General features: G+C 41.8%; 3 protein-coding genes across 3 annotated transcripts in view; 2 read left to right on the top strand and 1 right to left on the bottom strand.

Moving 5' to 3' along the window:
* Positions 1 to 672, bottom strand: part of LOC136955687 (uncharacterized) — a 25738-nt gene extending 25066 nt beyond the window's left edge. The window contains exon 1 of the mRNA XM_067249420.1: positions 463 to 672. Within this exon, the coding sequence (XP_067105521.1) occupies positions 463 to 567 (105 nt within the window). The 5' untranslated portion in view covers positions 568 to 672. The remainder of the gene's footprint in view (positions 1 to 462) is intronic.
* Positions 673 to 8523: 7851 nt separating this feature from the next.
* On the top strand, positions 8524 to 37709 carry LOC136955444 (nuclear receptor ROR-alpha A-like). Its single transcript, XM_067249154.1, has 10 exons — positions 8524 to 8662; positions 29807 to 29892; positions 30823 to 30964; positions 32104 to 32595; positions 33687 to 33808; positions 33931 to 34063; positions 34741 to 34848; positions 35345 to 35455; positions 35745 to 35857; positions 36250 to 37709. The coding sequence occupies exons 1-10, from the start codon at positions 8632 to 8634 to the stop codon at positions 36412 to 36414; spliced, it is 1503 nt and encodes a 500-aa protein (XP_067105255.1). The 5' UTR covers positions 8524 to 8631; the 3' UTR covers positions 36415 to 37709.
* Positions 37710 to 46832: 9123 nt separating this feature from the next.
* LOC136955449 (annexin A2-B-like) lies at positions 46833 to 52918 on the top strand. The gene is made up of 13 exons (XM_067249159.1): positions 46833 to 46930; positions 47829 to 47891; positions 48209 to 48302; positions 48673 to 48767; positions 48901 to 49014; positions 49523 to 49613; positions 49733 to 49812; positions 49912 to 49971; positions 50354 to 50447; positions 50751 to 50846; positions 51612 to 51670; positions 52144 to 52266; positions 52525 to 52918. Exons 2-13 carry the CDS (start codon positions 47841 to 47843, stop codon positions 52582 to 52584), a joined length of 1017 nt encoding a protein of 338 aa, XP_067105260.1. The 5' UTR covers positions 46833 to 46930; positions 47829 to 47840; the 3' UTR covers positions 52585 to 52918.
* Positions 52919 to 72089: the final 19171 nt, after the last annotated feature.

Raw genomic sequence — 72089 nt, forward strand, 5'->3', positions numbered from 1 at the left:
CATGGATATGCTGGATATGCTAGTAGATCTAGCAAGGGGGCTATTTATTTATATACCGGTAACCTGATAGTCTCTGTTGACAGTCACCTTGCCATTTGAAAGGTGCATGACAAGACAAAGGTGGATGACATGAATTTGTACTTGCACCCTAGCCTGGAGTAATAATGAGGAATATGTCCAACCAGACTAGATAACTACCTTTGCTAAATGTCTCTTGACCTTATATTTGGTTCAACATTTTAATGTAAAATCACCTCATGCAAATGCCAGTATACACTTATTAATGAAGAATGTGGATTAACTGCCTCCATTGCTGAAACCCTGCTGCATTGAATTAAGAAGTTAAGCATGGGTGAAGTTTAACATTTCTGAAGCACTTGTCAGGTCCACTAGGCCAAATTCTTACAATACTTGTTACGTTAAGTGAAGAAACTATGAATTATGTGCCTACTCAACAATTACCTGATTGAGGGTATCCAGTATTGGCCGTATCTTTGTCCCTGGAACTCCTCCCTTCGCTCGCATGATGTTGAGCAGTCTCGGCGTGTAACTGTCAAGATTCCTCATAAACGTTTGCAAGAGAGGAACGGCTGTGATTCTTTGGAATTCCTCCGCTATCTAAAGTTAAGTGACATGATAGGGGACCTGGTTAGAACATGAAAAACAACCTTCCAAATGATAACTGTCACAATTCTATTGCAAAATTATCTTTCTAAATAACACAAATAATTGAACTTGCTTACCTGAGCCTCACCGAACAACGCGGGCCATCTCTCCATGAAATCTTGGATACAAGGGCTGAGATTGACAACTTCATGTCTTCGACTTGAAAAGGTTTTTGCCATTTTTTCTGTGATTATCTTTTCATTATGTTTCTTTTTTACTTCGCAAAGAAGGACAAGTCTCTCCTTCTCCAGACTTTCTTGACTTTCCCCAAGTGGATGGGGAGGCAGATAATTCACCTCCGCTTTTTTGGGTCTCTTGATGTTCTTGGCAGGGGCCCTGTCACTTAGTCGCTTCCTTTTTAAGGAGTTAACCTCAAGCTCAGGGCATGAGAGTTCACGGCTTCTCAACTTGGTACGATAATTGTGCATCTTGTATTTGAGGCTCTGTTGCCAGCCATACAAGCCTGCAAATGATCCAGGTTCCTTGAGGCATGGGTATTTTTCTACAAGAGCTTCTGCAACAGCGAGTATTTGAAGACTGGTGGGATAAGCTGTATAGTGGAATATTGCCTCTGCGAGAGCCTGTAGGATATCAGATTTCACACTTGGGTTTTGGAAGAGTGCACCGCCATCATGATACGTTTTGTTTGCTGTTTGAAGAATTCTTTCCACATCATGGGAGAATTTTGGTATTGTAAAGCGAGCAGGCCAAGGGTCAACACGGCACGCAGGTGATGAAGACAACAGAAAAGTGTCTATTGAGCTACCTGAACAACTCTCATCAGCAGAGTTTTGATCCAATGATCTTGAGGTAACAGACCGATCTGATGGTATTGGAGTCAAGCTCATGTCTGATTCATCAACATGAGACAAGTTTAGAATAAATGAATCGTCTACTTGGACTATTTTCAATGTGTCTTTGTCTTTTACCTCTGCAGTTGTGGTCAGAGTGAAGAACTGGTCATCAAAGTCTTTGTCTTGGTACAAAATATTAAAATTCCATTCAAGTTCAAAATGTTCTTTGATGACTGAAACAAGGTCCTCAACCTTATCAGGGATACCAAAGGGTAAAGTCAACTTGCGGATGTCGTGAGCCGCTACTATTACACGCAAATGGGTTGGTGCAGACATCCTTGTTGTCTTGAGCAAGCATCAGCTAGGAGGGGAAGGAGGGAGGGAAGAGACAAGAGAGGAAAGAGACGATGGACAGGTTAGTAATTTTGCAGTACTTTGAGAAATCTAACACACACAGTAGCCTACAGCTTTCTACTACAACTAAAAACATGAACAGAGTAATACACCAATTGCCTCAACTTAAAACATTAAAAACCCATTAGGACTGTGGAATACATAAAATGAAAGAATAAGTTACATTTTTTATTAATGAAGTAGACTATATTACCTATGATATGCAAATGTTGTGTTTAAGAGAAACCATTTGTTCTCCTGCCATGTTGTATGCAGCCAGGGGGTAGACGTCTGTCAGTTGGTGTTGTTCAAGGATTTGAAAGTTGGATGTTGATTCTACTTTGAAGCTTCTTATATGCTCATTGTACCAGGCACTTTGTAACTTGACAACAAAGAAAAGGCTGTGACGCACAATGATAATTTGTATTATTTGTGCAAAGTCAGGCAGTCCTCCAGTTGAACCAAAAGGCAACATCATTCCAACACAATAGTTAGTGCCCAAAAAGTCAATCTTATTTGCCACATCTACAGCCACTTCATTTGGGAACTTCCTGGTCATGAACTCTGTTATGTTATCTTTCAGGACATCTACTGCTACTCGTGTCATTTTAGAAACACATAAAGCTGGTTTCAGAATATTTGCACCATGTAGATTGCATGCAATCATAGACTGATGCTTCTTTGCAAGTGACATCAAAATATTTCGAAAAGACCCAGTTTGTTGTACGATCTTCTTAAAGAAGCTATGTTTAGCTTCAAACCTCATGGTCCATAAAGCCACAAGAGGACCAAAAGCTGTCATCAGCATAGGGTAGTGCTCCAGAAAATGTTGTTTTGGAGTGAGTTTTCTTTCTGGAAACAATTCAAAGAATCTATAGCGATGCTCCCCAATCTTACCATCAAGATAACCTATGCTCTGAACTGTTTGGATTGGAGACATAACAATCTCAACAATATCTTTCAGTGTCATTAACAGCAGCCAAGCTTTCTCATCCTCAGGCACTTTGCCTCCAACCATAAAAGGCAGCAGCCGCAATAAGCACCAGTTTTCATGTGCATTGCCTCCAATGCTTTTCTTCAGGGCAAAGTTCAGTGGAACAGCTTGTGGGCAGTTCGTTTTGTCACTCCATTTATATGGAAACTGTTTGATGGAACTATTTAGCTCAGCAAGGGAAAAATACTTTTTCTTTAACAACATTTTTAAGCACAGTGCCAGTTCCAGGGGTACAATACCCTCAAGTAAATCATGTAACACATCTGGAGGGTAACCTGATGTTGCATGAAAATGGCTTAGTCTGTCTGAGATAGCACATGGTCTTTTCACTCCGTTGCAATGGGTTTGGGTAGTATCAGACAATGCTGTTTGAATGTGCAGGTTATGTTGATGCTTTGTTCTTAGAGGTAAGGCTCCTGATCTCACTTCAAATTGCTGAATCAATGAACGATCCCCAATACAAAAGCGACAAAAATGTGAGCATGAGAAGCTTTCAACAAAGCCCCCAATCGAATGAGCTCCAAGATTGTCAGCAATTACACAGAACACAGTGCCTTTGATTACTTTTCCCAAATAGGGCACATAAAGTCCATCATCCTCCAAACCTTTCAGATCTGTTAATAATGGCTCTAGTATTTTAGGGTATCCAAATCTCTTCGCATCGTCTGCCTTACAAAGCACAGCTAGATAAATGGATGTCAGTGTAGATCTTGATAAAGAGGGAACGTCTGCCAACACCCAATAAACCGCAGTTACTTTGTGTTTCTTACGGGACGTCCCTAGAGGGTTACACACCTCAAAATCATCGATATATAGAATGAGTGAAAGTTTTAACTCATCTACGGACAAAAAATCATTTCCTCTGAAGTGTGATCCATCATGAAAAGACCTGTATGCAGATGAACCATCACAATCTTTTCTGTTCTGAATGACCTTTTCTTGAATATCTCTTTTGCTCAAAAGTTGTGACAATGTTGGCAAAATTGGTACATATTGGAATGTTTTTCTCTCCTTCTCATCAAGGATGTACTCAACGGGCTCAATAATGGAAAAATGTTCCTTTAAGAAGCTACTTCTCTTGTAAGATGTGCTTAAAGGTCCATCTGCTCCCAAAGCTGCACTTACAGGGTTCAAATGGCAAATATTTTCCACCAATTCTGATACTACAGTATCATCAATATTGCAATTGTGCTTTCTCAAAGTTGTTTGAACAATATCTCTAATAACTGGGCCTGATGCTGAGCTTGTAATGAATTGAAACTCCTCTACAATTTCATCTATGCATCTGTTAGAAACATTGAAAATGCTTCCTAATTTAAGAAAGAGGCCACCCAGTTTATCAACAATTACATTAGTTAAATCCTCATCTTCCTCAACAAGAGGCTCAAAATTGTCTTCACTTTCAATCAAGTCACTTTCTTCAGGTCTTTGACTCTGATATTTTTTAAAGACTGTCGTCTTAAAATCTTCAAGAGAGTGGGGAGTATGTTTCCTGCTTTTATGAGAAGCAAACGTTGAATAGATGTTTGTACTATGATCACAGTTTTGAAAAACACATTGCACAGTTTCGTACTTCCTTAAATGGCCCCCAAGGTGTTCAAAATATTGCTTTTCTGAGTGGAAACTGCAAGAATTACAAACTAAACATGTAAAAGACTGGATGTGGTCTGACTCTATGGACTCATTGTGATGCCTAGACAAATGCGTGCGAAGTGCATTCCAAGTCTTGAAAGTACAAGGGCATTCTAGGTATAGGCAGGGTAGTGACTGGCTTCGACCCCAATGGCCATGCTTCAATCTATAATGTGTAAGCAATTGCAATCGTTTTGATGAGGTAAATTCACATGTTTTGCATGACCATCTCATGTGCACAGGTGTTAATTTCTTGTCTAGCAGTAACTGTTTAATTCCTCTGGTCAAACTGTTCTTTGGTCCTTCCCTCTTAACTATTCCAGGAGTCCAATGATATTACTGCTTTACTTTTTTGTTTGTCTCTGTGTCAGTTCCTCAGCAATACCATCTTGACTACATCACAATTGATGAATTTGGTCTGCATTCCAACAAAAATGTCAGTTCCTACTAGAATCTGAAAAAAATTTAAATAAAGATACAGATAACTATTTAAAAAACAGAGCCTACATGTTGGCACAATAGCTACTAGTTTAAAACTGGGGGATACTGTTGCAAGCTCTGTACACCTGTGTGGCATAGCTTAAACATTAAATAAATATAAATATGCATACCTTGAATGCTGTCTCTGGTATTGGCAGCAATTATGTATTCTGTCTGTGGAAATATGTGGGAGAAATCATTAATATTAGTACATTTGAATAATCCCAGTATATTTTACAAATATGTATACATCAAAAATCAAATGGTCTGCAAGTTTTGATCCAAGAAACCCAATTAAACTGTTTGAGATGCAAAGACATTGTAGAAAGGCCACAGTGGCACATGCAGAAAACAAAAGCGAATGCAGTAACTTGGTAATCATTTTGTATATTTGCCTTGTGATTAATTGAATTAATTTGCAATGTTATTAAATATCAATTTCATTTAAGCTTACTTTGACCATTCTTGCTCTGATTTAACTCAGTCAAATAACTCAAATTCTAGTATATTTGGTCAATATTAATACATTGTCCAGTTTACCCCTCTTCCATTAGATTAAGTATATGCCATGTAGAAATAACTCAAAATATAACTATATGAGAGAACAACGGTTGTGATCACCGAAGGCTTGAGCACACCCAATAAAACGCAGACACGTGCAACTGGCATGCACTGTATGGGCAACTGTCTTTAGCTACACAGCTACATAGGTTAACTGTGCAAAACGTCCATATAAAATTACCTCAGCTTATTTGACTAAACTCAGTATAAATATAGCATAAGTATGTGTCTAGCTAGCTACTTCAACCATTTATAAACGAGATATTTAAAAAACATTTGCTAAATCGTCAAATAAGATTTTTCATCTAGCTAGTTAGCCTCATGTTGCTAGATAACCACCCCCAATTATCTAGCTAGCTAGCATTACGAACAACACCAAAATCTATATTCTTGACATTTTATACTTTTCAAATTTGTCACACAAATAGGTTTGTGCAACATTGAAGTCAGAGGACAAGTAGCGTTAGGGGTCTTTGAAAAGTTGAGCATTTCTGCCATTTCGAATGGCCTATAGCATTGCTATTTAAGTTAAATAAAATAATCAAACCCAAGTTATGTCAGATAATTCTACTTTAACATTATATTGACAACACAATTAAATTATAGTAAAAGTCGATTATGGTAAACTCTTACTTCATGAATCCAGGGCAATCCAAGCAGAGCCTCCTCGTAGATTTGGTGCCTGTCTCTGGCAGCTTAGACGAGCACGCGCCAAAACTAAACTTCCGGCTTTCGATGCGTTTCTGCTTAGTTACGCTTTACTGCGAAATAACAATTAATTTTTACATAATCTTATGAAGCATAATCATTTATCAGTTTAAAATGTTAAATAAACCCAATATTATCAAGTACAAAGGAGAAACACATTTTTTTATGTAGAATTTACACCAACAATGTTTATAATAATTACTGACCCAAAAAATCATTTTTTTCAGTGTAGCTCCCACCTTGCTTAGGTGTGTGTATAAATAGCTCTGTGTGTTGCCCACTGTGATCTCTGAGGGGGGCTTGTCATAACGGCAGGCACAGGCGTGGCACAGAGACATGTGAAAAGGTCATCTGTGACTGGGCATGCCCACTGCGTCAACCCAACCATATGAAAAAACAAACTTATGGATGACAGCTTACATGGAGAGGTAGATCTTATGAATCTTTTTACATTCATTAAGTGAATTCTACTTAACAGCCCTGTTTTTTTGTTAAACAAACTTGGCCCTTGGCTAATATTACAGTGAATTTATCCCAGTTCTGTTTCACAAGGTATCACATACAGTATAAATAATAGTAGATAAAACAGGGATAGGTGAAATGTATCATACTTCTTATTAGTTCTTAGGAAACAGGAAGAATTGAATACAACCATAAATTGCTGGTCAGTAGTTGACATGACGGGATTAGACAGACGCCTTACTCGTTGACTCTACAAAAACAGAGGCTGAATTTTCCCTCTTTCTATTCTGCAAGATGTTTGAGAGCTGCGTGATTTATTGAAGTCTTATGTGAACAGAGGGCCCAAGGAAATGGATCCAAATGACTCCAAATTGGTTTATGATTGGCTTGTTTCGTTGGGGGCTAGCAGGACCTCACATTCCACCCTGGCTTCTACTCTCCGGCACTTAGAATATAAATTGATCCGTTTTGTTTCCGTCGTGTATTTTGCCAGGGCCCAGTTAATTCGGCCATGAGGCTGCAGGGCTCACAATTCTCGCCATGGACTATTACCTGCCTGCGTTCTGTCTATATGATGAATACTTTTCAGGCCTTTTCATATTTTAGTTCTGGTTGTATTTATCTGGTGTTGTGAGAGGAAAGAGGGAGACAGAATTAAGAGAGGCATCAATCAGAATGTGAATAATGACTATGGAGGTAGATTTCCTCTTCTATGGTAATAACATCCTGAGGGATTAATCTGTGACTGGAGAGAGGACAGGAGGAAATTAGAGGAGAGGAATGGAGGGGAGGGGATAGGAGAGAAGGTGAGATGAGAGGTGTGGTGTGGTAAAGACGAGAGGGAGGAGTGGAGAGGAGATATTGACTGACATGTAAGTTTGTGGACAGAGACACAACTATCAGTGAACTTGGCTTATCAGTTATTTTCCTGGACATCCGATAAACTTTTAAGCATTTTGGTTCCCTATTGTATGCTTACAGTTGAAGTGTACATGTTCAATACACTAACTTTATTAATCATTTAGTTTATTTTCTATTTTTCTCCAAAAAACATCCTCTTTCTAATTTACATGGCATATATACAGTAGTATTTGTATTAAAAACATGTTTATACTGAGATCTTTATTTGAATTCCATCAAGATATGGGGTACATGTACTTCAGGGTAATGACCTTCCTTGTTTTGACGGCTAGAAATAAACAAGCAGACAGATTGTGCAATATCTACGTACATTTAGCTCAACAGCAGACTCTCTTCCTGGAAGGATAGGGCTCAGACTTTACTGTTGTGGAAACAGATAGTCAAGTAGATCCTTGAATGTGTGTGTTGTTTTTGTGTTGGCATGTTATCATTCATGAATCCTCTAAGTATTGTTCCTACCCAGGAATCCTGTTCATCTGAACAGACCAAACAGCTGTATGTGTTCTAAGCACTGAAACAGTACAGTCTGCTCTCACACCAATATTGCTACACCACTATTGTTGTATCTTAAAGTATTGACATAAGACGTGTCACTTTAAGTATTACAAACATGAGACGTTCTATGCAAACTCTGAAATATTACAGAATGCATGTGACAATGCTGTCATCTCCTCCCTCCAACACTATTCTTCCACACCACAGACAGAGCGATACAGACCCCCCCCCCACCCCCCCCCCCCCACCACCCCATCCCCCTATTCTCTCATTAGCCGGCTGCTCTGCCACTCAGAGCAGAAGGGGAGTGACCGGAGGGGCGGGCTCTGGGCTGATGTCATAGTCACATGGATTCTCATGTGGCGGTGCTTGCGAGCAGGCAGAGACAGATCTGGGCTGGCCAGCTGCCGCTGAGACAGCAAGAGAGAGGGGAGAGACTGAAAGAGTAAAAGAGAGACAGGAAGAGAGAGAGAGAGAACGTTGGCTGGCGCTGCATGTGTGGGCTCTTTATGGACTTGGACTTTAATGATGTATTTTGTGATTTCAGCCATGAAAGGTAAGCTGGGGATTTGTTTGTGGCATTTGCATGGTGTGTTTGTGTGTGTGTGTGTGTGTGTGTCGGTGTGTGTGTGGGTGTAAAGACAGAATGGTTTAATATGGTAACAAGTGGTTTTGACTGCAGGTGTGGAGGGGGACGTGTGTCTTTAAGGCATGTCATTTGGTCTGGCTGATTTGAGGTGGCTTATCTGAGAGGAAGAAAGAAGGTGAAATCTTCTATAAAGTTTTGTGTACATTGTTGGATTATTTTAGATGGTAACTAATGGTCATTCTGAACATGAAATACAATTCCACATTTAAATACTTAATTATAAATGTGTGAGATTTTAGCAGAATTACAAAGAATGTACACATTTGCTTCAGTTGGGTTCTGCTTGACATCCAAGCATTTTGTGTTTGACATTTTATACCACGTATATTTGTGTCTTAAACACTTAAACAGGAGTAACTGTCAAGTACTGGTATTGATGTGCTAAAACAAATAGGATAGAGAGAGGAGTGGGTTAGGGGGGTTGTGCACACAGAATACTGTCTTTCAGTCTCTCTCATCCTCTCCCTCTTTCTCTTGTTTTCTCTCTGGCCCCCCTCTCTCCCTCTCTCTCTTTCCTCCGCCACTCTAATCCTGTTGTTCCACTCCAGAGTGCTTGTCTGTTATGAAAGGATATGAGCGGAGAGACTTTGCATGTTTTCTGTCCAAGGAGAGAGGCCGATAGGGAGTCTGGGTTGCCAGTGACAGTCAGTGGGGCTGCCTGCCATAGTTCATATTTTGGTGGTGAATGATATTTGGACGTTAGTGGTCCACTGACCTATATTTGAGTTTTTCTGGGAGGAGGCGGGGGGGTTGGGTCGTTTGGTACTCGAACATAGATGGAGCCAGCGTGGGGAAGACGAAGGTTGTTTGAGTGCCGTCCCAAAGATACAGATGTAGCATGCTTACCCCCCCCCCCCTCTTTCTTGTTCTCCTCTCCTCTATCCACATTCCCCCATCCTTCATTCTGCTCCCTCATCTCTTCCAGAATCATTCTCCACGCGCTCCCTCTACAATGCCTTCAACATCAGCTTTAATCACCCCCAGCCCCCACCGTTCTCTGGCATACATGGAAGTCCTGCAGTCTGCCCACTTCTCTCTGTCTTTCCCCACTTCTCTCTGCCCATCACTATCTCGATCTTTTATCCACCTGTTTCTCTCTACCTCTTCATCTATTCATCTCTCTAACCTTCTCCCATCTCATCCCAACCATCTCCCTCTTTCTATCTCTCTCCTCTTTATCTATCTCTCCCTCCCTCTCTCTTTCTGGTCCTTGTTCATCCCCCCACCCCCACCCCACTCTCCTCTCCCTCCCACTCCCGCAGAGTAATGCTGGCAGCTGTCATTATCTATTAACCGGGATGTGGCGGGAATGGAAGGCAGCTCTGCACTAGCTTCTGCTAGCGCCGCCATTGCATAGTCAAATCACAAAACTAATCAGAAACCAGGATGTACTTAATGGGGGGTTAAGTTAATGAACTGTAAGGGAGCAGAAAAATCCCATAAATTGATTTCTAGGCTTGTTTGCGTGTGGTGGTAATGTGGTTGAATACTTATTTTCTGATAGTATGAAATGAGAGTAGATGTATGTAGAGGTTGCGAGACAACATTGCTTTAATACCAAACCAACTGGCAGATAACAAACCAATCATTATACAGATTTGTATTCAAATATATTGAAACAGTGTCTACTGGAGATTGCCATGGATATCAAATATAATTTATCCTTCAAAACCACACTGTCTGACACAGCGATTAGAGTTTGCCAGAGATTAGCTCGTCACAAGCAGAAGGATGTGCTTGCAAACAAACAAACAAAACTACTTTTAGATCATGTCTGCAGTGCAGCTTCCTTGTTGTGTTTTTTTCTCCCTGGACAGTAGTCACATGACAGTAGAGGTTAACTGGATTTAGCTCAATTCTATTAACACCTCCAGGCACCTTGCTTGTACCAGACTCTTTTTCCACAGATTAAGCTTTGAGGAGGAGGGGCAGGGGGGCCCGGGTGCATCATTATCTTTCATTACTCTATGATGAAATGCAAAGCAATATGCCCCAAAAAATGCCAAGTCATTTGAATTGGCTAGACGATCCCTAGCCCTAGTATACAATATTATATTATTTATTTTTCCTGTTTATTTGTTGGTTATTTTTATTGATTATGGCTTGTGTTATGTGCTTCTATTGCAATTAGCAAAGCAGGGTTTTCGTTATACATAGAATATAATGGTTCCCTTTATAATGATGTGAAATAGAGAAGCAGAAGGACCTATTTACAGAAAAGACAGTTTTCTCCATGAACCTTCATCCAGTGAAATGTTTTGTAATATTCCTCTTTTTCAAAGCCCCCTGGAGAATTGTCAGTTGGCCTTTTGAAAATACATCAAAAGCAAAATGAAGGAGTGTGAGGGGGAAAAGGAAGAAAAAAAAGCTAGTATTTTGTCTAACTCTAACCGTTTAGAAAGAGGACTGCAGAGGAAGGTGTCTGTGTTCTTTGACAGTTACTCTCTCTCTCTCTCTCTCTCTCTCTCTCTCTACCTCTCTCTCTCTCTCTCTCTAGCTGTTTTGAAGTAGTTATGATAAAAGTCTAGTAACCAGGCAGTAGCTGAAATCAACTGTGCCCTGCAGTACAGTTGAGATATGGTATAGTGGTTGCTGCCATTACATCTTTAAAGTAAGACAGTGATATTACAAAATCCCTGTCTTTCTTTACAAACGGTTAGCCATTTTGTCCTGCTGTTTTTGGTGTTGGTGAAACTTTTGTTTTGTTCTGTTCTTCCAAGTCTGTAATGTGGTGAACTAGCAAAAACAACATTGTTTCGCCAAGCTGTGACCTTTGAACATGAACCATTATGGTTGAACACTTCTAGAGCCATAGGTGGGTTAAGGAAACAGTGGGTTAGATTGAGTGTCTGTGGTATACTTTCAGAGACAATTAGCTGGCAATGTTATGTCACAGGATTATGTCTGTCTTTGGGCTAGGAGATTATTCAACTGCTCTCTATTGGGCGTCTGACAGAAAGAGACCGAGGGAGGGAGAGAGAGAGAGCTATATAGCAATAGAAACATACAACAAGGTGGAATAGAGTAGAGAATGAGGATGGGGGTGAGGGAGATGGAGAAAGATAGAAGAACGGTTGGGAGAGAGAGGGAGAGAAAGAAGGGAGATGTGAGGCCAGAGAGAAAGCTGAAACAAGGAGCAAAGGAGGATAGGATCAAGAGAGAGGGAGATGGAGGTGTAAATGAGTGTGAGGCATAGGCGACAGATTGTGCAGAGGAGGGTGGTGGAGGGCCCTCCTGACCTTCACGGGAGGGGGACAGCAGGCTCATGACCGCCCCAGGAGGAGGCACCAAAGGTCGGGCCCAGGGGTCAGGCGGGCGTGGGGCTTCTGCGGCCTGGCACACTCTGTCCACCCGTCCATGGAAATCCATCACACTGCCGATGCCGGGGGAGTGTGTGTTTGTGGGGGGGGGGGGGGGGGGTAGAGCAGAGAAGAAGGGTATTGGGAGAGAGGGGTTGGAGGTAGGGGGGCCGGGAGGTGGGGGTTGGGGTGAAATCTGGAATAACAAATGTGTTGTGGAATTTTAACGAAGAAAGGAGAAAAGGTTGAAAAACTGAAAAACTAGTTAACTAAATGTCAGGGCAAGTAGTACCCTAGGCAGGAGTGGTCATGGAGGCTTCTATGTATGTTTTATCCAGCAGGTGTGTGACCTGGGGACCGCTAATATACATGGAGCTATACTGACGCTATCTCAGCCACGCACTATAACTGATCCAGATGACCTTCATGGCATGTTTATGATCAGTGATTGATTATGAAAAAAGAGTAATCAGGGTATATCGCCATTCAAAGTAAACATTACTTTATATATCTTTACTTTAATATTTCCAGTATTTGGTGTGGTTTTGTTTTGAATAGGCACGTTCCGATTAAATAAATGCACACTATTCAAATTAAATAAATGACTTGTATTTATTTTACAATGTTTAACAACTGTGTGAGTGTGTGTGTTCATGGGCCTTTGAATCTGTGTTTATGTCATCTGTGTTTGTGTTTGTATGTGCATGTCATTGTGTGTGTCAGCTGCATATATAATAGCGTACACGTGCAAACAAGGTCATATAGTGAGAGGGGCAGACTTACTGGGAGGTATATTCCATGTCTTGCTATTCTCCATAGCGTTTACCACATAGCTGACCATTACACCAGAGGAGTATATCTGTTTGAAAGCCTCTACTTAACCAGCATATTAAATACTCCAGCACCCCAAGTATGTATACAGTATGCAGAAAAATGTATTGAGGTATTTGCTTTGTAATTCACATAATGACTGCTTCCTGGTGTAAGCACATAGTTTTGGTTAACTTGTTTACTGGATGTCGAGGAACTGCTTTAAAGTGACTTAATTTTGGTTTTGGTCACCTAACCTCATCATGCCCTGCTGGTTGCAAAGTGACTTTAGAAAGAGATACAGTATGGTGGACTTTGGCATGCACATTTAGTCACTACATACCTGTAGACTGCTGTGTGAAATGTGCAGTTTTACTGTCTATCAAGAAATATCATGTTTCTTTGTGTTTATAAAATAATGTGCTTTTGACTCCTATTTGTTTTTGTAGAGCATGAAAGATGCTAGAGCAGAACATAACTGTGCCGTGGGAAGAGATGGGAACTGTGTTTGCTTCAAACTCTAACCATGGCATTTCAACAGCAACAAGGGGGCTTCCAGAAAGACATGCGGTGTATGCATGCACAGTGTGTGCGTGTGTGTGAAGTGAGCATGTTTGTCTGCTTTTGCATCATGTGCTTGTGCATAGTATACCTGCACATGAAAAGTATGTGTGAGTGTGTTTGCGCTTGTAGTTGTCTGTAATTGAACAACAACACACATGCACACATGCGCATAAACACACACATGCATACTCTTAAACACTCTGCATGTGGTTTTATTTACATAATTTAAACATTTCTGCAGTATATTCTCACTGGATATCTATCTGAACAAGCCTCAGCTTGGTGCAACAGTACAGTGCATTTGTAGACCTAGGTAGGCAATACAGCTCTCCAGGCCACTCCAAGACACTTGCTGACTGTTTCCAGTCATGGATAATGGGCTTACTAGGAAGATGTGTGTGTGGAGGGCCAGGAGAAAGGGTGTATTGCTCTCTGTTTGACCCAACTGATAGGCCCCGTGGCCTGCATGCGTGGTGGTGGTGACCTGGGGTGAGGAGGCTTCCAGCTAATAAAGCTACTCAAGACTGAGAGTGGCTGAAGTGCCGCCGATAGGCATAGGTCAGGTACTCAACATCGCCTTTTTATATTATCTGTATCTATCTTTCTCAGCTCTCGGTGCCCCCCCCCCTCCCCTCTCACCCCCCACTAGCACGCCCATCTCCGCCCCAAAAACACACACACAAGCACACACACACTATTCCATATTTTTCCAAGCCTAGCTTACATCTATCTGTCCTCTGGGGTTATTTTATTGTTTGAGACACAAGCCTTGACACTAACAAACAGCCTCCCTTGCCTCAGATCAATGGAGTAGATGGCATCTAACCACAAAATGCCAACTTGCATTTATACACAGCACCATCTTTGTTTTAGTAGCAAAAGTAGACGCAAACCAAGGTTCACATTTACATTTTGAACCTTGACACATCTAAAATGCATTGATAGGGCAAGGTCTCTCTTTGATCCAAGAGAAGAAAAAACTCTTTGGAGTTGGCATCGGGATAATTTATACATCAGGGATTTGTGTTTGCCCAAGCCTTAGCGTTTTCTGAGTAAACAGAGTTAGCAAGTGTGATTTGATGCCATTATTCAAGCTTCATAACAACACACGTTATAAACACATTTAGATAAACAGTAGGCTATATACTGTTCTACTGCATTCAATATTAGGACATGAGTCATATTGCTGCATTTTCCTCCAACACTATTATTTATGGGATCATGAACTTTATTGATATGCAAAACGACTGCATTTCAAAAATCTTGTCAACAAAACCAGTAAGCTGAGGTCCAAAACAAATCTTGAGGGAGGAATGTACAGTATAATATCCATTCATTCAGAGGTGAGATGACCAGGATGGACAGAGATTCTGCCCTAAATCAGCCTAATGAGCGGGACAGGGCATCTGTCTACATCTGTATCTTTGGGACAGGGCATCTGTCTAAAGAAGTTATTTTGGTTCGTTAGAAACTGCCAGGTCCATAAAGTGCAATGGGTTCGTCTTCCGCAAAGCGAAATCATTAGCAATTCAGATTTCCGTGTCTTTGAGCAGGTCTGTGAAGGGAAGTGTGTGGATCCAAATGATACGATGTAAATGTTTTATATCAGACAGTGTGCAAGTGCTTCATATAGGAAAGAGTTCCAGCCAATGCAATTGCAGTGAAATAGAAAGCTGCTTTTTAATGACTGGAGACATACTGTAACCTGTCCCATTAGCCCATTTTTTTATGAGCTGGACATCCTTTTAACAAAATACCAAAACTGCAAAAGATGTTCATTATGTAAGTTGCCGAAACTTGCTCTTTCTATGGGAACAGTGCCAGGAAACTATAAATGTGTTGTTGACCTTGCCACTAAAATGCTAGTGGATGCAAGGACCACCTGCCATTGCCTTCTTTCATTAGCTGATAGTCTTAGTCAATACAAAGCTCTCCCTCGTAAGAGAGAACATTAGTGCCACCTGTTCCTGTCCCCTAGTCACAGTTCCATTGATTGTATGACATAAAACTGCCAATGAAGCCTTGAAGCTTCTAAAAGTTACCCTAGAAGCTACGCTGCAATGATCAGTGACATTAAGCAGCTGACCATGCATGTTGAACAAGGGGCCAATATTTTTTGATCCACCTTATGTTGTGATGTAATAACTTTCAGGGCTTTCGTAAGGAAGTCTGGATCATTGAGCTTTGTCAGTCAGTGAGCCATGAATAAGGATCACAAAAGCAGACTCACAAACAAAGGTTAAGAGACAGCAGAGGACATCTTTCTATTAAGTTGATCCATTAATCACAAATTACTACCCAAAGACCTTACAGGGGATGACCAGGGCGTACAGTGTCTGCATGCTTTTCTGATGTTACAGTGATTTCCCTGAACAGCTACATAACTGCTCCAGTTACCAGTAACTTGTAATCAGGTTTGTGATGACAGTCTTTTTGACGTTGAGTCTCACTGCTCTGCAGAGCGGCAATGAATAGAGCCCAGTCTTCCGTCAGACATGTAGACAACAACAATCACCAGAGAATGCATGAGATGTGAGCTGGACATACTGTATTGGCCAGGCCAAGGGCATGTCCAGGCATGTACGTTGCAGTATATCTACCATGCAAGCACGCCTTGACATTCCTGGCTGAATTGTTCCTCTCATACTTTTATAATAAACTGCAGCCTCTAAGTGCAAACGAGGATAGCAATGCCATTCTGACTCATCCCCCCCCCCTCTTTAGTACGGTTTAGACGGCAAGGTTTTGTCAGCTATTCACAAAGCTCCCATTAGTCTCATTTTCAGGCTCAACCAAACAATGGAGACGCTATCCCAGGATGCCAGTCTCTCACGGTTGAAAAAACAATGAGAGCGTGATCCCAAAGAACAGTAATCAGGAGTGATGCGACTGCGATGTTTTCAGCAGAAAACGAGCTTCATCACATTTAATGTGCAGTTTGTCTTCTAAGATGCTTACGAGGAACATAAAAGAACAAAATAAAAAAAGATTGCTTAGCCACTACTAAAGGTGTGAGGAAGGCTACAGTATCTCTCTCTCTCTCTCTCTCTCTCTCTGTGTGTTTCTCTCTCAGAGAGGAGCATGGAGGGGTACTGGGCTTAGTAGCGTACATGAAAGGCATTAGTGGAGGCTGGGGCCAGGGACATAAGCAAATAGGAGAGGAGAGCGAGGGCATCATTAAGGCCGCGGCCAGGCTTTGATGAGGCTGGCAGAAGCTGTGTATGTCTCTGGGTCGGCAGACTCGGTGGATCGTGGATCTTGGAGTACAGAGTTTTGCAGAGTCCCAAGCTTGATGTTTTACCCACACATGGCTAATGAGGAGCTTGTTCTTGGGGTCGTTCTGGTCCAGCCCCATGAGATTGTGCGTGAGTGTGTGAGCACACGCACACACTCACGCACAAGCTTTTTACTGCGTTTGTTACTGTGTTTGTGTGTGTCTGTGAATTCAAGTGGGTACCATGGTGCCATGTTTTTACACATATTAACAGCTCTAGCTTTTGACTTTGGAGGAAGGCAAGTATTCCCTTTTATTCTGCTGTGAAGAGAGAATGGAAGAGCAGATGCTTGTGAAGATTAAGGAATCAATTGAATTTCAAACTGTTTCATCGCAGACTTAGTTCATGCAGCAATGTATACGACAGTTGATGAGTAATTAAAACTATTTCCTCTCAGGTTGTGAAGTGTGCTTCAAGACTACAGAACGTTAACAGAATATGTAAGGATTTTTGGAACATATTATGACCCCTTGGTGAACTAAATAATTCCTGTTATAAACCACGGTGGTAGTATAGTTGTCTTGCCTAGCTTCACAGTGAATACACTGTATACTGTAAAGGTTTTGGATTGAAAACTGCAGTAGTTGTTCATGTCTGTTAGTTGTGTGTGTATAGTACAGTCATGTCTGGATATGTATACATGCTGTATGTGTGTGTGTGTGTCTGTTAGCGCCAGGATCTGTTGTATTTTTTCCTGTGTACATGTGTGCAGAGGATGACATAAAGGCCACTAATGAGAAACACTCCCCACCATCTCCAACTGCTGATCAAACCGTGGGTTGACAGTGGTGAGCGAGGCTTGTGTTTGTGATCCGGTGGTGTTTTGTCCCCCCCCCCCACCCTCCCACCCTTCCCCTCCCTCTCATGTACCCCTGTTAAATCCCCCCGGTGAAGAACGAGAGCCTCAGATCTGTCATGGAGACAGACTTAAGCCTTTCATATGCAGAGCGGAGATAAGAAACAGCCATTTTATAACCATCTACATCGTCTCTGCCGCCATGGAAGGCTCCGAGTGCCAGGCTCCAAAGGCGATACACAGCCTCCTACAATGACGGGGGTTGCATTCGCCACCGCAACGGTTCTCTCTTGTGCTGTTTTTTGTGGTTGTTTTTTTTCCCCGCAAATCCTGTCAGTGTCACCAATTACGGCAGGGTGTGCTTGTTGACAGATTCTCCATGGGAGGAACAGTTGGTTTAGAGGCAGGAAAGTCCCCTACTGTGACCTTTTCTATGTAATTTAAAAGGGATAGAAGAGTCTTGTGAAGATACGTAGTAAACATGTTGGTTTTAGTTAAGATAAACTGGCAGGGGTTTCTGACAAGCAAACGTGATTGACATGTTGACTGACATGTTGACTCAAGTAGTTTTTGTTTTCAACAGCTTGTTCGATTCTAAATCTAGAGGTGCATTGCATCTGACATGCACGGTATGCCTGTAAGAGCGATTGTTGAGAGTTGACATTCTAAAATGTCAAGTCTGTGGGATCTACTGCAATCTTGTCTCTGAGATTGAATAGGAAACACACATTTACCAATTAGGGAATTATTTCATTGTGATTCTGGAGGGAAAAACACACTTTCAAATGTTTTTTTGTTGGGGGGGGGGGGGGGGGGGGGGGGGGTTAATGTCAGTGAAAGTGTGCAGTGAAATATTGCATACTGAATATATTCCTAGGATAAACCAACCGAAATAACCAAACCTAGGTCTATGAAAAACACTAGTACATTCAATCCAGTCTTCATAGGCGCACTCCCTAGATACTAGTCTAAGTCTCAGGTGCTAAAACAAAACTCTTCTAACCTTGCTCCGTGCTTTGTGTGAAACTCAACCAACTGACACCTGAGTAATACCCAGGGAAGTCATGCCCTCGCTTCTTCCTTCAGTTAGCATATTTGTGTTAGCAGTTAGCATTGGCAGCTCGTTTTTACACCGAGTTAGAACAGTTATCATGGTCATGGTATTTCAATAGGCCGAACATGCCTCGCATTTATTTCCAGAGGCAGGTCAGCTGACTTGCACCATCCAATCCTCTTTGGATCTCTCTCTCTCTCCCTCAGGCTCTTGGAACTGTCTCAGAGTTGAGATTGCATAAACTGCAGTTATCTATAGTAACATACTGCATACCAACCAAGTGGTTATGAAGGCAGCAGGGGCCTGGGATGTGTAGTAATGGCTGTTCTGGGACCAGTAGTTGTTGGAGGAAAGCTAGCTGGCTAGACAAACTGTATTATTTTACAGGCATAAGTTTGACATAAGTAGCAACGCATGGAAGCCAAGTACTCTCAGTATGGATGCTAGGCTAAGCTAGGTGACTAATCTCTAAAAGATCAGTGGATGAAGCAACTTAACTGGTTTTACTAGTAACAGGTTAAGTCCTCCATGACGGTCAGTCACTTTTTTCACTCAGGACACCTGACTCACTGTGTAAGGGCCAGTGATCATTTGAGGTTATTCAAGGCAGCTATCACTTTTTTTCACGTTTTAACGATATTTGAAAGGAGCACAATACCGCACATTACAAAGTGTTAACACTCCTGGTGTTAAATTTACCCTTTTAAATGTGCTTTGCACAGAGAGGAGCATTATTAAATTTTTGGAAGTATTTTATTTGTCAAATTTGTTCAATATTTATAATGGTAAACACATATAAAACAGATATAAAGAAAACAGGAAGGAAAAAAATAAATAGGAAACAAACAATAACCCAAACAGCTGCCAGATCATACGACACAGCACAGCCTTTACATGCATTCACATATCCTTAGATTTAGATATCCTCTATTCATCCTCTGTTCAGATAAGTGGATAATTAAGAAGCACCACATCTGCTTTTGTTGCTGTACAGTCACTCCCCAACATTGGCTCACAGATTTGAGTTGAACGGGGTGACTTTTTGTCTCCACATGGACAACTGTTTACCCGGTATCTATACTCTCAAACTGGCTTGTTTCATGCACAACCACCTAAAGCTCTGTCAGACTGATTGCATTTAGGACCTTTCTCTTTCTCTCCCTGTCTCCCCCTTGTCTTTTTTCCTAGTACTACCCCTCTCTCTCCCTTTACCATACTCTCAATTGTTCACTCCCTTTTCCTCTCTTTCTCTACCTACCTCCTTCCCCTCCTCTTTCCATCTCTCTCCCTCTCTCCCTCCCTCCCTCCCTCCCTCCCTCCCTCCCTCCCTCCCTCCCTCCCTCCCTCCCTCCCTCCCTCCCTCCCTCCCTCCCTCCCTCCCTCCCTCCCTCCCTCCCTCCCCCTCTCTCTCTCTCTCTCTCTCTCTCTCTCTCTCTCTCTCTCTCTCTCTCTCTCTCTCTCTCGCTCTCCATCTCCTTGTCTCTTTCTCTCTTTCCCATTTCTATGAGGCCTTTTCTGGACTTGCCTGCCTAGTGGCCCATTGACACAGTGTTATCAGAGTCGCTCATAGAGGCCTCGGTGATTCAGAATGACAGCACTATCAGGCCGGGTTAGAGGCACAGGCAGCCATTAGCAAACAGCTAGATTACATCAATGAAATTCAGATTTGCTCGTGGCTGCCGTCCAACGGTGACAATGGATTATTTAACAGCGTTGCCTGGACATATTATGTAACTGTTTGAAATGAGTGGGTGAAAGGAAGAGAATGCTAAGCATAGCGTGTCGTGGTTCTGAAAAGATCCCTGGCCTTTGGTTGGGTCCATTTTTTTTATATGCTTATGAATCTAGTGTTATTTGGAATGCCCTGCATTATAATATGTTTTTGTTGTCACTCATTGCGTTCTCTTTGGACATTCGCCCTCATCTTGACGGACAAGTTAACAAGTGAGCCATGTGTGGTCATCACCAGTGTGACATTGTGTGGAGCACGGAAACCAACTGTCATAAGGAACAGCTGAGCTACACTGGAAGGTGAAATGCATCATGGTCTTTTGAATCCGATACATAGAGTATAGGCTAGGCCTAGGTGAATACAGGTGCAGATGGCTGCTGTTCATGTAACAGGGACGGGTTCACTATGAGGCCAGTGTCAGATCAGTTATTCACGCAGTTATTACACCTTTGGTTTAATCTTTTTCTGCAGTATCAATTTGCAGAGAGAACCCTTGAGTGCAGTGAAGCACTCCTGGTCTTAACTGAACAGCAATAATCAAAGTATTCTGATTTCTATAAACCAGGACACAATAGTGAAATATGATTGTTGACTTGTATAACATACTACATTACCCTAATACAAGGGCAATGGTTCTACACATTTATTTGGATTATATTTGGTCAAAGGGTGTTTATGCATGTGTGAGTGTGTGCGCGTGTTGATAACAACATACTTGGCCTCATCTTTTTAACATTTTCCCCTATATTGAAGGACTGCTTCATAGAAGTTTTAACACACAAAGAGATATTTGCATATCATTTGAATGTTATTTTTCTCCCATATAATGTTTTGTAATTGAAATTGTAAATTTATGTTAGTTACTGGTAGAAATTATTTACAGTAAACCCAAGGGGTTCCTAAAAAACGTACAGGAAAATAGGAGCTGTTTGTGAACTCACCGTATAAATAATTGCAGGTTCCAAATTAACTGTAATTTCAAGCACCAGCTTTATTGGAATATGGGCTTTGATGTTCAAATCTATAATTCAATGGGGATTAACACCCCATAGGATAGCACTAGCTAATTACAAGAGATTGGATATACATAGCTAACAAGGAGTGAAGAAGAGGAGCGACTTAATACATGGAGAATTCAGAAGACAAGGAGGAGGATAAGCTGGTGGAATGAGAAAATATATTTGGTTCTGATTATCATGCACTTCCAGTGTCGTTTTTTTTCTTCTACTTGCAGTGGTTCTGCCTAGTATTAAAATGATCAAGTAGACAATGATGAGATTATGGGAACGTTGCTTGATGGTTATTTGGGAATAATTGTAAAGCCTGTGATTGCATGTTCTGCCAAATCAGTGATTGATAACACCAGGACTCTAAACAAATGATTTATTTCTGATTGTGCATGCAAATGAGGTATCATTTGGTCCTGTGAGGTTCAGTTCTCACTGCTGTATGATCCTCACGCTCACGTACTGGGGAGACATGATTGATGCTATCTTCAGACGCAGAGTGTGTCATGTTGACTACGAAAACCTTTCATGAGGATGGCTCTTTAGATGGACTCTGTTAGGAACGGCAGGTCATTTGGATTCAAAGGGCTGCCCCTCCATGGGCCTTTGTCAGCTTTAACGCAACTACTGAAAGACAGCATTGTGTATTGTTGTGATCACGGTGTCAAGGCTTGCCCTGTCAAACTGACCAAGGTTAACATTGTTGGGCTGTGGGTCTCCATACTCCCTCTCTCTTCTGCGTTCCCATTCCAACCAGATCATTTTTACTCTCACCTTCATACATTAACACACTACCCCTCTCTCACTCTTTCTATCGCTCATTCTCTTTTAGCTCTCAGTTCCATGGACTGGCTCTTATCAGCTTCCTCTTGTCTTGCTGAGCTGGCTCTACTGCCCACAAGAAAAACCCTCTCCCATCTCTCTCTCTTTCTTTCCCATCTCTCTCTTTCTCTCTCTTTCTCCCTGTATGCCTCTTCAGGGTCCTCTTTCAATCCCCCCCCCCCCTCTTCTTGTTGCTGATCTCCCTTTCTCTCTCTTTCACCCATACTTTTATTCATCCCTCCTTCCCCTCCCTCTCTCTATCTCCTCATAATGAATTTGCCCCAGGGGTCCTAGAGGTTTCTTCCTTCACCACCCTTCATTAAATTAATGTGTATTTCCTGTTCGTTTTCAATAGGGCTATCCTGTAGAGACCCTCTCTTAGTGCTTCTGTCTGGACCGAGCAGTGGGGGCTGAACGCTGTTCACTCTGCCTCCACTCTGGTCTCTCTCGGTCTGTCTCTTCCTCCCCTCCCCCACCCTACATCCATTCAACTCTATATCTGTCTCTTTGGCTTCCTAGCTGTCTGCTCTAGCTGAAGTGCACCACCATGGAGTGTAATGACATAGACCCAATAATATCTCATTCCACATATGGTGCCGTAATCATTTCCACTGAGTTGTGAAAAGTGATTTATTGAAATCATATGCCATTATATGACAAATGTTTTTCTACCATATAATAAACTTAATAGATGTATGTAATGTTTCTGAATATGCTTGAGGTAACCTATTTATAGGACATAGCTTTGTATCTGATTATTAACAGGTGTGATGTTATGTTCCGCTACAAACCTAGTACACATTCCTCAGCTTCACAAATTATAAGGTTTTGTGCCAGGGTGATACTTTTCCACTTAATGTCCAATTTCCCCATTACAAAACAAACACATAAACAAACACAGTGCCATGATGTTTATAATGGAACATTCTGACCATCTCCTGAAACAGCCCTTCCCAATCCTGGTCCTCAGGATCCACTGCCCTGCATGTTTTAGGTGTTTCCCTCTTCCAACACACCTGGTTCAATTGAATGGGTCGTTAGCAAGCTCAGCAGAAGCCTGTTAACGACCCAGTCATTTGAACCAGGTGTGTTGGAAGAGGGAAACATCTAAAACATGCAGGGTAGTGGGTCCCGAGTACCAGGATTGGGAAAGGCTGTTCTACAACATGAAGGTGTGGGTGTTTACTCTGTAACAGTATTGGGGGTTAAGTTGGTCAGCTGACCATAAGAGCCTTACGCTTAGACAGGAGGGTCTGAACGTAGAGCAGTATCCCCCCGCGGGCTTCTGGGATATGTTTATGTAATCATTAATCTTGGCACTTCTTTATTTACCCGGGATTAGAGCCGGGCCGCTCTTTCACAGGCTCCCACTAAGCAGGTTCATTGAGAGGTAGCTTAAAGGCAACCCCCTTTCCCCACTCCCCCACACCCTACTCTCTCTCTTTTTATTTCTCGCTTCATCTCTGTCTTTTTGTGTCTCTCCTTATATCTTTTTCTGCCTTAGTCTGTTTGACTTCCTCATTTTCTCTGCTATTCCTTATTCCTTCCTTTCTCTATCTCTCCCTCTCCTTCTTTCTCTCTCTCTCTCTCTCTCTCTCTCTCTCTCTCTCTCTCTCTCTCTCTCTCTCTCTCTCTCTCTCTCTCTCTCTCTCTCTCTCTCTCTCTCTCTCTCTCTCTCTCTCCAGCCCACGCAACGCCAAGGAGGCTTTGTGTACCATTGCTTAATCCTAGCATGTCAAACAAAGCCGTTGAAACGGTTGCTGAGTTGTGAAAACAGTGAGTCTTGCTGAGGAGAAACTCTAACTTTTCAATGCAGGAAGCAGAGATTGAACTTGGCAACCCTTGGACTGTGACTCCGCAAACATGTAAGCATGTAGAAGGTGGTGGCTCCCATTCAGCATTGTGCTTAATGCATACACAGTAGTATCTGTTTTGTGTTTTTTTAACTATTTACTGATTCGTTATGTTTGTAGATTATAGAATAATGAGAAAAACTTGTTTTATTTTTATAAAAAAACATGGCCTGACCATCAAGATATTGGTCCATGTGACAATAATTATACACATTGGGGAAAAGTCAAATTCTTGTTCTCAGTTTTGAACGAATACACTGGTCTGTTGTATAGTTGCAGCTATATATGTGCAGCTCAGAGCTAAAAAGCAAAGAGCTCCCCTGGTTTGTGTAGCACTTCACCACACCCTGCAGTGGCTGACTGTCAGCTAACGCTCCTCATTCTAGCTTTGCCCCACGGTGCAGGCTAGCTCACCACCACAGTTCCTCTGTGGGAGGCTTCTGAAGAACACAGTGGTTGTGTGTAGTCCGTTTGGCTCTCTCGCACCTGGGATTTCTTTTGCACAGAGTGCAGAAAAAGTAAAGTGCACCTGCACGATGAGGGAGTGGAAATCTCCGTGGCAAAGCTGCCCAGGAAAGCAGTCGCCTGTCTTCCCCCCCAGCCCCCTCCTCACTGCTCCTCGCAGTCAGGTAGTGCTGCTAGCTGAAAGACAGAGGAGAGACAAAGATAGAGGCTTCAGCTCTGACAGAGCGATGCTGGAAAAGGTGGCTCGCCCTTTCTAATGACCAATGGCAATTTGCTGAAAGACTGTAAAAGGTTGCACACCTCAGGTTTCACAGCTATCTACCCAGCATCTGAAAGTGTAGTATTGGGTGGCCCTCGCTCATGTAACAACATGTTTGTGTCCAAATCAGATTTGTCTTCCCCCCCAAAATCACTTTCATGCTTTTTCTTATGGTTTCCATGTAGAAATGATTACGGCGGTTTGAAGTTAAGGCAGAGCCTTAGGAAAGCTTTGAAGACTAGCTCCATTGACGAAGAATGCCAATGTGATTTGGTTGTTGGGAAGAGACCAATACAGTCTGCTCAGTTTCATGAGATCATAAGACTTCACGCGTTATCCTGTTTGTGGCGGTGCACACATCACAATGGGCTCACTTATAAGGAAGTAGGTCTTGAACCTTTTCACACTGGGTTTGAACCTCATGTATTGCCAATTTAAGGAATTAGCATTGTTCTGTGGTACGGTACAGTGAATGTCCAAGACTGAACATTGCCAATCATTGTCCATTATTTCTCAACCACCATTAAGTAAATAATTCACACAAGCAATCTCAATGACAGTGTCTTTGGGGATTGAAAGGCATTGACCCCAGTCTGCCATGAACAAGGAGGCAACGGCAGCTTAAGGTTTATTCTAACTCCAAACATTGCATTTGTGTGTGCTTAGTTTCACAGTGTTCAAGTGTGCATACTGTACACACTCAGACACGTGGACGCACACACACAAAGAACACACTCCCCAGCACAGTCTCACTGGGGGAGATAATCCTGGGCTCGCTGTGGTTCACTGGGTCTCCAGGAAGAACCTGTTAGGTCTCTATTCACTGGGTCACATGGTCAATCCTCTTCCTTGGGACTATGGGATTTTAAACTGCACTGAGCCAGCCAAGCCCCATACACTAAGGGATGTTTGTGTGTGTGTGTGTGTGTGTGTGTGTGTGTGGGTGTGTGTGTGGTTTTGCTTCCCTAAAATGCTGTGGCATATGATCAGATTTCTCTGTGATCTGCAAGGAAGATTCATAGATTCTCAAATGATTTGTTATTTAGTATGTGCAATTAGATTTCATGTTATAATTTGTGCCCTATTGTTTGGAAATGCTGGGTAAATAATCCTAGACACTGTCCTTAGCCCTTCAGTCTGCTAATGTGTTTGGAAAGCACCATACAGAATGTAGCCACTGCTGCTTTCCCTGACCCGCTGCAACGTCCATCTGAATGAGCAGCCTCATTCCGGAACCTCCTGTCCGTCTGTCTGCTCCCAACCTTCTCTTCACCCTTCAACCCTAACCATACTCAAACCTCATTGCACAGCTGACCCTACAGCACCGCACATGTGCTGATCTCTGGCAGAGATCCAGTCCAGATCCATCATGGTTTCACTCTGAAGGACATGGCACTGGTAACCTATAACGGTGCTCCAAGGATGTCCTGTCTTAGGACGGGATGGTGATTAGAGCAGTGAGTGAACGGTAGTTTTGCAGAATAGGGTGTTTCCTCTAGTCCCCGCTGAACTGGAGGAGGCCTCCCAAGGCTCGGCCCTCTGGTCTTCTGCTATAGATGTGTTTTTAACGTGATTCAAATCCAATTATTCAAGAAATATAATTCCTCAGAGTTGGCTCTGTTTCAAGGTAAAGAGGATAGAGGGAAGGAATCCTTGGAGAGTTGGAGTCTGTTGGAGATGTGCGGACCGGTGAGATTTTGTGGATGTTGACGGCTCATTTTGTACAAATTATTTTTTGTTATGCTATTCTTCTTCGGGTGCACATAGCACTAGTGTATATCCGTATTAACATGTGTTTGTGGCAGTTTTTATGCTTGGAAAAAATGTGTTTCTGAGTGCATCTTTATTTCAAGAGTCCTATGCTTTGTCAACTGTGTGTATACTGTACATTTCGGCATGTACGTGCTGTATATAGAGTGTGTGTGTGTATTGGTTTGTGTATCTCATGAGCCTCAACTCATAGCACACTTCCCAGTCAGGAAGCTTGTCGATAAATGGCACAGCAACACATATTACTGTCTAATTACCCCTGACCTGCAAACACCCCACACATACACATACAGTGTACATACACACAGTGTACACACACATGCACATACACACACAGGGGGTATACAGCTGTCCATGGAGGGCTGAGAGTTCTGCTCCTACCCCCCTTTCCCACATGGAATGTCAGAAAGCATTTTAGGTGAGTCTGTGGAATATTCTGGAGTGCATTCAGTACAGTAGAGTACATCAATGGCTGCTGGAGACATAGTGAAATATTAATGGCCACACACATAAGTGCACAAATTGAAGCAAAAGCAGCCTTGGGTCATTTGTCTGTCTGACTGGAATCCTGGTGAAATCTCCCGAGCCGCACACACACGTACACACACGTACACACATGCTCCTTTGCACTCATGTATGGCTGTGCATGCATGCAGTCACCCGCACTCCCCTGCTCACACACACACATCCCAAGTTACTCCTATACAATTTTAATATATCCTCAGAGCGAACTGCGGCTGCTGTGAAAGCCTCCTGTGTCGGCTCTTCATCTTTTATGCCTCTGTTAAACAGCTATGAGTTAGGCAGGATGTATCTGACAAACGCAAAAGGCCTCAAGTGCTTTTGTCTTCTCCTCTCCCGACCGCCACTCTACCTTTGGAGGCAGTTTCTTTTCTCCTTTTATACCTCAGTCTGTTGCTTCCGCCTGTTTTCTTTTTCTCTGCTTACAGCAGACTTCAGCAGTAGATTTCTCTACTGATACACAGGGGTTTACTTCAGGTGAACAGTGTTTGTGGAAGCCTGCTAAATCTTGTTTTGCCAACAATAACCAGTCCTTAAACAAATGATAGAAGTACAGTGTTGTGTGTGTGTATACATATATAAAGTATGTCTCACACTCTGATTCTTTTTCTGGTACCTTCATAACTACTGTATTTTGTCTAGCTTGAAATTCTTATGAATTGGTAAATGGTATTTTAAACAAACATTATTTCATTTATTATTCACCATCTAGTGTGACAGTCACCTCAACTGCATTCCTCCCTTTCAGTCCTTTTTATAATGGCATGGGGGGGGGGGGGGTGAATGTTGAACAGAAACACCAAAATCTTCCGTACAAAGGCCACTAACATTAGAAACAAACTATTTAATCCATAGCATCACCGTAAATCCAAAATGGTATTTAACATCAGAAGCCAGAGTAGCAATTGTTAGCGTCAGAGAGGCAGTTCTTTCTTTACCTTATCTATTAAGACACCAGCAACGGCGAAAAACATCTTTCAACTGCTGCACAAAACACCTACATGCCATGTACATTATTTTGCCTCGCACGCGGAACCCTGGCAGAACCTCAGGTGCTGCTACCACTTCATTAATCTGCTCACCACTGCAAATCGCTGGTGACAAGATAGTAAACAACACAGCAGCATTCTTTTTTTTGTTGCGCTGCCTTCTTTATTTGTCAACATTGCATTATTTGTCAAAGTAGCATTTTGAATCGATGGCAAATGACGCTTGCAGTGTACAACTAATTAGAACATTGCTCTCTTTAAAAAACGGCAACAGATAAAAGGCCCACCAAAGTTGTTGATTTGTTGTTGTCTTCTGCTGATGTCAGCATGTGAGAGAACTGGAGCGGTCTAGGTCTGCTGTTGTCGTCTAGCAGCTTGTGTGCTGTCATTTCATTTAGGAACATTGAAACGTGTGCTCCTTTATCCTCTGAATGTTTTTTATGTTTAGGAGTTCTTGGTTTATGTGCTTTCCTAGCTGTAGAATTGCGTTTTTATAAACTTTTTTCTCCCATGCTTGACTTAATTCTTGCATGTGGAATCTATAAGAATGGGTCATTTTCTTGAAGGGGCCAGGGACACATAATTATATTTACAGAAAACAGCATTGTTTGTCCTGAGTTGGTTCATACATCAGTGTGGGTGATAAGTCTCTGCACGCTGTGCTTTGATCTAGCTCTGAGTGCCTGCATGAAGAGTCATCAGAAGCTGACTAGCTGGGATGCAGTCTTGTGCATGTGTGTGTATGTGTTTGTGTTATTCTGCATGTGTGTTAGTGTACTGTAGGCTATGTAGCCTATTGTGTATGTGTGTGTGTATCTATGCAAACTGTGTGTATGTATTTGATGTTGGCAACTCACTGTGTGAACCATTGAAATGGTGAAGCAAAGGTCAAGCACTTTATTTTAGAGACTCTGTATGTCAATAGACATTTACTCTCTGATCTCAAGTACTTAGGGAAATGGCTTTCATTCAAATTGCCACTCTGCCAAGTTCTTTGATCCTAAGTCAACCTCATCGTGAAGTGCCAAGTTGAGTAATAATAATCTTCCAGTATCATTATCACACTTTGTTATAGTGTGACACTTAAATTAAAGATATTATTGATTTATGGGCAATAAAATGACTATTAAAACTGTGGGAAGACTTTATCAACTATGTTCTGTAGACAAGGATGCATTCGGAGGGGTGTGTTCAAGAATGTCTGAATTTAATTTCTGTTTTTGCATTTGTTTATTTGACATTAATTTGCTTTATTGACCCAGACTGCTGCTTAACCCACTGTTAATCATTGCCTCATCCATACGCTCATTGAAACAGTATAGACTTTTGACAGTTCTGCACTGTCATCTGCTGGTTACCCCATGCAACAACACTGAAAACCTGTCCATAGCTAGAAGTAAGAAAAAAATGCCCAAGGCTTTTAAGTGCATGTCAGGACAAATTAGTGAAGCAATGGGAGAAGAGTTGTGCAAATACAATGCACTGTTGGTTGTGTGTAGAGTATAAATAGGGTTGAACAAACAGAGCAGCCTCTCGTACATGCATGTGTATGTACAGGAGGAACAGACACGCGTGCATGCATATCCCTGTCCCCCACTCACTCACCCCTTCTCTCTGGAGTTAAGAACAGTAAGTGAGATGTGCCTCACATCACGCTGTTGAGCTGGGAGAGGATTGGATTTGACAATTGAAAGTGAAATACTGACTTTTTTTCTTCTCTTTGTCTTTCTCGCACCCTCTTCCTCCGTCTTCTTTACTCTCGCTCCCTCTGTCTCTCTGTGTATTTCTCCCCACCTCTTTCTCTGCCTCTCTCTCTCTCTTTTTCTTTCTCCAGCTCAAATTGAAATAATCCCTTGCAAGATCTGTGGAGATAAATCATCAGGGATCCACTATGGCGTGATCACCTGCGAAGGATGCAAGGTGAGCACACACCACAGACGGGAAGTCTTTTTGCCATCAGACTCTGAAAAGTTGTGTTTGAAGGGAGCCTCGAAAAAGATGAGGCGTCGACAGCGTTTCTGTCATGTCTCTCGTGACTCGATGGATCACAAGGGGACACGCGGCTGGTTTCATGTCGATCGCCACCCTCACACCGTTGACACCAAATATCCTGTTTATATTGAGTGTGATATTTCAGACGCCACTGTTTGCCACCACTGCACTAGATTTACCATTCCATCACACTGCCTTGCTTGTCTTACAATGCTAAGACTCCCCTCAATGAAGCAGTTTTCTCTGTCTGACCATAGGCCCTTAGTCAAACAAATGTGAAAGATTTCACTCATTACCACTAATTAGAATCAGGGAGCCATTTAATGTTTAGGGGGTTCAGCAACACGATTCTCGACTATAAATCACACCATTTTGTTGAAAGGATTCAGCTTGTCAACGATAATAGCTGCTTAGAGGGTGTGTCATTGAGACAGCTGTTAGCTTTTCACTGGTGATTAAACATCAAATGAACAGCTTATTAAGAGATACATGTGCAGTAAGGCGTCTCTGTCCTAATATGGTCATATGGAATTTCTAGATATAAGCATTTTGTTGGTACGAGATTCATTATTTGTGCATCTGATTTCATAACTCTGTTTGCCATCTCGTCGTCAGTTCTATGAGAGCAGTGAGGGGTAGCTAATGAATTGTCGCGATGAACTCCTTTGATGTTTCTCAATGAGAGGGTCCCCAGTGTGGGGTGATTCCGAACAACCATTTCTCCTTTGAACCATTGCTTCTCCTCCATTCCTCCGCTTCCTTTCGTTTGCACTTTCTTTTGAGACATGTTAAATCAATTCAAAATGTGATTTTGCTCTGTCTCTTCTGTCCTTCCACCCCCCTCTCCCCTCCACCCAGGGCTTCTTCAGGAGGAGTCAGCAGAGTAATGCTGCCTACTCATGCCCGCGCCAGAAGAACTGTCTCATCGACCGCACCAGCCGCAACCGCTGCCAGCACTGCCGGCTGCAGAAATGCCTAGCGGTGGGCATGTCCCGAGATGGTACGTAGAGTAAGGAGCACAGAGGGTGGATAGGGGAACCCGAGGGAAGGGAGTGTTGGGGAAGGTTTTGAGGGAGGGCAGTTTTGGTGTGATACAGAGGTACCCGAGTTTAGTGTTAGATGGACTGTGAAGCCTTCTTCCTAGCAAATTTGTAGCACACATAAAAGACATATAGTTAGTACTTGCCTGCCCGTGCAATGTGTGGGTCATCAGTGGTGTAGCAACTCTCGCTGAATACTAATCCCAGATCTTACTCTACCTCTATTATACTTTGTGCAAGTGGTAGTTTCAGTTACGGTGGGTGAATGTGTGTGAGATTGTTCTGGAAGGGTCTGTGACAGGGGCCCACCCACAGAGAGACAGGCTGTGGAGTTCACAGGGCACAGAGACTCACAGCAGTCTCTAATCAGGCCAGGCCTTACGAATTCCCTTCAGCTGTCTTCCTCTCTCTCACATCCCACACTGTATGCAACATACTGTACACACAAACACACACATGAGGTGTAAAGGCCCTACCACTTCTAAATCTATTCATGTGGCTTTCTTATCAGTTTTCCCCGCCCCTCTCTCCATCCCCTCTCTCCTTACCTGTCTTCCACCACTACCATGACTCTACCTCTCTCATGCTGTAGTGCAACCTGTCCTTCACACTCAGCTATTAGAGTACTCGTCCCTTTTTGGAAAAGAGCAGTTGTCTTACCGGATGACTAATTTATATGACATATGTGCTGACTAAGCGCACAACAGCAGTCAGCAGGGTGTATGGGTCCACCTGTCCCTGGGGTACAGACAATGCCTCCTGACACATGACACACCGGTCTCACGACACACACCTTGATGTTGTCCAAACAGGTTGCAGGCTGATGATGGTGAGCATGCAACCTCATGCTCATATCTGAGATCAACTTGTGCTGTAGACTTAGAGGGTTCCCACAATCATGGCAAACCCTGTAAGAGTCAGGAAGTATTCAGATGGTGATTTTCTGGCCTGTAATTTCTTGGAACTTAATACAATCCGATCCAGATTTTGGAAATGAAAATATATTTTAAAGTCATTTTAGGTCTGCTGCATTGTGATCATATTATGTTTAAACTAACTGTCAGTGTACCAATCCACCCCCCCCCCCCTCCATCCACAGCGGTCAAGTTTGGCCGCATGTCCAAGAAGCAGCGCGACAGCCTGTACGCTGAAGTCCAGAAGCACCGCCTCCAACAGCAGCAGCAGCAGCAGAGGGACAGCCACAGTGGTGGGCCCCACCTCCACACCAGCCACCCCCACCTCCACAGCCAGGCGCCGGGGGAGGCCGAGCCCCTCACCCCCCCCTACGGCCTCACGTCCTCCACGGGCCTCACCGAGCTCCATGATGAGCTGGGGGGCTACATGGACGAGCAACACACCCCCGAGGGGAGCTCTACCCTGGGCTCGTCCAAGGGCGACTCTGGCGGGGGCGGAGGAGGAGGCGTGGGCGGGTTCTACCTGGACATCCAGCCCTCCCCGGACCAGTCGGGGCTGGACATCAACGGGATCAAGCCCGAGCCCATCTGTGATTACGGCTCGGCCAACGGCTTCTTCCCTTACTGCTCCTTCACAAACGGAGAGACTTCTCCTACCGTGTCCATGGCTGAGCTTGGTGAGTGTGTGTTTGTTTGTGTGTGTGTGTGGGGGGGGGGGGGGAGTGTTAGTGGAAGGATAGGGAAGGGGGGGATTGAGATGAAGGTAGAAGAGGTATAACGATGGTGAGGACAGCAGCTTGCATGAGAGGGAAGAAAGAGAAGAGATGAGGCGAGGAAAAAGGAGGTGTAGCGAGGATAAGAGAGGGGTGGAGGGGGATGGGAGAGAGCTACGATCTAAGAGAGGTGCAGTCGAGAGAGAAGAACAGAGAGGCATGCAGCACAACCATGGGGGCAAAACCAGACACCAAAGGTGGTTTAAAATAGCAGGAGGTTGAAAACTCATCTTCGGAGCTCATTAAAACGTGCGTGTGGTAATTAGTTGTCTGTTAATTAGGGCCAATTGGGATCCAGAGGGGCACGCGTTGGGGGAAATCAATTTTTTTGCTTCCCAAGAGTTTTACAGAATCTTTTCTCTTTTCTTTTTTTTGACAAAATCATTTATCACAATGGTATGCTTTTCCCCTCCCCGTTAGCAAATGCGTATATCCTTTGTTAAAACATTTGTTTGTCTCATTCAAATATATTGTTGTATCAGGTATTATTATTTTACCAACAGCAGTTGATAAGAGCTGTATATCAACTACGGCCAGCAATGTCAAGCACAGTCTTTGTTGTCTTGTTTGTTGTAGCTTTAATGCACTAGACATGTGCATTGGGAGCTGTGTGGGAGCTGTGTGGGAGCTGTGTGGGAGCTGTGTGAGAGCTGTGTGGGAGCTGTGTGGGAGCTGTGTGGGAGCTGTGTGGGAGAGCTGTGTGGGAGCTGTGTGGGAGCTGTGTGGGAGCTGTGTGGGAGCTGTGTGGGAGCTGTGTGTGAGCTGTGTGGGAGCTGTGTGGGAGCTGTGTGGGAGCTGTGTGGGAGCTGTGTGGGAGCTGTGGGAGAGCTGTGTTGGAGCTGTGTGGGAGCTGTGTGGGAGCTGTGTGGGAGCTGTGTGGGAGCTGTGGGAGAGCTGTGTGGGAGCTGTGTGGGAGCTGTGTGGGAGCTGTGTGGGAGCTGTGTGGGAGCTGTGTGTCCCAGCATGTTTATACTGGGTGTTGTGTTGCGTTACAGAGCACCTGTCCCAGAACATCTCCAAGTCCCACATGGAGACGTGTCAGTACCTGAGAGAGGAGCTGCAGCAGATGACCTGGCAGGCCTTCCTGCAGGAGGAGATGGAGAACTACCAGAGCAAGGTACTGGATGCTAGGCTACTCTGTATAGCTACAGGAATATACTCTGATATGAACTGTATAGTAGGGCTTCCTTTATCTCGTTGTTCTTTCATTGATCTTGTCCTTGTTGTTGTTGACGACAGTCCCGCGAGGTCATGTGGCAGCTGTGTGCCATCAAGATCACGGAGGCCATTCAGTACGTGGTGGAGTTCGCCAAGCGCATCGACGGCTTCATGGAGCTCTGCCAGAACGATCAGATTGTGCTGCTGAAAGCAGGTAACACACTCTGTCACACGTCGCTAACACTTTATCCTGATGTGACAAAGGTAGTATCTGCAGGAACAGGGTGTGACAAGGGTAGTATCTGCAGGAACAGGGTGTGACAAGGGTAGTATCTGCAGGAACAGGGTTTTAACACGTCATATGTCGTAAGCACAGCAGAAGAATATATGGCATACAGTAGATATCCCAAATTAGTTTGTATATTATATAGTATATTAGTATAATTCTTGTATACTATTTCCAGTTAGTTACACAGGAAGCACTATAGTAGTGGCTTCGGTGCTACAGTATGTTAACCACAGAGGGTCCCAGTCAGATCATAGCCTCAAGGCTTATGTAGCATATTTATTAAACTGCAGCTATTTACTGTCTAGTCTGCACCAAAGAACCCAACCCTGTCATAGAAATTAGACTCAGATGTGTACTATACCTGTTTGTCTTAGATTTAGTTGTCTTGGTAAGGGATGCACATAACGACAATCAGAAAACGTCAAAATAGACAAATTTAGCTTAAGTACAGATATTCAGGATCATGTTACATCTCACCACCCACTTAAATGCAGTTACTCTGACTTCAAGCACACACACTCACGTGTGCGAGCACACACACACACACACACGTACCAGATAACAAACGACAAATAGTGACTTGTGTTATTTCTCTCTGGCAGGTTCATTAGAGGTGGTGTTTGTCAGAATGTGCCGTGCCTTCGACTCACAGAACAACACCGTCTACTTTGACGGGAAGTACGCAGGGCCAGATGTCTTCAAAGCATTAGGTGAGTCATACTACTAGACCCTGTCTTAGGGTGTGTGTTCTGCACTTGTGTGTTTGTGTGTGTCTAATTAGCCCAGACATCATTCAAAGAAAAAAAGAAATGAGGAGAGAGTGGCCTCTAGGACAAGACAGTACAAGGTTTGTTCAAGTCAAATCAAATTAAACTGGCTACGCACTTCTCAACAAGCATCTTAAATTAAATGCGCGTCCCATAAATGGTAACTATCCCTTTCATGATGCCTTGTAATGTACGTACCTCAGCAAGTCTTAACATCATTGATTTAATAAAAGACGAAGACATGACCTCTTCCCTGACTCACTCTGTCCACAAGTCCACAGAGACATAATTACACTGATTGAACTGTACTCTTAAATCAGGCATTGTCTCCACAGCTAGCTACCATGCCCCTGTCACTTCTACCCGAGCTCTTAAGATAGCAGATATGCTGACCCCCCCGTCTGCTCCTCTGCTGTGCTGCATGTGGCTGTGTTGACAGGTTGTGACGATTTGATCAGCTCCGTCTTTGAGTTTGCCAAGAACATGTGCGCGATGCACCTCTCCGAGCACGAGATCGCCTTGTTCTCCGCATTCGTTTTGATGTCGGCAGGTAGGCCCGTCTCCCAGCATGCATTCTGTTTCAGTCACGTTGGTAGACATGAGATATTGTAATGCACGTACACATTTTGAACACAGACCCTCACACCTACACCCACACACACACACACACACACGAACATACATGTATGCATACACACATCATGCACGCATAAACACACATGCATACACACATACACGTGCGCACACGCAATCAATAATAGGGTGTGTATGCTGTCAAGGAGATCCATGTTGAAAGACATGCTGTGCTGACAGCAGTCTTCTTGATGTTGTGTGTGTAGATCGGTCATGGCTCCAAGAGAAAGTCAAGGTGGAGAAGCTTCAACAGAAGATTCAATTGGCACTTCAACACGTCCTTCAAAAGAACAACAGAGAAGACGGTATACTCACAAAGGTAAACAAAAGCCATTTGTACACACACACGCACGCATGCATGCATGCATACACACGCACACACACACTCTGGGAACTAAATTGTGGGTTGGTCCCAGCATCTTCTCTGATCAAAAGGAAATGTGGGCTTGCCAGCTCTGCAATCTGAATCCCCAATGACCTTTCTGTTTTCTATTCTCTCACCCTCCCTCCCTCTTTCATTGTCTCTCTGTCTCACTGTCACTTTAACTTTTCTCACTCTCACCCTTTCTCACTCTCACTCTCTCTCTCTCTCTCTCTCTCTCTCTCTCTCTCTCTCTCTCTCTCTCTCTCTCTGTCTTTCTATCTTCCTCCCGCTATCTTTCTTCCTCTCCCTCTCTATCTTCCTCTCTTTTTCTCTATCCCTCTCCACAGTTAATATGTAAAGTGTCCACCTTGCGGGCCCTGTGCAGCCGGCACACAGAGAAGCTCACAGCGTTCAAGGCGACGTACCCGGACATTGTGCGAGCTCACTTCCCCCCCTTATACAAGGAGCTGTTCGGCTCAGACTTTGAACAGGCCATGCCCCTGGACGGCTAGCCGGTGAAACACATGCTGTGCTGCGCGGTGGTGTTTTACCATACCGGACCGTACTTTAACGGACAGAACATGGTTTAAAGAGAGAGAGACACTGATGGTGACCCAGAGCTTTTTTTGAACAGCTGGCTCGCTGCTGAAAAAAATGGAGGGATGGTTTTTACTCATCTGTTTGAGTTGTGTTCATCTTTCTTCACCTCTACCTTGCTTTGCCCCATCCTGGTGGATGAGTTGGATAGGTTGGAAAGGATAGAGGAGGAGGGGACGCAAGTCGCGCGCACACACACACACAGTACATATATTCTGTTAGATCGAACCTAGCCCACTTGCATCTGTGTATTGTTCAGTTTACGATTTTAATAGCTTATAACTGCAGATTGAGAAAATATAAGTGAATGTCACTTGAAAATCCAACTGGGTTCTTCTTGTTAGTTTCTTAGTAGATTTTTTTCAAGCTATTTGGGTTTTTAATTGCCAACTCTCCAATTAGGCAATACATGAGAAAAGAAAATGAGTGATAAGATAAAGCTACAGTCTGAAGATGTGACCCAAGCCTAAGGCACTTATAGACAGATTAATAAGACTTAATTTTGTGTGGTTGGTTGTTGTGGGTTAGGGTCAGTTCAAACCTTTTCTTTTTGTTTAATTTGATCATCAGTCTGTACAGAACACAGTTTATTGGTTGCTGATTCACAGCTGTAGACGATGCAGATTCCCTCAGAATACCTACTCCTGGACCAGCCGTCCACTCGGGGTCTCTGTAGGGATCTGGGCCTACATCAATACTCATCACTTTTAGACCACCTGCTATGAAACCCCTCACCGCAAGAGTGGAAATTAGAGAAAATCTAGCTCACCAACCTCAATACCAGGAATCCATTCCTTTCAGTAACTATGTCCTATGTCCTACAGGGTATCTTGCCCATAAGTACAAACTATAAATACAAAATGAGTCAATGTAATGAAATAATAATGTTTTAGAATCTATTTTGAAGAACTTGTATTATAGTGGTTGTGCACTTATTGCAGAATTTTACCAGGCACTTTTGGACCTGTCTTTAATTTATGAAGAATTGTGTATAACTTGGGTTTTTGAAGTGTTGCATGTTCAACATCAAACACAGATGTATCAGACAAATGTGTCCTTCTATGCTGGAATCATGAAGTGAATTAGCAAGTTTAAACAAGCAATATTGTTACGATCATGTCGACTCTCCCATCAACACCTAATATTTTCTTTCAAATTATTTTTGTTCATGTTTTACCTTGATTTTATAAATCTACCTCTCATTGCCTAACCAATTCAATCAGTGTCACTGCACACACTGCACTAAAACACAACAATACAATTTAATTAGCCTAGGCCTGCATTTTCCTGATACATCTATACACCCATAGATACAAAATGTTGCTAGACCTACTGAAGTTTCTGGCGAACAAGTGTCAAGATCTATCAAATCATTGCATGCATTGGCTATCCATCAGCTCCACCTAGTGGTCAACAAGAAAACAGTACGATTGAGTCTAACTCTTCTCATCAGATTCTCTCATATCCATACAGATCAATTCGATCTCTTTAAGATTCATCCCCATAAAACCCATCCTTTCTTCTACCTTTTGTGTCTCACCCTTTAATATATAAGGAACATTTGTGTATTTCCATCTTTACAGTCTCAACAGTCACCATATTCAGTTTTTGAAAAGGCACCGAAGCACTGGTCTGTGGTCAGCTCTGGGAGGTTTATCTGTCAGGCTTGAATAAGGTAGGGGTAGGGATCAAGAAATCCCAGATTTGCTCTAACAGAAAAAACATAAATAAAAGGGACCCTTAGACCCAGAGAGAACAATAGAAAACAAGTGGTGGTGTGCTTGCCATGGTGACTCTTACTGTTTCCCCAGTTTCTCACATAACACTGGTCATTTCATGGATTAAAACACAAAATGGAGGGAGGAGTGACAAAAAACGAAGCCTTGTCTGGTGGTGAAAGTCTTTTAAGTTGATTTACCCTCAGAAGAGGCAAAACCAACAACTTCTAAGCACTTGGCGTTTATCTGCAACCAAGTGCTATGGATGTGTTGGTTTGAAGGAAGGTTCATCAGATGAGGAGCTCACATTTTATCCATGTAGCTGATTGTTTGATGTTATTTTTTGAGGACAGGGTTTTACACAAATTACTGGCAGTGTATGTATGTATGTATGTATGTATGTATGTATGTATGTATGTATGTATGTATGTATGTATGTATGTATGTATGTATGTATGTATGTATGTATGTATGTATGTATGTATGTATGTATGTATGTATGTATGTATGGGTGTGTGTATGGGTGTGTGTATGCTTGAGGACATTCCAGAACATACAGAAGCAGTGGTTGGAGTAGCTGCGCTTTGCCTGAACTGTGTTTTTGTATATTTGTATTTTTTTGCACAGCAAGGTCATTCCTCCATTGCACAATACAACCATGCAATTTGATACTATCCCTCAGGGAACATTTAAGCTGTGTAAACCATTTTAGGTTGATTTCCACATTTTACATTTGGTTGAGAACAGTCTACTTAATATGCAGAACCCATGTAGCTTTAAAAAAATAGAGAACAGTAAAGAACAGGTTCCAATACGTATTGGATTCAGCATATTGTCCTAATTTATTTGTAGGTATGAAGTCATCAAAACCTTGGAGGCCCAAAACCAATTAAATTATACTTTTTCACCGCCACATTTTCCACAATGCATTTAGTAAAGCAGATAACTACATCAGGTTAAATTGTATATTCACTAATAATAATAATAATGATAATGGATCCCAAAGGGCTTCATCAAATTTCAAAGAAAGCTAAACTTGCACTATGATACCACAACCGTGGATTATTTGATTAAAATAAAAAGAAATACACAGTAACTCAGGGAGAATTTGAAGTTTAAGTAAGTAAGAAGTTCAGTATTAAGAGCTTGGCCCAATGTCTAGCAATGTACTGAAGACCAGAAGGGTGTCTTAATCTTATCTGCATGCTGACTTACTGACTAATACTATACAGTGTATTCTGCAGTCTGTGCCAAGTTGCCGCATTCTGGGGTTGATTTCTAGAGATCAATAACAAATGCTAGGAAAGTAATTGAGGCACTTAAGATCCAAAGGTGGATCCAAAGTATTTCACAGTATAAAATAGCAATTGACCCAGGGTTGCATAGAAGATATGCAAATAGATAACAGTATTAGTCAAAGAATGAGACATAGTGTGCACAATATCACGTCCTTGCATCAGTTATTGAAAATATCAAGCAATAATGGCTGGTAACAAATCAATAGATGTTCATATTACTCCTTTGTTTGACTGGAGGTTTCTGAAGTTCTGATATAGTTGGTCTTTTGAGTTACACCTATTCCTCTAGGTGACTGCAGTGTGTGTGTGTGTGTGTGTGTGTGTGTGTGTGTGTGTGTGTGTGTGTGTGTGTGTGTGTGTGTGTGTGTGTGTGTGTGTGTGTGTGTGTGTGTGTGTGTTGTGTGTGTTTGTGCGTACTTGCCTGTATACCGTATGAGAAGCTTACATTTCCCTCCTCTGTTGACATAGAGATCCAGACAAGGCTTGTATTCAGGACCGCTTGGTTAAATAGAAGAAGACCGTCTGTCTGTCTTTCCTCCTAACTTTCTTTTGTTTCCCTCTCCATTACACTTCTATCTTGATGACAACTTTCTCAAGTTTCAAAGCACATAAATTAAAGAGCATTTTTATTTCACAAATAAAGAAAGTAAACTTAGCCATAACAGAATGTCAAGCAATAATGCAAATCTACCTTTTTCTCTCTTTTTTGTATAGTTAAATTGCATGTCTGTGCAAATTTTTATTTATCACATTTAAATTTTATTTTTTATTCTTGTCCTTATTTTGAACTCAGTGTTTGCTTCATGTACGGTATATTGATTGGTTCTGTTCTGAGAACTATGAACATGAGCAGGATGTACATACACAGTACATCACCCTCCTCTTCATCTCCACTATTATTTGAACTCACTTATGTAAGTAGCTTTATATATTGTCTATAGGCAAAATGAAGATACTGCTATAGATGCCTACTCCGTACAAACATGTATCTGTTGATTAAATGCACCATGGTGTGCTCTATCTGTTCTGATATACAGTACTGCTCTCTTTTAGATTTAGTTTAGTTAGAGAGTGCAGTATACATTTTATTTCTTGGATGTGTGGTGCTAGGTTACTTTTGTCAGCAGGCCCTTGAGATGTTGAGACTACGCCACCCTGTTTGTTTATTTGATTTCACAGAGTATCTACACATTATTATTGTTAATATGAGTAATTATGATGAGTAATGATCATAGTACAATGCCTACCATACCCAGCATGCACCTGTATCAGTGTGCTTGTCCTGGGGGAGACAATTTCTTTTCTTTGTTCGTTTAAGTTTGTTAAAAGGCAATAGCTTTGGATTTTTATACAGAATAAAGCTACAGCACCGGAGTTTCAATATAAAAAAAGAAAAAAAAGATATGTGTTTGTTTTGGGCTTAAAAAGCCGTAATTGGTTGTGATGTTTTTGAACTTTTGTCAGATGTGATTGTGAAACCTTTTGGTGCGACCCGAGGCTCATGATGTGGCCCATGTCAACCAGCATGGTGTTAATATCAAGCTTAAATTTACACAGAACACAGAATATTCCATTGCATTTGGAGGCAGTGTCGACAGTGTTTTTGAAAACGGTTAATTGTGGATTCCACACAAAAGAAAATGTATCGGAATTCAATGATACTTACAAAATGTTTTTCTGAATTTTATAGGGACATCTTGAAAATGTATAACAAGAAGTTCAATTTGAGTTCATTCTGGTTGACATTTAACTTGCTTTAGTGCTCAGTTTTTAATGCCAGAAAAAGGATGATATAATATAATAAAGGAATGGACAATCTATTTCATGTTTTATTTTGTAAGATTAATTCAATGTGTGTCTTTGTTCTTTTACAATAATAAGTCCTCATAAGTTGGTGGAAAAAGGAACAAGCAACTCTGTTAAATGAACAACCTGTGATTTTAAATGAAGATCCAGTTCAGTGGTTTGGTCACATTTCAATTTCATATATTTGCAACTGATTTTGAAATTATGACATTGGGACGTACCTTTTTACCCAGCTCTCTATCACTATAGTTGTCTTCGCGAGAACAACTCTGTCCGTCACTTCATTCATTCAAGTATTTTGATTTATTTTGTAAATACAACTGTAAAGAAAATAAGAACATTTTAATGTTGTCTTTTAAATACTTTTCATTCTAATATGATTATTGTTATATTGTACTTAGAAACTGTACCTTTAATATGACCTTCATCAAAGGTGCATTGGACACATCGATTTTTGATGTGTATAATGTATTGTTATCCCATAATAAAATGACAGCTTGTAAAAAAGAAAAAAAAAGAAGCTAGCAATCAGCACTGCACACCGGGTCATGATTTGAGTCTGCTGTCATTGTTTCAGGTTCCTTGTGTTCTGTGGCTTCCAAAAGTATTCAAAACCCCTTCACTTTCTGCGTTTTGTACTGAATTTACACTTATCTACAATCAACTTACACTTATTTGACATTTTAGAAACATATAAAATACAAAGAACTTGCAAGATCATATTTTCAGTATTCAGAGCCCTTTGCTGTGACATTCCAAACTGAGCTCAGTGTATTGTGCTGAAGCATCGATGTAGGAAAGCTGATAAGAAAGGATCGTGTGCAAGAGCACAGTGTCCAGCAGAGGGTGTGAAAGAGAATAAAAGCTTATTGAGTGACAATTTCCACACAAGTTGGATTGAATCCTGCTAGGCCTCAGTACCCCTCTACACAGTTATACAGTTTATTTTTCAAGGTTTTGATGCTGGGACATGTTTCTTTATTTGAATCTACACGTCTTAATTTATATCCATAAAGTTTATTTTGCAGACTACAGACTGAATATACCAAAGTTCACTAAAAACAGGCCAAGCAGTTGCAAACATCCATCTCAATATGGGTGTGTATTATACACTATTACATTGAAGTTCATACTATATCTGTCCAAACCTGTGGAAGGTTGTGGAGTTTATATTTGTAAATATTTCTTCCACCCATCACTTCATTTTTGTCAAGACAATGAAGACTGTCCTGTCCTGTGAGTTTGGTCCGTGGTCTACTGCCCGTAAACTTTGGTTCGGCCTTCGAGCCACCGCCCCTCCCTCACTACACCCACAACCTTGGCCCCATCTTCCCTACGTTGCGCACCCGACCCTGCTGCCCCCTTCCCCTCCCTCTCTCCAATCCAAGCTGCTTCTGCGTGACTCACCCCTGCTCTGTGACTCTCTAACACTTTGTTTGCCACGTTGCCATATCGACAACAGGGAGTGGGAGACTGATAAAATACCTTTAGATCTCCCTCGCACATAAATACAAGTGTAGAACTACATGGGTTGTTTTATCTTACATGGAGACATTCTGTAAGATGCATGTGGCTATGTGGGGGGTAACAACCAACCAAAACTATCCCCCTATGTTTGAAGGAAGAGGGGTAAACTGAACAGTGTATTAACAGTAACCAAAGTATGCCTATACCAATGGGAATTGCAGTTATTTGACTTTATGGAGGCATGGTGACACCCAGCCTTACAGCTACTTTGTTTCACACATTGGATTGCTTTAAAAAATGTTCAGTGCATCTCTGGAAAGACATAATGTGATTGTTTTACACAGAACCCTGGCAACACCCCGGCCAATGTTGTGTCCCACCCTATACTCTCAACACAAGTCTTTGTTCTGACATGTTCATTTGTTCTTACACAGCGTTTCTAGTCCTGGAAACAGGCATGTGCTGTTATCAGGTTTATCACCTTCTCAGACGCTGAAGCTAACGGACACTTATGAGAGGCTTTCCTTGTTTTAAATTCCTTCTAAATCTTTCTCTTACTGTTGTGAGTGGGGCAGAGAGGGTGAGTGATTAGAAATTGGATATTTACAATACAAACAGATTTTTAGCATGGCATAAAAGCTACAGTACAGTGACAGTCATGCTAATGCATATTTAAGATGTTATATTCATTAGTGGGGGACACTCCTTGGTTTAGGGTTAACGGTAACGGTAGGAAAGCTGGGATACTATGGAGACAGAGATAGATAAAGTGTTCTTGCCTCATAGTTTGTTACACTGAGTTGAGGAACTGCACAGAGGTTCAGTTCTCATATCTCTGATGTGTTAGCTCACCATGGAAACGCTGCTGTCCAAGATACTTAAGGGTGTGGTGCAATGATATTATTCTCCTAACCCCTACAACCCCCCCTAACACCCCTCCTTTCCCTTGAACAGATCCTCCCTTGGCGTAGAGAATCCCTTGTCTTCACTCCACACTCCCAGCATACTTCTCACATACCAATGGATTGCAACATGAGAAGCAAACCTCTTTAGCTATCTTGAAATGGTACAGAAAATGTGTTTTAAAGTTCAAAGCACATAGAGCCATGGTGCTGATAAAATACCTTAGATAGACCTTGTATGCATGTTAAAAGTAATTTAACACGTGTGTAAGTTATTTTATATGATTTCGAAGACTGTGCCTCACCTGTAGGTTGATGTGGTTTATACCATTTCAAACCAACCATCAAACTAACTATTATCAAGTCATCATTTTGCAAAACAGAGTAATACTTACCTTTTATCAAAAGTGACGTCTGACCGGATTTGAACCTAGTATGTCTTGATCTGAGATATACACATTCCCCAATTAACACTAATTATTTTGATCAAGTACTCACCAGCTCTGTTTGCTTTTGATTGCTATGGCAACGTATTAGCTTGTTTAATTATTAGAGTTTTTAACTATTGAATATCTATGTATGCTTCTATCGATATTTCCTAAAGTTTGTCTCATTTACTTTCAGACTTGAACCACATTGGCTTTAGCAACATGTCACAACATGTCACATGTCATAGACTAATGAAACCCCACAGATGACTCAAAACCCCAATGACTATCCATTGACAATATTATATGTGGCAATGTGCTTTGAGATGACGTGACCCTGTTATTGTATCTGGTCTTGTGACATGAAAAGGGTGAGTTAGAATGAGTGGCAAGCCTGTGCACAGTTATGATGTCGTCACTATGGGACCTCGGGGGGTGATGGGATGTTTCAGCTATATCATGAACTCAGTTACCCAGGCAAGCTTCAACTTGATACATTTCCTCAGCTTCACCAGCATCATCGCCAGCAGGTAGTTACAAGGTGTAACAGTTTAATTGAATAGAAGCACATGCTTTTTGGGAATAGACACAGTAGCATTGAACATCAGCATCACAATCATTTGGATTTTCTTCATTACAAAACATAACTTGCAAATGCCAGATCATAAAGGGATTAGGGAAATAGAACAACATCTAACAAGATGTACCCTATTTGCTGCCATGGTCTCATAGCACTATCCCTTTTAGAGAGAGGTCCATTGCAGAACTCAGTGGAAGAAATTGAGATCATGTGAGATCACGAGGAGCTCTGGGCTGTGCTGTGAGAGACTGCAGCCTCAACAACCAAACAGCTGAGATATTAGCTTAGCAATGTTAGCATAAACCCTCCATGACTGTGATGGCAGCAGAGATATTACATTTAAATTTAGTCATTTAGCAGACGCTCTTATCCAGAGCGACTTACAGTAAGTACAGGGACATTCCCCCCGAGGCAAGTAGGGTGAAGTGCCTTGCCCAAGGACACAACGTTATTTGACGCGGCCAGGAATTGAACCAACAACCATCTGATTAATAGCCCGATTCCCTAACTGCTCAGCCATCTGACCTCCCTATATTAGCTTAGCAATGTTAGCATAAACCCTATATGACTTTGATGGCAGCAGAGATATTAGCTTAGCAATGTTAGCATAAACCCTATATGACTGTGATGGCAGCAGAGATATTAGCTTAGCAATGTTAGCATAAACCCTATATGACTGTGATGGCAGAATTTTTTGGGTGAGGCTAATAGAGGTGTGGTGAGTTGGGAATAGGCCCCGGTTAGATCACTGGAGGAGTGTTTCCTGTGAATTCCTCAGGTGAGGATGGAGATATGGTTGTGTTGGACCGGCCAGGACCTCAGGACACTTGGTCAAGTCAAATCTATGATCGGTGATAAGATACACTTATAAAATGAATTATGACTCAGTGTTTCTTGGGTACTAATACAATAGAAAAGTTCCCTGTAACAGCAAAAGAGACATGAACCTGGTACTATACTTACTGGCAACTAACATTTCCTATCCCCAAACTGACCTTACACACTAAATACTGAGACCATACCAACAAACACTAGGCTTCAGGACTCTCTACCTTACAGTCCCAGTTACACCCCAGCCTCACTACCCTAGTCCTTTGACCATGTGAATGATGAGCAAAGTCTGACGGGCACCGTGCCAACCGATGCCACTCACACTCTTAACCCGGAGAAAAAGAGCTTTTCCTTTTTAATTATGCCGTTAAAGTGAATGAGTTGTCAAGTCTGACATGCTTTATTGGGCTTTAACGTACCTTTTAGCAAATGAGGTGCTCAGCCACGACAACTGCGGGGGCGTGAAGAGTGTGTCGTGGCCTGCAGATGATTGAGTGAAGGTTGTTTGGGGGTTGCCCGCTTGTTTGCACTGGCATCCATTGAATTACAACGCCATCCTTTCAGCCTGTCCCACAAACAGCGGGTTCAAATGAATTATTAAAAACAAATAGGACGGGAGGTGTGAAGGATGTGGAACTGCATTACCCCAAATGCATTGGGATACCTCTTTTTCAATTACAGGTGCCTGTCATAGACAGGGGCATTAAACAAAGACGGGAAGGATTACCTAATATTTATCCTGGAGCGTGAGTAATAGGAAGTGTGTTATGAATCATAGTTTAGGCGAGTTCAGTGAAAAAGCAGTCTGAAGAGAACAGAGACTAGTTTATCGATCCTGACGAGGGTATTTGAGTCATGTCAAAAATGCTGAGGCATCAGTTAAAATGCCTTTCAATTGGGTCTGGAATGAGCTATGCCATACTTCATGTAGAATGACATCTCTCACTGGGGCATCACATTTTAAACCATGCTATCCAAATAGAATCAGAAAAACATAGCTGTTTTTAGAGGTGTATTGCTTGTTTCAATATTGTGAGATGAAGGATGAGACAGATGTTTGGACATGGGTTTTCTGAGAGTGGTGTGTTATGATCATATGACAGTAAAACAGGAAATTTCCAGAAAATGTATGGCATACAACTGCACTGAAGAAAAATTCAGGGCAGTTAGCGCTGCACAGAGTCTGGTTCTCTAACAGGAAGTTGGGTCGAGGGTGGAGAGAATAGAGACAGGGGAGGAGTATGTGCCATGGGGCAGGAGTTGGACCCATGCTCAGTGAGTCATATCATTCCAGCCTGCCTCTGGTATTTAAACACTACACCCTTTACCGTCTCCATAACGGGAACTACAGCAACCACAGTGCTGCAACAGTGAGGTTCTGTCTGAAGTCCTTCCAGTAAGGTAAGTCGGCCTTTCGACCTGCTATGTCGACCTTTCTCTGTCCTTCTACTGAAGCCCTTTCACTCCAAAGGCCCCTTTGTGTGAGTTGAGACAGTTTTATGTGTTGATATGTGTGTTAGAGAGAGAGAGAAAGTAGTAAGAGAGAGATTATTAGATATTGAGAGAATTAATTGATACATTTTCTTATTGGAAACAGCAAGCCTTTTTTTTGCATAGTGAGCATCATTTACCACATCAGAAATGTTTTATTTAAATGTGATTTGATTAGTTTATTCAAATAGTATTTAAATGTGATTTGATTAGTCTCACATTGTGTGATTGATTTCCCACACCCCCACATTTGGTAGCCTGTTTTGTGCGGAATTGAATAGGTAGGTAAATATTTCACAAGCTAGAACAGGGTCTTTGCTCTGACATTCTTTGCAGATAGGCAATGGTTTCATAGAAGTGTTGCTGGGTGTGTCAGGGCAAAGTTTACCCTGGAAACACACACCTATCATTTACTGCACACTGTGTCATTAGGACTCAGACTGTAGGATCCCCAATGCTATCACAGTCATTATCATCATTACAGATATAACCATGAGGCAATTATAAAGTTTCAATTATCTTACACAATACTTAGATGTATACATTGATTGCCTCAAGTCTGTGTGCTAATAGTTGTTTATGCTGAATTATGGTTGTACTATAACTGAGAAATAGAATTGAAGGCCTTTGGTGGTGACTGCAGGAGCAGGACATGTGAGTCATACGTTAGGATCTTTGTGACTGGTTGCTAAGTGATGGTTTAATAATATTTTTGCTAAAGACCACCTCTTCCCGTTTATGGTTTCCTTTTAATATAGTATAAAAAAGACAATGAACTTTAAACATGTCAACTACTTATCTTTTGCAGAAATCCTTAAAAATGTCATTGGTCTCAGAATTCTTGGGACAGCTCACGCTGAATTTTGGCGGGGTGAGTAAAGCTCCAGAACAACTAATACAAAAATAAACAGTCACCACTTACATTTCGGAGAGTTATTTATGATTGCAATACGATTATGATTAATGGATGCATTAATGAGGCCAACCCATTGAGGTCAATCAAAATCCCTTCTATCCTATCTCAGCTGTGCTTTTTCGTGTCCAGACCAATCCAATGTATAGTTCATAATTAATTTCAACATCATAAAAGAACCCATTGAGCTGTATGACATCCACTGTACAGTACATATCAACAAGCAAATGGGACCCATTGTGGGATGCATGCTAATGTAACATGGTCCCATGTAGGAGAGTGAGCCCAAATTCCCCACTGTGGTGCCAGTAACAGACTTCGACCCAGCCAAGGATGCTACACGGATTGAAACAGCCATCAAAACTAAGGGTGAGAAATATACATCAGTTGAAAGCCTGCAGTTTTACAACTGGCTGTTAGAAAGATTGTTCAGAATGTGCAAATGAATAGAAACCTTACTGAATTGGAATGACTCCAAGCTGGTGTATTTGTGTTTGGAACGTTCCACGGAACAGTAGTACTGTGTGGGTAAAGTTGGGAACACTGAGTCACTGACCAACTACAAAGGAGTTTTCTTTCTGACCACGCCTAGAAACATCTGCCATTATGTCTACCAACCAATTTGCTGGAACAATTTGGATAGTTATTTTGCAAATTACACATAATGGTTGTCCGGGTAAAAAAAGAATTGTACTCTAACATGACCCATGTAAATACATTTTTGTTGATGTCTTAAAAGGTGTTGATGAGCAGACCATCATAGACATCTTGACAAGACGTAGCTACTCCCAGAGGAGAGAAATCGCCTTTGAGTATGAAAAGAGAGCAAAGAAGGTGAGGAAAACCTGACTTTCGCAATTAGACCACATCATTTAGACTCTGTTAAAAGAAGATGTGCTCAACACAAGAAAATGAAGATTTGTGTATCATAAGTTGTGTTTGATCCATTTGTCTATTTCTTTTGCAGGACATGATAACAGCCCTGAAGGGTGCCCTCTCTGGCTCCCTGGAGCATGTGGTTCTGGGCCTGATGAAGAGTACTGCTCAGTATGATGCCACAGAGCTCAAAGGTTCTATGAAGGTAATAAGGAGGAAGGAGAACCCTTGTCAGTTTCCACACGCAGCTGAAATGTTTAAACAATCAATAGTACAAACCAAACAAGAATGTTTGGCTGTTGATGGTAGATTGTTAGTCTAATTACTTTAATACCCTAATAATGTTAAACATTGTCTAGTCTTCTTAACACACACTTACACAAACACACACACATTCACATACACCAAGGATTAAACCGCATTGAATGATATGCTATTGAGAGGTTCTATTGCATATAAAGGGAGGAACAATGAGGGGAAGTCTCTCTGCTTGTTTAAGACTCGCCCATGTTGAATTTCTTACCAAATCTTCAAGCAACATTACATGAAGCTAAGAGAGATTTTCAGACATTGCTGCCCTCTTGTGGCCTAAATTAATTTACATTTATTCATTTAGCAGACCTCTACAGACTCAAGTTAGGCAGTAGTAGCAGTTGGAGCTTTTCTATGCTGTTCTGTTGCACTGCCTAACACCAAATATTTCATCCATCCAGGGTTTGGGAACTGATGAAGAGACCCTGATTGAGATAGTCTGCTCACGGAGCAACGACGAACTGATGGACATCAAAAGTGTTTACAAGGAGTGTAAGTTCATCCCCTTTTCTCCAGTGAGGCTAATGTGTGGACCTTTCAAATGATGAGGAAGGTTATCACATTGTTACATTTGTTTGCTTTCACATTAATCTCACTCTGCATATGTACAGTGTTCAAGAAGGAGCTAGAGAAGGAGGTCTCTGGTGACACCTCAGGGGATTTTGCAAAGCTGCTTCTGGCTCTCGTACAGGTAAAACCACATAGCTTTGAACTCAACAGAACAACAAGAAATGTGTCTGTTTGAGCGCTGGGTGTTAACTTTGTCTTTCAAATTTCCGTCCTTCGATAGACCAAGAGAGATGAGCCAACAAACATTGTGGACTATGAAAAGATTGACCAGGATTCAAGAGTAAGTTCAAATGTGCATAGTAAGCTTGGATTGTCTGCTGCCAAACTTCCGCAGGATAAACACAATTGGTTTATCGTTAAAACTTATAAACACAACTTGCAGCCATTTCAAATATTTTATTAGTCACTTTATATTAGGAAACCAGTAAATTGAAAATACACATTTAGCTTACCCACGACAGAAATAAGCTTTCTAAGCAAACCTTTTCCTTATGGAAAATGTTGTAAAACATGGGACCAACACTTTACATGTTGCATATATTTGTGTTCAGTATTTTATATTGTCCCAACATACTTTGACAACTTATTTTAGTTGACGTTGTTGACCTCATTGAGTTTGTGAGGTGTACAGGGGTCATTGATGAGCTGTTTTGTCCATGCAGGCTCTATACGAAGCAGGTGTGAAGAGGAAGGGGACTGACGTGGCCACCTGGATCTCTATCATGTCAGAGAGAAGTGTGCCCCACCTACAGAAAGGTACCATGCAATACATTGGAGTAGATCTTGCTGCTAGTATTTCTCATTCCATTATTGTGATAGCAATTTAGAGTGTTAGAATTGAGGAGGGGGTGTCCCAGACACCCATTAAGAGTTAGGGGACCCCCATAAGAGACTAAATGTCATACTTTGTGGGTACACATACCTTGGGGACCCCTGAAGACTTTGACAAAATTCAAACACTGGTGGGGTCAACACTCCATCCTAAATCTGCCCAGTCACATGTGTGACCTTGCTTGAAGGTTTCAGAACATGAGTTACAAGTTCTGTTCTCTTTGGTAGTCTTCGATAGGTACAAGAGCTACAGTCCCTACGATATGAAGGAAAGCATCAGGAAGGAAGTGAAGGGAGATCTGGAGAAGTCCTTCCTCACTCTGGGTAATGATCTACCATCGAATCCCCTGTACATACTTGTCTGTCAATCTACCTATTCTACATCTACATCACCTCTTCCTACTTCCTGAATGATCCACCCTCCTGCATGTCTGGTGAATTGTTTTTTTTTTAAGGATTAGATGATCAAACTTTAGTCTACGGAAACATATTCTTTATTCAACACTCAACGTTTGTACACTCTTGATGTTAATTGACTACGAATACTCGCATTCATACGTTCCTTGAATTCCTCTCAGACTTGTTTTATAGATAGCCACAGGCGGAATCAACTGCTTATAAATAGTCGATGAGTCTCCTCCTGTCTGTGTGGCAGACTGTTTGTGTCAGTCAGGCTCCTCTTCCGCCGTTTACTTACCTCGCTGCCTCTCCCTCCAGTATCTTAACAGTATTACATCTGGCAGAGTAGAATTATTCGTAAACCCAGGAGGGAGAACCCCCAACCCTTTTCTTCTTTTCCATTTTCCTCTCTCTCCCTTATCCTCCTCTCTTCTCCATTCCCACACACACGTTCCTATCCATCATGTGACCTGTAAATGCTTTTTTTATGTAATGTGATTGAATGTTGTTTGTTGTTTGAAAGACATTTGATTTCAAGATATTCCTCAAAGTAAAATGGATAAAAGCCTTAAATCTTGAGGCAGCTCAACGAACAAGGAAACCTTAATTTTATACGAGAGAAAGTCCTTGTGAGTATACAAAAAAGAGGAATGGAGCTTAACTAATTATGTTGTTCTCTTACTGTTGCAGTTGAGTGCTTTGAAAACAAGCAGTTGTACTTCGCTAACAGACTCAGCGAAGCTATGAAGGTAAGGTTGGTAGAGGGGCAGTTCTATGGGCGTATGTGAAGCCCTCTGTGACATTGCTTGTAAAAAGGGCTATACAAATACATTTTGATTTGATTTGAATTTGTCGCAGTATCCTGATAAGGTTTTTTCACTATCATCCATGGAAACACAGCTTTAACAAATGACTCCCGCCTTGGAAATGATACTGAGAATCAAAGATCAATCTCTCAGGAGAAGCATCCCAGAGAAACATTCCCTCCGACTTTGACAAATTGATTCATTGATTGCATCATGTATTATATACAGGAAAATAAACACATGCAGTTCCTCTTAGATCCAAGATGTTCGGAAATATCAATCATTAAAATAATCTGTTATCATAGGAGTGATCACCTCTGCAGAGACGATTAACAGCAGTACATGGCTGCGAGAGCCATGCAGAATATGCTGATCCACGATACTAAAAGTGTGCTGTTTATTTGGGTCGTCAACAGAGCAAAGGGGCCAAGGAGAAGGTGGTGACCAGAATCATGGTGTCTCGCTGCGAGGTGGATCTCATGAAGATCCGCACTGAGTTTAAGAAGACGCATGGGAAGTCCCTCTACCAGACCATCGCTGTGAGTGCTTCACCCATCTGTCTGTCTGCATGTTTTTTTCTGTCTGTCTGTCTGTCTGTCTGTATGTATGTATGTATGTATGTATGTATGTATGTATGTATGTCTACCAGTCTGTCTGTTGCTGTTCTAGTCTGTCTGTCTGTAATGTGACTACATTTAAGTACCATATGCCTCTCTAATTTGAATATAATGGTCAATCAGGCTGACTAACACAATGTGTCTGATCTCGAATGACACCCTCCTTTCATTCCCCACCAGGAGCACACTAAAGGAGACTATCAGAAGGCCCTGCTGAGTCTGTGTGGAGGGGATGACTAAAAACTACACTCCCCATCTCCATACCTTTTCCCAGAGGTATGATGATTCCCTGGTCTCATTGGAGGAAGGTCTCTAGTGATACAAACAATGAAGACAGCACTGTAATGATCATTAGGTTTCAAGCAAGTGCTTGTTCATTACCAAATTGACTACAGTATTAGAGGTCCTGATTTTTCAAAGATGTCATCCCTTTTTTCTGTGAAGACAAGATGATCCCTGGGATACCAACTGAAGAATACATTATTAATGTTTAAAACCATTATTCATTCATAGTACGTTTTGTATCTAGGACCGTATTGTTTTACTTTAAAAGTAAAAGCTCACATTTCAAGTACATTTTGCCTGGTCTTTTTCTCTTCATACATCCACTAGAGTGCGCTAGAGCAGTACAATGCATTAGTTCCTGATTCAACCCACTGCAATTGAAGTGTTTATTACAAGCACACATTTCTTAAGTTAAAAATAAAATCTTCACCTTACCTTCTTATTAAAAAAAGAATAGAAATTACCAATAAAATCCTACATCTGTTGTCAGCCAACATTCCTTTACCTGAATGAAACAAACATCATTCAAGTATGTAATTTGCTGTGAATTCCCACTTTGAACATCAATGTTAAGTGCTTCAAAGTTAAAACTTCACCAGCAAAATTGATTTATAATTGTCCAGCAATAGTCCTGGACAATCACAACACCACAACAGTCCTGTAGTTATGTTATATGTTTAGGCCTATGTGTCCATTAACTTTGTGAATTCACAAATCATGATGAATTCCTCTGGAAATCAGATCAAATAAAAATGTTATGTGAAACCTCAGTGTCTTCACTATTCTCTGTGATTTCCAGTGAAGAGGCTTATTTAGATTTTTTTAATCGTTAGTGTGTTTTGCTTTGTTTGTTTGGTGCTAATTCTTTAATTAAAAATGTTAATTTAACCTCCAGCAACAATAATTTGCATACTACGGTAGCAAAACAGCTTCTATATACTTCCCCTGTTTAGTTTGGGGTCTCCTAGGATCAAAGATTCGTTATCGTGTTGACAAGGCACTTCCTCCCAAGAATAAAAGAGTGGAAAGAGAGAAAGTGGGAGTGAGGGGGAAGCAAAACTACAGACAAGATATTGAACACAAGGAATAAGTGGGTCTGTGATTAATTAAACAGACTGCAAACTACAATATCATAACACAAAGACAAGAGAAGAAGAGAAAGCAATGGAAGAGATAAGGAGAAAAAGGAATGAACAGAGACTAAGACAGGTGGTGGCAAGATAGAGTGGGGGATAGACATTGACAGAGAGAGGGATGAAAAGAGAGAGGGACACATCACAGGATGTAGAAATATCAGTCACCTTTCAATTATCTAATGATTTCTCTCAGGTCCGTCTTAATCCCATCACCAATGCTTTACAAATTGCTTAGCCAATTAATAGGAGCCTCACAGAGCTAATGCAGTCACTAATGCTGCAATCACCCCTCTGCTCATTATAAACATTGGGAAGAGAGTGCTAGCTAACTGCTACTACATTACATTTACATTTACATTTATTCATTTAGCTGACGCTTTTATCCAAAGCGACTTCCAAGAGAGAGCTTTACAAAGTGCATAGGTCACTGATCATAACAACGAGATAGCCACAAAACATTGCGAGTAGCCAAAACATGATGCACACATTGTGAACAACCAAAGTAAGTGCCAAAGGGAAGAACCATAAGAGCATGTAGTTAAACAAGTTACAATTAAACAACATGAACTGCTATAAGTGCAAGTGTACCTGTGGAAAAAATAATAATAAAAAAAATAAACAAGCAACAATAATAAAAACTGTACTAACATTAGTACAGTTCTGGAATCTGGAATCCAGACAGACAGAAAGAACAGGAATAGCTCACGTTTCCCTGTCTTTAAAATGACCCTGATATGTGGGTACCACTGCTATTAGAGGTGATAGAAGCCCTCATGGTTTGTTATTGTATTAACCCCTTAAAGGTTGATCCGGTTACAAAGCCTTTCAAAAACAGAATAAAAAATCTCCCTGCACGTAACAAGCCTTTAAATTTATTATCATTAAGTAATAATATTGATGAGAACATTAGCCCATTGTGCCGGTTTATGTTTATTAGCCATAAAAAATAAGATATGGGGTAAAGGGAGGGAAAAGGGTATTTTGTAAAGCAAGGGGTGAGATTTACATCCTGGTGGCTTGACAGATTAATCTTTGGATCATAAAGACACGAGTGGTATCCATATTTCTCCTCCCCCTCCTCGTCCCTCTTCCTTCATTTGTAGCCTATACAGTAGACAAGTGCAGTGCTTTCTCTTGTCGGCTACATTTCCCTATTTAGTCATGTGGGTAGCTAGCTAGCCAACATCAGATTATAGCAAGGTAGCTAACACTAAGTGGTGGATATTAAGCTAACCCACGTTTAATTACCTCTCAGTGGCCTCCTCATACAACAGGAAACCCATCCTTGACAGGAAACCCATCCTTGACTAACTTAATTCATTTACTAAATTCACTGATCTACTGAAAATAAATTATCCTCTTTATATTGTCTTGCTGTTAGTTATCTAGTCTAGGCTAAAAACGGGTCTGAGTTCAGCACTGATTACAAACTGTCACAAGATCAGACATGGAGACTGATCTGGACTCAAATACAAACTGACACAAGGTCAAATGTAAAAACTGGTCTTGGCTCAGCTTTGATCATCAGATCTGGACTCAGATTTAATTATTAACTAAGTCATATATGAAACCTATAGGCCTAGAGACCTTTTCAATTTGGTGTTTTTTTCAGATTGATAATATCAGGTTGACAAATCCAGCTGTAAATGGGCCTATGTAAAATACGTCTAATGTATGCTTGACTGAAAAATGACTTTATATTCTGCATCTTTAGCACAGCTAAACGTTTCATAGTTCCATTATCAGACATTCCATCTGAAGATATAGAAGGATAGGCTATTGGTTCACTACCTATTGTTAGAGCAAAGGCATACCCCGCTAGCAGTCTGTCCTAGTTCCAGTACACTGGGCAGGGCTGGAAGCAGGCCGGCTGTCTGGAAAGGCCCTGGGCGAGGTGTGCCTCTCTAAGAAGCTTCTAAAATTAAAATTTGAAAAGGCCCAGCTGTTGAGCTGCAGTCAAAGGAGGAGCGTTAGCATCTCGGACCCAGTCACATGAGTAGTTTTTAGCTAACGGCTGTTGCTAGTGAATGCTGCTAGCATTTGGCCAGGCTGTAGCCTGCTGGAGAGGCCCTGCTTTTCTACTCTCCTCCAATGTAAAAAGGAGGCTAAGAACATCTGTAGTTACCAACACAGTGGTCATTTATAGGCGCACTGTAGCTACAAGGGTCTATGTGTCTTTGTGTTCAGACCTGTCTTAGCATACAGCAATGCATTAACTATAAAAACGTGTTCCTTGGCGTGTTAACATACTGTAGTGGCAGTTGATGCTTTATTAAAGCAATATGGAATTAAAAGATGTTGGTGTGTAGAGTTATTCAGTAATCATTAATTTCACACAGTAGAGGATACATACAAACTAATAAAGGACTTAACTACATCCTCTGCCTTCACTAAAATACTGTGTAACCCTCTGGATCATATGTTTTATCAAATATAAGTTACCTGTTCACCAGTTTGTTTACCCATCTTTTCCTTGTCTCCATAATCCTATCCATATATTAAAGGAGGGATATTGTGTGAAGTTCTCTAGCTCATCTACCAACCCCCTACCCGCATAGCCATCTTTTACAAGCCTGAAGGCAAGTTGGCATCACCATGAAGGATACCTCCCCTTTAACAACTCTTGTTATCTTGCTTCACAAACCAGTAGCAAACTCTCTCCTTTGCCTTTGGTGTTGACAGGGCCTTCTCCTTTTATGATACTCCCGGAGTGAAACAACACAAAAGACACATCATTTGCGCACTCATCCACTTGCCACTCTCCCCAGTCCTCTGTCGACATGTCTTGAAGGAAACAAAAAAAAGGTTGGTTCTCAGACAGTCAATGTGGAGTTCAGAAACTTGGTTGAAGGACTGGTTCTTGACTCTTTGAAGATGTCGTGAGACAAGAAGTTTTAGGTAAAAAAGATGGTTTTACTTGGGAAGTTAGGCATATGGATATCGGACAGAATTTGTTTGAAGACACATTTCAAATGCCAGATAACTAACTTCGATAAAGGTGGGATTGTTGTATCAAAGTGTAACACTGAGTAGGACGAAAATAATATACTAGATAAAAACCTTTTTTTCTTCTTTCTAGATATATACGACAGAATATATTTTAAATATATATATTTTTTCTCTTGCAAATACACACAGGCGCACATACACACACATCTTGCCGCTGTTTTTCAGATCAGCATCCTTGAGTGCTCCAGGGTGTGTGAAGCTGAGCTTGCTGGGTGCTGAGTACAAACACCTCTGGCATAGTCAGTCCCATTTGAATCCATGGGTTTTGGGGCTAAAACCAGCTGCAGAATTAACTCACCCCTCTCTACTCTCCGGTCCCTCTCTACCCCCCCCCCCCCCCTCTACCCCTCCCCCTCTTTTCCACCCTTCTACTCCAAGAACGACCGTCCGGTTGCTCACAGATAGAGCACCCCCTTCTGTGTCTCCATCCTTGCCTACAGTCAAACCCTCCAGTCTCCAGGATATAATACAGCTTCCTTAAATCTCTGGTATAATTGTTGGCGTGGGCACGAGGCATTGGCCTCATTACATGCTAAAAGGGTGTTTGTTTGATATGTGAGTGAGAGGTCCCGCTGTGAACAGAGGGATCTGCAAGGCCCAGAAGGTGCAGTCATTGTGAGGACAAGGAGTAGAACCCTTTTGATGGCTCAATCCAAACAAACAGGATCAGCCCTTGTCCTAATCACATTTTACACTGCTGATTAGAATGAGGGAGATGGGGTGATGTCCAAAGCTGGTGGGATATTCAAAGACCACCATTCCTATCCTCTGGCACAAGACCCCCCCCCCCTCCCCCGTTAAAAGATCACCAACTTTTTACAGGGAGTCCAGCCACTGTATGTTTCCATGTGTAACAAGGGGAGTCACGCTGCCAGTCACTTAGACCCAAGCTTTACCCACACCGGGCTTCCAACTCGGGAACTCCAACTTGCTAAAGCGACTACTAACCAGCTACGTCACGGGTGGATTACACATACTGAGGAGTGGGTTTTACCAAATCTCATCGGCTACACATGCACTGTTTCAATGTTTCAAAATGCACACTGTGGATGTTAGAAAACCCTTTGACAGAGCAGCTAGCATGGCAGTGAGCACAAAAGATGCTCTAGTGTATATCAGGGTTCGAGGGAGGCGGTGGTACCCTAATCAGTCACAGATAGGGTGTTTCCTGGTGGCGGTGTCAAAGTGACGGCTTTTCTGCCCCTTCTTCATTTCCAGGAGGTACGCTTTGCTGCACCCTGGGCCCCTGCTTGCCACAGTATGGAGCTAGCAGCGGGGGAGTGCTAATTGACAGTGTCTGGGCGCGTGTGCTGGAATGGCACTGGGAAGTGGGTGGAGATGCGTGGCACTTAGCCAACGTGCTAATCATGATTGCCTGTGAAGTGGCCCTAATCATGTGTCTGAGGCTACGCCAGCTCCTCACGGTTGTTTATACAGAGCCAGTGGCTGGGCAAATGAGCAGGCCAATGTTCAGTGTGGTGAGTTATTTGTTCTCATAATTTTCCAGTGTACAGGTTAAGGCAAACAATACGGGAGGTTGCATATTGATGCAGACGGGCCACAGCATATTCTAACACTGTCGTCAATAGAACCTCTACTCCTGACTTTGCAAACATGATTTAGAGACCAGGGCCAGAACAAATGGAATAATCAAGATGTCTAACTTTGAGTCCAAACAAAACAATAAGTGGTGAATGACGATTTCAGTTATAATTAATAGTCTTAATCATAAAAGATGGGCCTGTAAAAAAAGATCACCACTCCAAACATCTAACTATAATTCCAGTATTCACAAGTACCGTACGCAGGTGTCTTTCTCAGGATCTATGAACCAATAAATATACAGCACGATGATTATATTTGATAGTGACAGTATAGAGAGACAGGAAATGTAGGAAGAGAGAAAGTGGATGCAGCAAAGCGCCTGGCCTGGATTCAAACCCAGGCAGATGTAGTAAGACCTTATCTTACATGATACATGCACTTCCTCTTGCCCTGTGTCTGACAAGGAGATAGACAAGGTTGGAGCCTACTCTCTTACCAGTAACTTTTTTCAGGATTTCCACATTTGAATCTTGATCTTCTGACCTGCAGGAGTGTTTGTTCAAAGCACAAGTAATCCTGGATTGTCACGGTCTCATAATCCTGTTGGTCGCTTTCTTTTGGATTCCCCTTCTTTCACCAGACACTTTACACTCTCTCTCTCTCTCTCTCTCTCTCTCTCTCTCTCTCTCTCTCTCTCTCTCTCTCTCTCTCTCTCTCTCTCTCTCTCTCTCTCTCTCTCTCTCTCTCATATCCTCTGTCTATTTCTTGCACACATACCCCCAACCTTCAAGCAGCAAGAAAAAATCACCAAGACAGACACTCAAGCATGAACCAAATGTCACCTACAAGCCACAGACTAACATTCTAATTAGTCCACCAATCTCATCATACATAATAACCAGGATCTGTCATGATCAGCAGTGTCCTTCTTAACCTTAAGGAACAAAAAAACTGTACACTGATGGAACTGAGAATGAGATAAAAAAAGTGATAGAAATATTAATATAGAGAAAAGACTACATTAATTTTAAACCACTGAAGTCATAAACTGTATTGTATCCATTTTTCATTAGCTTATTGAAAAAACAAGACTTGGCCTTCAAAATGTTGCAGAAGTGACTTCAATGTATTACAAGAGCTGTCTGCCATTTTGTGTTGTCAAAGAGCCTAAATGCACAGTAATGGCTGCTTTCCATATTTGAAGAAGAAACATCCCTTTCTTGCTGACAGCATCATTCTGTGGTAACCTTCCACCTTTGGAGATTTCTCATTCTCTCTGATCATATGGCTGTTAGTTCATGTTAATTAACCCTAGAGCAGTGAGAAAAGGCTGAAGCCTTTGAAGAGAGCGAGAGCGTGAAGAACATGGAAGAAAAGACCCTGTAGTCCTTTTTGTTTCAGTTATTTACGTTTCCATTGTAGTCAATCTGGAACACACTGCTGCCAAAGCTGAATTTGAGAGGAAACTGGACTTGTTTATGGGTTGTTTGTGTGGGGAGGGGGAAGAGGGTGGTGGGTGGTAGACCCGAACACTCCACCACATACACACCATATTCGTGACCCCCTGGGTTGTCACCGCTAGCTAGCCTAGGCCTACCAGTCCGACTCCCCCACCCCCTCGGGTGGTCTTGGGAATGGTAATGAGAAGTAAAATAATACAGGGATGAGATCAGGACGATGATGATCGCCCTGAGCTCTTTCCATAAAAGGGGAGAGATTGGGTCTTGGGTCCTTCCTTTTCATGTTGGGATGCCAGGGAAATTGTCTTTTCTCCTTGCCAGCATTGCGTCTGACAACTCAAAGCTCATTTGGACCATGCCACTGGCGATGATGCCCAAAATCACTGTAGAGAAAGCTGCTATGCAATTATTTTGTTAACCAGTTCATTGCTTACTCCTGTCTCTTTTTAGGAAGCAGTGCAATGTTTCTGGCATGGAACATCTACTGAAGCATTCAGGACAGGCAGCTCACAGAAACAAAAGTAAATAAATCATTTGTTTGCCAAATGATCTTCTATTATATATATTTTTTTGTTTGGAATATTTGGAATTTCTTTTAAAGGAAGCACATGTTAATGACAATTGCAGAGGAGATCATGTTGATCAGGAAGTCAATAAATCAGATATCCTAGATCGTATGACTTGCATTTTTCTTTCTTCAGTAAAGGCAGTTATTTCACCAAAAATAGCATACCATATGATCCCTGCTGATCAAGGGCCCCACTCTAGCAAGCTCTCTTTAGCAAAAAAGTGAGACACAGGCCCTAATTAACTATAGAGATCAAGCGAACAGTGTTCCCCTTAAGGACACTTTCCAATGGGTCTTTGATGAAAGCTATGCCCAAGGACCAAACCCCATTTTAACACATTTCCGCTGGATAAAACAAGAGTTTGACTTCAATTACAAACACTATGAGTTGCAAAAGCAAGTGATGTTTAGTGTGAACTATAAACAGACTCAGACAAGACAGCAAATATTTCCTCACAAATAGATTCTTGAAAGACTCAGTGCTTGTTGAATCATTCTTCATTACATACACCTTTCAAAGGCCTCATGAAATTGCAGCAAAAACAAAGTTAGCGTACATCGCACAACACAACCCTTCCAGAAATAGCATCTTTTCATTCCTTCCTTTCCTTGCTTTTCAGAACCATGCAAATGAAGCAGGGCTCTGGTATTGAACATTTTTGATGCATGCCTGCCTACAGTGTTACCCTTGTTTAATCATTCTATTCTTTTTCTTCTGCAATGTGTATGCTCTTGTTCTATGATATATGCAAACTTTATCAGGGGCTGCATATCTACTTTCAAGTCAGGCCTTGGCTCTTCAGTTGTGAGAGAAAGAGAGAGAGGGAGGGGAAGAGATGAAAAGTCAGGTACATTTAGAGGCAGCCTAAGGGGGTGAGTCAGGGAGGTGACGGGCGTGTTGGCTAATGCGGCCTGACACACTCCTGATGCCAGCCCTTCATTATAAATATTTTTAAAGGGGCACCGACCTCCGTGAGCCCCCGGTTTTGGGCCAGCAGAACAGGAGAGCTGTGATCCAGTAGGCTTTGATATCTGTTCCTCAATCCGCTCAACTCATCGTAATGACAGCATCACTTGACAGGCCCTCTTCATATTCCTCTTGTCTGCTTTTGTAGGAAGTTTCACGACAATTAACATAAATATTTCATCATCTTTCCTCCTGCGCTGTAGCGGAGGGAGCAGGGAGGGATCCGGTGATCGTTTGGAATAGTCCCAGAGATGTCAACCGGCAACATCACAAAACGACAAACCTTTGTAAAGCGAGCTTTTTGCAGCATTAACATACAGTGACAAACCAAGAGAGGCAAACAGCTAAACATATGTACCCTTTGTGCAATCTTTTATTGAACATATTTGGGTAATGACATGAACACAGTTTGATAATAGTAGTAACACTCCAGAGTGGTGGGCTATATTTGTGAAACGAGCTGTTGTATTCATGAGATATGAGTACACATTATTTATTTCGCACCAACTTATTTACTCTCTAGATGGAAAGAGTTCCATCTCAGTTGCTGATTTAGGCCATGTAAACCATGTATATTTCCATTGCATCTACTAATGTTGTTTACAGGGAAGTTTGACAAGTAGGAAAAAGTCAAGAAACTTTCAGGTACACAGGAAGTTTAGATATCAGAAGTCAAACTTTCAAACTTTTTTTTTAATCTTGTACATTTACTTACATTCTCTTTTAATAATGAAGGTGTACTGCCATTATAAAGGTGGCTATTGCTATGCTAATTAATCCCTATGTCTGGTTGTGCCTACAAGCAAGTGTAGCAGCAAAACTAAATATATACTTACATCTGATTTCAAAGGATTAAAAAACCCTCACTGGCTTTCACTCCTTCCATGGAAGACTTTACTTAAGGAAAGGAAGCACATCATTAAAATTAAAGGAATGAAGGAAGCAAAAAACTGTGCTGCATGCCTTTGGCTACTCAACAGCACTTCAAAACACCACCAAACCCAATCCAAAGCACTTCAAGTCTTGCAATCATGTTTGCCATTTGATGTTGTTTGTAGGGGCTGAGTTTATCAAGTCCTCATCAAAAGAGGACAAATCACCTTAACGGAGAACAGGGTGGGAGACACTGTACCCCCTGCTGAGATCATTGTTACTAGTGGTACGGAAAGCTAGTGGTGTGTTCTAAGCCTGCCGACTCCATGTCCTGAAACATGCAGAAGACCTTGGCGCTTGGGCTAATTAAACAAGTGGAGTTGGTATCTGCTGGGACCCTGGGGTCTTCCACACTAGCTGTAGGAGGTAATTACCTGAACTCTTTTTTATCCTTCCCCTCTTTCTCCAAGTTAATTCATACCACCAGAAAGTCGTTTAATAAACAGGAGAATAGACAGTCCTGCCATGTGTCCTACCACAGAAAAGAAGGGCACCATTAGAGCCTCTCTCATTGGTCCCTCATCGATAATGGAGCAAGGCATTCTGGATTCATGATGAAACAAAATGAAGGCAACAGTCTCTGATGGTCACTCAAGTTGTTTGTCCTAACAACAGTAAGCAGAAATTGGAAAAAGTGCTTTTGTTGTCTTGAATGCAGGCTTATATCATTTGGAGCCATGTCAAGAACACTGAAGACTGATACAGTAGGCATTAAAAAGACTGTTGATTAAAAAATATATATATACCTTATCTTGAAACATAATTTATATATTTTTATTTTTTCATTTGTAATTCAAACATACAAATCTAAAATACAAAACAAACGCCAACAATAACAATTTTATTTGAAAAGACACCAATACTTTTTTCCAGCTGCAAATTATTAGCCAATTACCTTTTTTTTGTGTTGAAAGTCCATCTACAATTTAAACGTAAATTCCTAATCTGTATTTCATTGTGTTCAACTAACCTGACCTTCAATAGAATTTATCTGAAACCTATCAAGTCTTAACATCCTTATGGATAAAGCCATCATTGTAATCCCCCAAACTAAAAGAGATGTGTCCATCCATATCCTTCCATTGCATCAACAGTATCAAAGCACGGTTCCCTATCTCCTCCCTTTGGCCAAAGATCCCCCCAGGCACAGCACCACTGGGACAAATTACCACCCCAGAACCACAGGCGTTAAGTTGCATCACCTTGTCTAAAACCAAAGCCAATAAGACTCACTGACTGGTTTATAAAGGCCTGTTATCCTGCCTTGCTTTCACCTCAGTGCCCAAGACCCCAGTCATATGACAGCTTACAGCTTTTATCAGTTTTGATCAGCCAATCAGTTCCTATTTCCGCCTTAACTACGCTGAGGGACTTGTCCAACTCCCCAGCCCTTTATAGGCTTCGGCTCGGCTGGCTCAATGAGTTATTAGTATATCCTAAGAATATGCAAAGTGGACCACCTCCACGTGTGTGTTTTTTGATGGAAGAATACAAATCACTTGAGACGCGACACTTTTTTAATTTTGCTGATGAATGTAATGCCTCAGAAAATAGAAGGATTGATGACAAAGCATAATGAATTCTGTGAGGGGAGACAGAGAGAGGAGAGAGAGGAGTTTTTTATGGAGCCTTTGTGTAGATGTGGATCCACAAATCCATCCAGTGCTCATCATTGAACTTTAGTGCAGTGGGATACTAACAACTTCGTTTATAGCGTTAACTATGCAATTCTGAGTGCGCCATAAACACCCGTTATTTTACCCGCTCATCTCCCCTCTAATGCTTTTTGCCTCTACATCATAACGACAAAAGTGTCCAAAAACGCTGCCGTACAACTGTGCCATGACATAGAGAAACAAGGAAAGCCTGAAGTACAAAGGGCGGGAGAGGTAGAGGTAGCAAGGGTGGGAGAGGGAAAGGGAGAAGGCGGGTGCCTTCGCAGTTCTATTCCTCCAGCAGAGCTGAGGTTGAGCAGTGGGGCTGTGGAGAGTAATGGCCCCCATTCATTATTAGCCCAGTTGATTTTCATTTACTCTTGGCGCCCAACAATTAGATGGAGCAGCTGTATAGGTGATGAAGGGACTGGGACACTCAGAGGTCACCCCATTGGTTTAAGTGATAAATTAAATACTATTATCAACACTGAACTCTTCGCACCGGCCCCCTCCTTTCTCCCCACAACCCCTTCCTCCTCTCCTTTCCTCCTCCTAACTTGTAAACACAACAAAATAGGTCCCTTGTGTCTGGAGATGCTTTTATTTCCACAGCCAATGGTAAGGACAAATCAATATTGATTCAATAGAGAATTTTACATCATTGAGATACTGATTTTTCTCTTGTATTCTATTACATTGTTCATGAAATACAATTTATGTTTCTGTAGGGTTGATATTGGTGTAAAAATCGAATAATCAAAATAGAAAATACCAGAAACCCATGAAACACAAGCAGAAAAAGTACATATCAAAGTACATTGTCAATTACAACTCCTAACCATTGGTGTCAGATACCAGTTTGCCAAAAGTAAACCAACAATTAGTGTCAAGTTACCAACAGAACACGACAGTAAACTTGGTTGAACTTACCAAGTTCATAACTAAATAAATATTGATATTACATAGCAAACAAATGTATTTCTGTGCTGGTTTTCTATGCTAAGAAAGATGCCTCAATATGATTAGTCATCCTGAGAGTGACAACCCCAATTACACCCGAGCACTAATAGAGAGGAGGGGCAAATATGGCTGACCTACGCATCTTAGGTCCATTTAAATTTTTTATGTCTCATTGAATTAGTATCACAGTGTGAAAGACAAAACCTCCTGCTAATGGATATACAACTGCACATGCAATACTGCTGATTGGGTCTGATATAATTAGAATTATATTGCACACGGTGTTAATAACAAGCATATAGAATAAATAACCACAGAGATAACATAATAGTCACATGCTAAAATGGCTGCTGTGTCAAATATGCTAAGCCCAGCACTTTTTGTTTACTCATGGGCTGCTGATCATTTGAATATTGATGCTGTGGTTCCATAGATGGGGACAATTCACCACTCACCAACTGAAAGGCAGGGTGCATTTTAATCTAAATTATTCATCTACAGATAAAGAGAAGGTACCATACATGGTCCAGTTTCTCTAACAGTAGCTAAGTAGCCCTTACAATCAGGAAAATACTGCATATTAACTAAGTGAAAGAACTTTGGCCATGATCTGCCAACAATTGTTTCTATTACACATGTAATATTTATTACACTGGTAATCACAGAGTGGAACTATATAGGCACAGGAAAATCCCAAAACATTGTATTGCTTTTCTGCAGCCATATGCCAGGCCAAGACTTCACCTTCTTGTTTAAAGCAGCCCAAGTGATTAGCACAGCAGCTGGTGGAGAACAACAGCAAGACCTGGTGTGACTTTGCCTGGGGTTAAGACAGAATGTAGTGACACCAAGGTGATGAACACACTGGTGCAGGCTGGGTAAAAAAGACAGCACAACCGACAATGATATCCCACTTCAAATATTATCATGGCATCACGTTTAATGGAACGTCAGGTCTAGATCTATGGCTTGTAGAGGTGATTCTCATCAGTCTGACAGATGTACAAGGTCTGCTGTTGCACCTACCTGACTGTGACTTCATCATTCTAAATCTACCATACTTCCCTGATCTAATATACATTTTAATCAATCAACAATATGCATTCTGATCAGTACATAATGCATACGAATTATAGAACATGGACGGGTGTAAAGTATAAGAAACACGGTAGGCCTCTAGGCAGACATGGTCCAGTTATATAGGCAACTGAAAAATAATTTAACTCCCGTTTTGTAGCATTCCTATCGCGCATTAATCGAGACTTCAACATAGAGCGGCGAAGAGACAGCGCGCCCGGTACGTGACTTTATATCATTAAAATTCCTTTTCCTGAACACATTTGGCACACACGGCGATCTTGAATTGTTCCACCGTGCATTGCTATTGCATACATTAACCTGTCCCTCCTCTGATCATTTTACTGCGCAGCGGAAAGGACCTTTTGGGATTAGTACAGAGCTCATCATACCAACCACACACCCTCTTACACGTGGCCTAGCACCACGGTGAATGCACGCGGTGAGCACAATTCCAATCTTACAAGTGAGATAGGACAAAATGTAACCCATCTAAAATATAAAAACGCTAAAAGCTGCACGCTCGGAAACGCTTTCAACTGCAATTTGCATTGTAAAACAGTCGGCACTTCCAAAACAATCGCCATTTCTCATTTCGAAGAACTACAAGGGAATTCGAGATTATAAAGAGAGTAAAACTTCTGCTTTCATGTCTTAAGCAGTCGACTAATTAGCCAGTGTAAAAATAAAGGAGCTTTGGGGACAGAATTAATTTCAGGGACGTGGAAAAGTTAATCGCGCTGGAATAAAAAGGAATGAAAAGCGGATGACAATGACCCCCTGGGGAGCCAAGGCGCTTCATTACGTGTCATTGACAATGATGCAAGTGGCTGGTGCAGTGCATTACAACCTACTCCATGACTGCTTACCATATAGATGTGCTACTATCGTTGTTCTGTTGTAGCACAGGCCTCCTGATAGAATCACACTCCACTATAATATAGTCCATGTATAATTCATAGGCCTGCACATCCCCCAAGTTAATGTTGCCCGCAGCACTGTTTATTTCTGCTTTGTACTTTGTTTAAAGCCAGTTGTTGACAACTCTTGAGCATGTCAAACTATCACCGCTAATAATTGCTTAAGGAGCTGGAACTTTTGCAAATGTTGGTTCCAGCACAAAACACATTCTTCTCACCCTCTCTCTCCTGAAACTCTGTCAGATGAATTTTTGATTTTCCTCCTCCTGACTGTTAACAAAGACTCCTCTGTAATTCAAAGCAATAGCTGTAAGTGAAATTATAAAAAAGAATAATGTAGCGCGGTCTTCCGAGAGCGCGAGCTTTCTTTTTTCATGTTCGGTGGGAAAAATTGTCAAGTGCTGCTCTTTTCTTCTTTTTTTTTTTCTTCTTTTTTTGATAAGTTGAGTTTCTTTCTCATTTTTGTTCTTGACCCGGGAATCCTAAAGACGCTCCTAGTCAGGTTTGAATATGTTATGTTGCTAGAGATGAAAAGGAACAGGCGTTGCCCCAAGCGGTATACCTATTTCTGTGGGTCAATGCTGTTTCTCCTCAGATCGCGACTACGCCACACAACTGGAGCTGCCAGTTGATTAATCCCAATTAGATGGGCTGTCACTTTTCTCTGGTGAGGGAAGCGAGGGCTCTACACCGTCCCCACTAACTCCCCTCCCCTCTGGAATCGGACGTGTGCTAAAAAGTCCAAAGCGATCGTTGTAGAGAACAGAGACAGCCTGAGTGGGAGGGAGAGAGGAGCGTTCCCTACCATCTCCGTCTCCCCCCCCTTCTCTCACACTTTCTCTCTTTCTCCTTCTTCTCAGAGATGGAGTGGGATAATGAGGAGGATGCCAGTCACAGGGAAACTTTTCTTCAGGGCTTAGGTCCTCTGACAGTTTTTTCATGCCATCCAGTCTATCACACTACTCACCATACAATGGAAAAGGGAAATAGTATCAATTCCTTTGCCTTGACAGTTCTTGCACTATATTAGGAAGTTATTTAAACTAGCATATCCACAATGCAGTAAGTCATCATAGTTGCTCACAATATTTTCAATGTCCCAAATTGTTCTTAAAAAACGATCTAATAACATTGATGTCATATTTCTAGTTTCATCTCTTTTTCTCTCTTGACCCCTTATAACATCACAATATAGGCCTTGCTGAATTCAATAGCTGAATTCAAACTTGTATAGTACACACGTAATTTTGTATTTTGAATAATCTACAGGCGCCTACATCTACCCAAGAGTTAAAAGATTGAGGAAATTGACGGGGATTGGTCTGAGTTTAAGATGTATTTTTCCAAGTTTCAAATGTCAACCTTTTTGTTAGAAGTTCCAAGTGAAAACACCTAACTTTATTAACACAGAGGTGCACATCTTGTAAAACAGTCTGTTCTAGCCATCTAATGAGTTCTAAATCTCACCACCACCTCTGATGAATCTGTCACACCAGAGCCCCAATTTGTGGTTGTGGGCCTTGGTTATGGGTGCTATCAGTAGATTAATATATCCACTCCAGACCAGTGCAGCAATTTAGCCACGGGTTAATTAAACATTTACATACAGATGTCCAACAATCTATTGTACTGGGAGGTAATTTATACCATCAATATGCCCTTTAATCAGAAACTACAGGAGGGCATATGTTTGCGTGCTACATGCTAATTGGCACCATGCTGCTTTGTGACACTGCTGTTCTGGGGGAAGGAGAGATAAATTCTCTCTATTACTGTAGCTACATCAGGGGTACGGTGTGCTGTGATCATTGGGCTTGAATAGATTGGAGGACTTTTTTCACCAACAGGGAAAGGGACACAACCAGTTTTGGGTTCTATCATAACTTGACTAGTATGTTCTATCAATTTTACTTGTATTCTTTAGCCTGGGAACGAGATGATTCTGCAAGCTTTAATTTGCTGTGGCAGATTGGTCTGGCCACCTTCCCATTCAAACGGATTTTCATCCGACCGGGATCTTGTCGGGTCAAACTCAATCATTAACTAAAATGGGAAAGGTTTAAAACAAAGTCTGTACAGAGTAGCACCGTTGAGGCATTTTAATGAACAACCAAGATTTCGTCCGTTGGTCGGATTGCTCGTATCTTTTCAGTTGCTGTCCAGAGGATTTTTGGTCTGCTTCCGTTGATAACGCTTTTGGAAAAAAAAGGAGCTGAGAGGATCAGGGTATCTATCCTGTTGTTCATGTTCAAGAAGAGTTTTTCCTTAATTATTGCTCACCACCATTGAAACAGCCTTTTCTGTATGAGGAAATGTTAACAAGGAAGTATGAAGTCAAAGTCAAAGTGAAAAAGTACATTGTTTCAGCAACAGTATCTGGACTTCCTTTGAAATACAAACTGTATTTTCAATACTGTACTGAAAAATTCCTATATCCCCACTATAAAGAGATCTCTGGATGAGTGTGGAGGGCAATATTCGCATAATGTTATGCCACCTCACAATAAGGTCAAGATGCTACTGTGCAGTAGATTTCAAACATATGTTGCCTGATTGTTCAGACCAAAAGTTTACGGTCATGGAACAGGCCAGAAAGTTACATCCCTTTCAATTTATTCTCACAATTGGACATGCAGATTGTGCATTGAATTGTTTGTACAACATGGTAAGAAACAAGTTGTTTGTTATCACTTTGTTCACTGGTTCAAATTGTAATAGTCATAATGTTTGTGGTATTTTGATAATGCATCAGATGGCATTAATGAAATTAAGATACATACACTAACATGTACAGTTGGCTTTAGGCTGATGTTCCAGCACATTCCAGATGGGACCAAATGTCTCATTGTTAGGTTTGGGTTACAGAAAATACAAAAAAGAGCATAAACCATCATGTCAAAATTGGGGTTTTCTAATATGCTCCCAATCCACAGCTACAGTGTCATACTGTATGTGGTAGCCCTGTCTCAGCCGACTTCCTGTAGTTGTACGGTTCCATCTTTTTAGGTACCCTTCATGGAGACGAACAGGTGGGGCTGAATACCTAATTGACGCATTTGCAGAATTAATAAATCCCCCTCCCCTTCATTTGATGCTGAGCTTCTTAAGCAGCCGTATCTCATTAGGGCCTGTGAGAAGCCGCTGTGTTGGGATGTCGGGCTGAATTTCTGCTGGGATGTGAGGGGAGCCGCGGGGGGCGCACTTGTGTTCCATCCCCAGCCTGTGGAACCGGGCGCTTTGGTTTCCGTGCCAACTGCTCGGTGCCCTGGGTGAGATTACCTCTCTCTGCAAACACAAAAGGGGCCCCTATTGTGTCACAACAGCTACGTCTGTCCCTTTAACATGTGGCAATGGTAAACAACATCTTCAAGCCCAAAACAATTTGGGTCCCAGGTGACTGCAATTATTTATGAAATCAAACACAATTTTGGCTGTTTACCATGTAGGCCACCTTTGAATGATTGCAGTGCTTCAGTAGATATCTTCAGTGTAAATCATAGCATGGATTAGCATATGATTATGTGGATGCTAACGCTTTAGTCATTGAAAACAGTTGCTTGATTGAAACATACAGTGCTCAAGGCCCAGGGGATGTGCTGCAAGACCTTTTAACAGGATGAAGGTCTAGCAATGTGGATGGGCTGAAGATACACAATCATTTGTTCCTTTAAGTTGCATGTCAACACACAGCATTAATGGATAAATGTTGTGTCAGAGTGTGTGAGTGTATGGGTTTGTCTGCGTGCATGTGTGCTCACTCGCGCTTGAATATGAGTGTGCATACATACAATTGAGATAAAGGGTTGGTTTTGACAATGAAGATTAATAGGATTTAAAGACCCCACCATGCACTCTACTTGTCCTTCCATAGTCTGCTGAGTCTATGAGTCCCTTGGGAATGTGTTAGGGAACATTATGACAAAGGAAAACAATACATCGAAGCTACTTGCTTTGCCACTGGGACACTGAGCAAATAAAAACACCTTCGCTATGAAACAGCATAAACCACATTTCAAAGCTTCATATGCCCGGAGCATCCACGTTTAAATCACATCCTTATCTTATCACATGGATTGTTACCTTGAGACAAACAGACTGTGAAAGGACGGGATGCACTATAAAAGGAAAAATACAATAAATACTCAAATGCACTTTTACATTTTAATGGCATTTTTTAAATATCAAATAGTGAGTGTGTGCTACATTGGCAAATATGTTTGCATAGACATCACTTTCCAAGTTTCTTTTAATAAACAAGCTCAAATAAAAAAAATGCTTGAGTAGGTGCTTGCTGTAATTTATGAAGTCCAATAGGTATTTAATGTAGCATGTTATGGTACTTGAGCCTTTATTACTTGACTTAATTGCTTTTTTGTCCTTTGTTTTCTTTACAAAGCAGTCCTTACTCATTAAGAAGCGTATCCAAGAAAGTGATGTCGCAACAACAAACATTGACAGAGTTGTATGATGGGAAGGACAATGTTTCAGGGAATCATACTATATTTTATGAATGGACAGTCAGAAATGAAATGACATTTCACATCACAAATGTTATGAAATAAAACTTTGCAGATATACAAGAAGGTAATTTAGACATGATCGACCAGATGTCCCTCACTCTCATAGTCAATGGTAATGTAATCGGAAGTCAAGTGCAATATCCTCCACAGTGGTCATGAAACCAGACAGAGAACCCCTCACTGTATTAGTTCTGCCTGTGTAGTCGACTAATTAGCCTGAAGAAGACAAATATGGCATGTTGAATAAATGAAATGCTACTTAGCCCTGTGAGACGCTCTGCCATTGATCTGAATGGACCCGCAGGGAAGGAGAGAGAAAAAGAGAGGCAAAAACGGCACAGGGCCACCTGTCACTCCCTGAGGCCACTTGGCCCCTTTTCACAGCGGGTCAGAGCCCCTGACGTTACCTCATCATAAAATGGCGTTGGCGGGCACTGGTCCTACAAGACCGTAGAGTATCTAGATATTCCATGCTAGCCCATCCGAGGCCCTCCTCTGCTCATTGCTGTTAAGGGCTTCATTAGCAGTTAGCGTAGCATCTTCCAAGCGTAGGGTTGAGACGGGTATTCCATGCGGAGTCATTTATTTCTGTCTGTCAAGGCTAAAGGAAAGGAACAATGGGCCGAGGGCGGAGAAGGTGGGTGGTGGGGGTGGTGGTGGTGGGGGGACACTCTTACCATTTCTATCTCAGCGGTATTGTCACACCCAGC

Source organism: Osmerus mordax, chromosome 13 (assembly GCF_038355195.1).
Source record: "Osmerus mordax isolate fOsmMor3 chromosome 13, fOsmMor3.pri, whole genome shotgun sequence".
NCBI lineage: Eukaryota > Metazoa > Chordata > Actinopteri > Osmeriformes > Osmeridae > Osmerus > Osmerus mordax.

Bases quoted from the DNA above. Each gene is read 5' to 3' on its own strand.
- LOC136955449 (XM_067249159.1), top strand. From the start codon at position 47,841: ATGTCATTGGTCTCAGAATTCTTGGGACAGCTCACGCTGAATTTTGGC. The intron at 49,813-49,911 runs GTAAAACCACAT...GTCCTTCGATAG, and splicing joins TGCTTCTGGCTCTCGTACAG to ACCAAGAGAGATGAGCCAAC. The intron at 52,267-52,524 runs GTGAGTGCTTCA...ATTCCCCACCAG, and splicing joins CCCTCTACCAGACCATCGCT to GAGCACACTAAAGGAGACTA.
- LOC136955444 (XM_067249154.1), top strand. From the start codon at position 8,632: ATGATGTATTTTGTGATTTCAGCCATGAAAG. The intron at 8,663-29,806 runs GTAAGCTGGGGA...TTCTTTCTCCAG, and splicing joins TGTGATTTCAGCCATGAAAG to CTCAAATTGAAATAATCCCT. The intron at 35,858-36,249 runs GTAAACAAAAGC...CCCTCTCCACAG, and splicing joins AAGACGGTATACTCACAAAG to TTAATATGTAAAGTGTCCAC.